Source organism: Balaenoptera physalus (genome assembly GCF_965194825.1).
Source record: "Balaenoptera physalus genome assembly, chromosome: 2".
Classification (NCBI taxonomy): Eukaryota; Metazoa; Chordata; class Mammalia; order Artiodactyla; family Balaenopteridae; genus Balaenoptera; species Balaenoptera physalus.
This window is the reverse complement of record NC_138883.1, coordinates 34,625,711-34,686,658: the sequence shown is the minus strand read 5'-3', so window position 1 is coordinate 34,686,658 and position 60,948 is coordinate 34,625,711. Positions and strand designations below refer to the sequence as shown.

At 49.7% G+C, this 60,948-nt stretch overlaps 2 protein-coding genes and 1 long non-coding RNA gene across 5 annotated transcripts in view; 1 reads left to right on the top strand and 2 right to left on the bottom strand.

Moving 5' to 3' along the window:
* Positions 1-4,604: 4,604 nt before the first annotated feature.
* TMEM229B (transmembrane protein 229B) lies at positions 4,605-17,565 on the bottom strand. The gene is made up of 2 exons (XM_082451941.1): positions 17,487-17,565; positions 4,605-6,705 (listed from the first exon to the last, which is right to left on the bottom strand). Exon 2 carries the CDS (start codon positions 6,681-6,683, stop codon positions 6,180-6,182), a length of 504 nt encoding a protein of 167 aa, XP_082308067.1. The 5' UTR covers positions 6,684-6,705; positions 17,487-17,565; the 3' UTR covers positions 4,605-6,179.
* Positions 17,566-49,530: 31,965 nt separating this feature from the next.
* The window catches only part of LOC309655965, a 17,928-nt gene continuing 6,510 nt past the window's right edge, over positions 49,531-60,948 (bottom strand). Inside the window, exons 1-3 of one of the 2 annotated variants that reach the window (XR_014261083.1) lie at positions 59,851-60,948; positions 54,459-54,675; positions 49,531-52,956 (exon numbers count right to left, since the gene is read on the bottom strand). The exon at positions 59,851-60,948 is cut by the window's right edge and continues 6,510 nt beyond it. This is a non-coding gene — a long non-coding RNA (uncharacterized lncRNA). Of the gene's footprint in view, positions 54,676-59,850 lie in introns of both variants that reach the window. The other variant, XR_014261082.1, reaches the window with a different exon arrangement.
* PLEKHH1 (pleckstrin homology, MyTH4 and FERM domain containing H1) overlaps positions 54,670-60,948 on the top strand; it is a 55,786-nt gene continuing 49,507 nt past the window's right edge. For both annotated transcript variants that reach the window (XM_082451563.1, XM_082451564.1), the window contains exon 1: positions 54,670-59,706. The gene's annotated coding sequence lies outside the window, so the exon portion shown is untranslated. The remainder of the gene's footprint in view (positions 59,707-60,948) is intronic.

The following is a 60,948-nucleotide window of genomic DNA, read 5'->3' as shown; positions in this document are numbered from 1 at the left end:
ATAGGATGCAGGGCTTCAGAAGAAATCTCCCTCCTTAACACCTGAGTGGCTCCCCAAAAGAGACAGCCATCCTGGATTATCTAGATGGGCCCTAAATCCACTGATAAATGTCCTTAGAAGAGGCAAAAGAGGAGAAGACACAGACAGAAGGGGAAGAGGCCATGTGACCATCGAGGCAAAAACTGGAGTGATACCACCACAAGCCTAGGAAGCCAAGACATGCCAACAGCCACCAGAAGCTGGAAGAAGTGAAGAATGATTGTCCCCTAGAACCGCCAGAAGAAAGCCCTGCTGACACCTTGATTTCAGACTTATGACTTCCAGCACTGTGAGAGAATAAATTTCTGTTGTCTTAAACCAGCTAGCTTGTGGTAATTTGTTACAGCAGCCATAGGAAACTAATACATCCCCATGCTGTAACTAGGAAGATTCAGCCTCAGGACGCTTCACCATCAGTGGACCCTTATGAACCAGAACACTTCCTTTCTGTTTAGAAGGTGTGACTGTAACAGAGGCAAGAAGCCAGGCTAGACTATCAGTGGATCCTTCTTCTTTGTACCACTTGGCATTGAAAGGACACCTTTGCCCATACCTAGAAAGCATATCACCAGAATGAAGCATTGGACAAATCAATGGAGCTGGGTCTTTGGCCAAGGTCCAAAGACTCTGAGAGTGAAGCCAGAACGCTGGCAGAGCTCTGTGGGGACAAATGGTTTGGGAAGAGCGGGGAGGGCGGTGAGTTGTTCTACGGTGGTGGGCACAGATATGGCAGGGATGATTGTTGTTCAAACAGGATTCCTAACTCCAGTTTCCCAAAGGGGACTGTGGTGCTCTGGAACATTCAGCTTGGCTTTTAGGGTGGGCTTACTAGGGCTGACATACTGTGAGACTTCATTCACCAAGAGTTCCTTAAAGCACCCACTGTATGCTGGCTTTGTTCTGCACTCTACCCATCTAGGTATCTCCCAGAGCACAGTCAATGTCTACATTTCCGGACAGTGAGAAGCCAGCCCACCCCTGAAAGCGTCAGTACTTGACCTTCAGGTTTGCACTATGTGTCTCTTCCCCGGGGAAGCCTATAGGTAGGAAGCCTACCTATCCCTGTAGATGAGTCAGGTTCCTCTGTTAGACTGAGGCTTCTCTTTTGGAGGCCTGATCAACATTGTACTGTACTGAGATAACTATCTTGATGAAAGAACTTTCCACGCCTTTCCCCTGACTAGCTGTGAGCAACCCAGTAACTAGCCTGGTCCCCGGCTCCTGTAGGTTCCAATAAGTAGCTGAAGAACCTACCAGATCAATTCTCAGGCCCATCTGAGTTTTCAAAAGGAGAACGATTTCACCTGGTAGTTTCAAACCCTCTGGGAGCACCGACAGCTAGGGGCCCAGGCTTAATCTCAAGAGAAGGAAATAGGATCAAAGGCGAAAGGCCCGGGGAATAAATAAAGCTGCATGTGGGAGGTAGAGAAGATGTCAACTCCAAACCCAGGGTTGCCAGAGGCCAAAATTTCACAACCCTCCCTCCGTGAGGAGGGATCCTTGTGCCAATTGGTTTGTCTTGGCCAAGATGGCATCCCATACTTCCTTTTCTATAACCCCGTCTCTCCCCCCAAAAACCTCCCCCTCCTGAACATGAATTTCGCCTTGTGAATAGCATTCGGAGGGACTGGACTCTAACAACGTCTGGAGTCTCATCAAAGTACAAAAGGGCACCTGACTCATCACAAGTTCTCCCCGAAGGGTCTTCCGCTTACGTTGAAACAAAAGAGGGACGTGGTAAATCAGGACTGTCGACTGGTTGCCACCAGACCTCCTCTGTAAAACAGGGAAATAACGGTGCTCACCTCAGATGGGAGAAAATTTGAGAATGAGGGCGAGCCTCAGGGCAGTGCCTGGCTGCAGTCGCAGGAATAGCAGCGGCACGAACCACAGTTGTTCTTCTAACCTGTGCGATGAGGAGTCAGAAGGTCTCCTTGAATTGGGTGAGGGTGGGGCAGAGGAGGTGAGGAAGGAATGTATCAAGAAAGAAAGGTACCCATTGAGTAGAGTACGGAAGGAGCTGGCCACTGAAGAAGGGACTCAAGTCCCCTCGGCCTCCTTGCTCTGGGTCCTACCTCTTGCCTCTTCTCTGAAGCTCCATCAGGTAGACCCTGTTCCATTATGCTTGCCTCTTTCTTTTTATAAACACCTGCTCTAATGGACTAGCCTTATAGATTTGTTTATACTAACATGTAAATGACTGTTGGGGCTTTGCTCATTTGGGAAGGGCTTTCAGTTGAAATGAACACCATCGAGTGAGTAGGGGTGGCAGAGGGCCTTCTCAATGATTCAGAAAGCACAATGCCTATTCCATCCAGAAAACCAGCAGGTATTCTATAGTCTGGCTATGCCAGGTGGGGCAGGCCATTTTGGTTTGGTTAAACTGGCTGAGCAAATTCTGAACCCTCCATCCTCTTCCTGGAAGAAGGAAAGTAGGCAGGACCATGGTGGGGGGAGAGGAGGACAAAGGATGTTAGACAGAGCAGAGGTACACAGAGCAGGAAGGGATGACTCCCTCCAAATGTGCTTTTCGGGGAAAGCAGCACTGCCAGGGGGAGAGCAGAACTCTCTGCTTCTAAAAAGCATGACTTTCAAGGTAATGGGAAGTAAGGGGTTCTAGCCTTCCAGCTCTTTGGGGTACCCTCAGACTCCTTCCATGGGCCCTCCCACCCCATGAGATATTGCAGGTCATGGCTGGCATTTTCAAGAGAAGCCCATCTCATGGGCAGATGCAGTAACCTATAGTCAACCTGGATACTGCCTGGGCCTCCCCAACTGCCCTGCAGCCTGGTCCCAAAGTCAGGACTAGACCAGATTATGATGGGGAGTCGGGTGGAGAATTCAGGTTACCAGAGATGGTCAGCACAGAGATCGTGGAAAGGACTGGTGGAGAATGCCACCTGCCCTCCCCACAGCATGGCCCCATCTAGCATGCTTCAGGACAGTGTGATGTCAGAGTGTGAAGGGCCTGGCCTCCAGCAGCTCCTAGGGAAGGGGCTCCAAAACAGAAGAAACAGAGATGGGTCAGAGCCAGTCCTGGAACACAAACACCAGTATATTTTGTGTGCATGAATGTGAAAAGAAAGAGACAAAGAGACCAATGGAGACAGAGCAGGCAATGGGTGCACAAACCAGTCATGTATCCTTCTGAAGAGCTGCCATAGCTGGGAGACAGTCCCATCTGCCTCAGAGGCCCTTTTGTAGAGCAGGGACCTGTAGCTCCTCCAGGCCTGGGGTGGCCTCAGAGTAGAAGGTGCTTTCCCTGCCTTAGCCGTAAGTCCTCCAGGCCTGAGCCTCCCATTTTTCTGCCTCCCCTGTGGTGATGTCTGCATAGCCCAGAGCTCTATAAATACAGGTTCTCCTAACTGACCCACTCAGTGGCTGCCTCCCCAGGAGACCCATGCAGAAAGCGAGGGACCAGGACAAAAGGACTTCATGGGCACTCCCTAGGTATTATTGCTGTGAATAAGCATAGGCCATTGTGACTCACTGGCATCGGAGGGGACACAGCACAAGGGACAGGATGCCTAGCAGATGTCAGAAGCGATTCAACCATGCAGGGCAGCACATGGCGATCTGTGACTCAGAGATGCTGCCATGTCCTGTGGAGAGAGGCCCAGGACACAAGAGGTTCATAAAAAGTGATCAGATTCTCTGCTTTGCAGGGCTGGGATTACTCCAAACTTTGAGTCCTTGGGCACTATGGGATTGGGGCCCTGAAGACACACAGATCCTGTGGTTAAGCTCCCGGTCATCACCTCCCTTTGCTAGGGGCTCTGTGCCCTACGAGGGAGAATAGGAGCCTCAGGGCACCTGGATGAAGCAGAAGCACAGTGCTCTGCACGTTGCCAGGCAGGCAGGTTTACTCGGGGACCTCTCGCACTTGGGAGTTTTTATAGGGCCCAGAGAGATAGTGCCAGGGAACAGACAGGGCAACCTCTGGAGCGGCCAGACCCAGCGGGCCACCCAAGGGCTTGCTCTGGCAGAGAATCATGCAGGCCTTGGGCTGGGAGACATCAACAAGCTGACCACCAGATTCTGTCGTGGAGGGGAGAGCAAAGGTGAGTAGTGTGGTTTAAGGGGCTTAGAGGGGTAGTGGGGTCCAGGAGACCGAGATAATGTGGATCAAGGGGAAAAGACCGAGGAAACAATTACTCAGACAGAACCGGGAACCAGACACTATTCTTCCTCTGGAATCCCCTCCACCTGTAGATGGAAAGCAATTGACCCCCACTGGAAGGCTGAACCCCTAGAAGCCCCAAAGCCCTGGAATTGGGGCCACAGTAAAATCAAAGGTAGGGTTAACCCCTGCAGAATGTAGGTCGTGCCTGGACTGCAGGAGCCTGCCCAGGACATAGAGGCTGGGGATCGCCTTCAAACTGTCCTGGACAGGGTCACTGCAGAACACAACCCTGCCACAGGCAGAGTCTCCCAGCCTTTCTCCCAATCCAGGACACCACCCCTGCCCACCCCCAGCATCCCCACCCTGGCCTGTGCCCTAGCTGGTGCTGTCTGCACAGTCTAGGTGGAGCAGTACAGCAAGAAGAGGAGATTCTCTCCACAGGTCGTATTATCACTTTTAATGTTCTATAAAAAGGGAAAGGCTAATTTCTACCTAAGAGTCATAGTGTGGTCAAGAAGAGACCATGTACCATGGGATAGGCTGCGTTCTGATGGACCCCTCCCCTCAGGGAGTGGGCAGAGCTGGAAGTGGGCTGGAGTTAGGATTTCACCTGTCTACTGCCAGCAATGGACCTGTCACTGAGGAAGGCGGGGCAACCAAGATGACAATGCCCATGAGCCCGGCAGGGTTAATACTGTTTAAGGAGCAAGCTCAGGGGGTCAGCTTTTCTGGGAGGGGTGAGGAGGGGGTAGCCCTGAGGAGGTTTTGCTGCAGGGCTGGGGCTATGGCAGAACCAGAACGGACCCATTCCCACTAAGGATGCTTCGAAGACCCTCCCAAAGCTGAAAGGCCCTCTTTTTCTCCCTCACTCAGTCTCCGTGACTCTCCAACACTGGATACCTGCTCCTCCACCTCCTAGAAAACTAGACTGCCCCGGCTGGTTTGAAAATAAACCAGTCAGGTACCTTTACTGCCCAACTTCCCCCCTTCACACTGATTTGTCTCTAGGTCCCCATTGTTGATCCATGGGGCCCAAGATGGCCTGACTGTGCGTTGGGGGTATCATTAGTTTTTAGCCACTGCAAGGAGGTGAGCACCAGGGGCATTGCCACAACCCCCCAGACCAGGGGGGGTGGGGAGGCATAAGGGGGGACTCCTCAGGAATCGGGCCATCGACAATAGTGGAGGGAAGGCTGCAAGAGGGTTGGAGGGGTCTGCTCAGGGTTCTATCTCTGGCAGCTGCTGTGTTGCCTAGGGAGTTGTGGGTGGGGCAGGTGGGGGGGTTACATGGATAAAGGGTCTGCTAGTGGTAAAGGCTTTGAAAATAAGAGAAAAGGGGGAAATGCCACCGAACACACAGGGATTGAAACCTCCAAAAGCCCAAGGTTGGTGGGAATCCAGCACCAGGGGGGGAACCCCCAAAGGCCAAGGGATCAGCGTGGGACCCTGGGGGAGGGGAGAGGAGCCAAGGGAAGGCCTCCCAGCCCTTGCAGACCAGCACTCCTGCCCAGCAGCCTCCTGGCTGCCCAGTCTCTTCTTAGGCTGCAGCTCAGCAGGCCCCTGGGGGAGGTATTGGTTGCAAGCAAGCACCTGAATATTGCCTAATGGAACCAGCCGAAGCCCAACTAAACCAGGTGAGAGGGAGGCAGGTGGCCGCTGCAGCAGCCCGAAGCCTCCTCAGGCTTTGCCTCCCACCTTCTGCTCCATTCTGTGTCCCTTAGCCAGGACAGGGCCTGCTGCTTCCAAAGTCACCCACGTAGTCCAGTCCCGGTGTAGCCACAGGCCTCCCGCCCCTGAGCTGGGCTGACATCCACGGACCTTATCCGAAGTGCCCCTGCTGCCTCCACACCCCGCCCCCAAGACCTGACCACGCCCCCAACGCCCGCCCACAGTGGGCGGGGCATGGGGCTCCGTGTGCCCTACGGGGCAGGGCTTGTGCTGCACAGAGGGGGCAACCCTGCCAGCTTGGTACCCTTGTCCACAGAATCCATGAGAGCCCCCCAGCCCCCCCCCCAGCTCAGTCAGTCTTGACGTGGCCGTTGGCCAGGGCCAGGGGGCCGCTGGGCTCCCCGGGCTCGGCGTTCTTGTCAAAGCGGAGGCGGAGGGTGTTGCGGATGATGAACTGCTCCATGATGAGGGCCCCGCAGAACCAGGGCACGGCGTACTCCAGGGTGATGAGGCCCATGAAGTCAAAGTCGAACTGGGAGTAGTCCCAGGGGCAGGCGTTGAACTGGCGCAGGATGAAGCCGGTGGTGAACTCCCACAGGTAGGTCCAGAGCGTGTAGATGAGGCAGCGCACCAGCAGCGGGCAGCGGCCGCGCAGGCGCAGGTACATGCGCTCCACGATGAGGATGGACGTGCCGTAGATGAAGAGCGCCCACACGCTCGTGACCCCCGGGAACTTCCAGTTAAAGTTCAGCACGAATTCCCAGGCCGCCGTGAACATCACCTCGCAGAAGTAGCCATGGATGGCGTACAGGTACCAGCGGGACAGCGCCGTCAGGGGCTCGGCGGAAGCCATGGCGCTGACTCGGGGGTGCTGGCTGTTAGGGACGCAAAGGAGACACAAGTGAGGGAGGAGGGGAGGGGGCAGGGCCACAGACTTGCCCGCCCCAAGTCTCTGGAGTGACCAGGCTGGAGGGGATTTCAAACCTGCCTCTACCTTTCTCTTTAGTTACTCATCATACTCCTAACCCTATTCCATGTTCATTACTTTATTTCATATTCCTTACCTGAGCCAGGTAGGCATGAGAAATAAAAGGAAGAAAACAAACAGCCCCACTGGCTTCCTCTGAGAAATGCTACTCAAGTGCTACTTGGAGAGAGGTGTCTACTACACTCCCTATAATAACTTCTTAGGATGATTGGTAGTCAGTGGAAGAGTTGGCTGTCCTGGCCCACCAGTCACCCCCATTTCCAGGCTACTTGCTAATTTTTCACTAGGCCCGTCTACTGGGGTCCCCATCTCTTCCCCCACTTCTTCTCAAACTCAAGTGAGTTCCACATCACTCATACTTCTGAGCTCTTTCTAAGCAGCCCGTCACATGTGTCTTTTATGTGTGTGTATGTGAACATATACATAAAAGTTACCATTTTAACTGTTTTAAAGTATACGCTGAAGTGATATTAAGTACATTCTCATTGTTGTGCATCCATCATCACCATCCATCTCCAAAATGTTTTCATCATGCCAAACTGAAACTCTGAACTCATTAAACACTATCTCCCCATCCCCTCTCCAGCCTGTGGCAACCACTATTCTACTTTGTCTCTATGAATCTGACAACTCTAGGTATCTCATTTAAGTGGAGTCATGCAGTATTTGTCCTGTTGTGACTGGCTTATGTCACTGAGCCTAACGTCTTCATGGTTCATCCATGTTGTAGCATGTGTCAGAATTTTCTTCCCTTTTTAAGGCTAAATAATATTCTATTGTGATCTACCTAGATATATTTTCTCAGTTCATCCATTAATGGGTGTTTCCACCTTTTGGCTATTGTAAATAATGCTGCTCTGAACATGGGTGTACAAATACCTGTTCGAGTGTCTGCTTTCAGTTCTTTTGGGTATTTACCCAGAAGTGGAATTGCTGGATCATACGGTAATTCTGCTTTTATTTTCTGAGGAGTGGCTTTGCTGTTTTCTACAGCAGCTATACCATATTACATTTGCACCAGCAATGCACAAGGGTTCCAATTTCTCCATATCCTTGCCAGCACTTATTTTCTGGTTTCGTGATGATGGCCATTCTAATGGGTGTGAAGTGGTTGCTTATTGTGGTCGCATTTGTTTTTAACTGCTCCATTAAGTGGGGTTTTGGTGTTGAGTTTCGATATTGAGAGGATACCAGTGGGCTGACAGAGGAGAGAGTCCTCCCCTTTACTTCTCATTCCCTTCCGATCCTCTCTTTTAAACCCCACTGGCGTTCAAGGCCCCATCATGCTTCTCCGGGCCCTCCACCAGCGACTGTGTGGACCACTCATTTGACCCTTTACTCAATGCCACCCCTAGTTACCATCCAGCCAGCCTGTGTACTCCTTGATGGCAGCAACTCTCTCCCGGTCCTCTGTTCTGCGGCCTTGGTACAGTCCTCCCCTGAGCAGGCGTTCTCTAAATGACACGTCATTTATGTGGAGGGTGGAGTGGGAGAGTTCAGGGTTATACCAAGAACGGGCAGGCAGAGCAGGAGAACATGAACCCCAGCTCTGCCAGCTGCCAGTGGACTCCAGGCTGACACCTCTGGCAGTCCTCTCTCCGAGGTGGTAGAAGGGACAGAGGTTAACAAGATGACATTTGCAGTCTGCCCACCTGTCTGGGAATCCCAGCCTTACGTTTCAGGTAAAGCAGACCTAGTCACAATAATGCCTACCCATGCACATTGCCTGGTGGTCTTCCAATCACTTTCATTCACATTTTGTCATTGGTTCTTACTAAATTAAGACTCGTGTGAAGGGCAGGTAGTTTGACTTCCATTTTTTAAGAGAGGTAGTTGAAGCTCAGAGAGAAGTCATTTGCCCCATATCCCAGGGCCACTGAATGGAAGAGGTGAGACTAGAATCAGTATCTTTTGATTTCGACTTCAAAACTCATCATACTTTAGCCATCTCCTAGACATGCGTGCCTAATGTCACTCCCCTGCTCAAAAACATTCAATGGTTCCCCATTTTCTAATGAAACGCTGCAGTGTCCTTGGCCTGCCATTCAAGACTCTCCCTGATCTCACTCCAATCTACTTTTTCAGCCTAATTCTCACAGTCCAGCTCTCCGCGTCTTACCACCATCCCATCTATTGTGTTTTATGTGCCTTTCTCCTCTTGCCTCCACAAGTACAAACCCAGCTTACAGGTTACCTTCAGAACAAAATCTTTTTCATCCTCCCAACCACAAATCCTTTCTTCCTCCCCTGAACAGCCACAGCATGTACTCTGTCTCTCTTTGGTACAGATGATTTTGTTTCACTATGTTGATAACTTTCAGTCCCCAGCCAAACAGCTTTCCTGTGTTCTACACCTATTTACCCCACTCCTTCCCGAACACCTCCACCTAAGTGCCGCATAGGCACCTCATATTCCTTTCCTAAATCAAACTCATTATCTTCCCCCCCAATATCTCCTATGACCCCCATCTTTTTTTTTCTTTTTTTTTTGGAAATTAGAACACTCTGTGCAACGTTTTGGTCCACTCTTAGCTTCTTTTTTCTTTTTAAATTATGCAGTTAAAGGAGCAGCCAGCACACAACAGAGCGCGTGGGAGGACCGGCCGGTGACAGGAGCCCAGGCCTCTGGCCTCAGGCTCGAGCTGCCCTCGCTGCTCCGGCCACGGCACCGAACTGCAGCCCCTCAGGGCCCGGGAGGGGGAAGGGGGAAGGCGGTTCCAGCCCCAGCAGCTTTCCCGTCCCTACTGGTGCCCGACTGTCAGCGCGTCTTGTCCCACACCTGTGGCCGGGAGGGGGCCGCTTGTCCTCTGTCCAGCAGAAGGGCTGGTCACCTTCCCTTGCTGCGAGGCGAGTACGGAGGGCCTCCCGCTGGAGGTGCCGCCTCAGGCCAGGTCACCCAGGTCCACCTCAGGGATCGTATGACCCCCATCTTGATTAATGGTACCGCCATGCACCCAGTTAGCAGAGAAAGGTCATTCCTGCTTCCTCTGCCACTTCTCCCCTTTAACCTGAACTCCCTGAAAGTAAGGACTTTGATTCAGCACTGCATCCCCAGGTGCCTAGAATAGTGCCTCGCACACAGTAAGCATTCAGTTCAAGAGTGAAGACGTTTTTGGGACTTCCCTGGTGGTCCAGTGGTTGAGTCAGTCTTGCTGTGCAGGGGACGCTGGTTCGATCCCTGGTCGGGCAACTAAGCCCACACATGCAACGAAGAGCCCGTGCACCACAACGCAAGATGCCGCGAGTGTCACAACTAAGACCCGACGCAGCCAATAAATAAATATTGTTTTAAAAAAGAATGAAGACATTTCTGTCACTCAGCAATTGCTACATAACAAATCATCCCCAAACTCAATGGCTTAAATAAACTCTCATTTATTATTACAACTCACGTGCCTGTGGGTTGGCAGATCTTGGCTGGCCTCAGTCACAAGGCTGTGAGTCATCTGGGGGCTCTGTCCTATGCTTGGCTGGGATGGCTCTGCTCCACTTGCCTCTTGTCCTTCTTCTGGGCCTAGTGGACTAGCCCTGGCAAGGTCTTCTCATGGCAAGGGCGGAGGCCCAAGAGCGAACAACCCAACTGCACTGGTGCTCTTCAATACTGGTTAAGTTGTTAAGTCACACCCACTAACATCTTGTTGGCCCAAGCAAGTCACATGGCAAAGCCACCAAGTCAGCCATTAACTCCTATCCTTTCTACCTCTTAAACATCTTTGAAATCCACCTCCTCCTTGTCATTCCTCTTTCTCATTCCTGCTCGAGTTCAAGCCCCATCATCTCTCACCTGGATGACTCCAATGGTCTCTTACTTAGCCAGTCTCCCAGCCTTGCCTTGCTCCTTTCAATTTACTCATCACTACTGTGAAAGAGTGTATAGAAACAGCAGCCTTTCTAAAATGCACATCCAATGTTTCTCCCCACTTAAAGCCCATTGGTGGATCTTTAACATCTACAGAGTAAGGCTCAACACCTAGGCATGACTGGCAAAGCCCATCGTGATCCACTTCTGCTTCGGAGCCTGTCCTCCAGATCTCTCCATTGCTGTTTTTGCTACTTGGGGTGCCCTTCCCCCACCCATGGCCTGCGAGGCCATAATCCTCCTTCAAGATCCAGCTCCTCTTCTGTGAAGACTTTCCTGAACACCTGCAACTCTGGAGCTGTCCACTGCCCTGTCCACCTCTGCACCCCATTCACTTCTGTGATAACAGTTAGCATTTGGCTTTGCCATGATTCCTCTGGAGGCCAGCACTGGTAGCCACCTGATGAATGTTTAATACAACATTAAGAGAAAAATGCAGGATTCAAAGTGGAATGCTGAGTATGATTCTGATTTTGCAAAGGCATACATACATGTAAATATCAAAAAAAAAATTTAGCCACAATCGTCTCCAGATGGTGACATCATAAGTGATTTTTATTTCCATCTTTATACTTTTCTGTAGACTCTAAAATTTTTTTCTAACTAGTATGTATAACTTTTATAAAAATAATGGTATCTCAAAAACATTTGTTTTTGTTTGTTTGTTTGTTTTATTTTCTTTTTTTGGCCACACAGCACATGGGATCTTAGTTCCCCGACCAGGGATCGAACCCACACCCCCTGCAGTGGAAGCGCGGGGTCTCAACCACTGGACCGCCAGGGAAGTCCCTTAAAGCTATTTGTTGAATGACTATATATTACTCATCTTAGCGCCTCGTATATAGAAGATGCTCAGTAAATTTGCCAGACAAATGAACTTAAGGAAACCTGAAATTGTGTAAAATTAACGCCCATTCTTCCCTCCTGAGCCATGCCCGACAACAAACCATGACTCACAGGTGTGAATGGTGTGTAGGGTTAAGTGCAAAGGCTCCAGATCCTAACTGCCTGGGTTTGTGCTGTGGACGATAATACCCCCCACCTGTGGGATCTAGGGCACATTACCTGACCTCTCTGTCTCAGTTTCCTTATAAGTAAAGTGAGAATAAGAAGAGAAACTACCTCTGAGGGTTAACAGTGAGGATGAATGAGCTAAGAGATAGCCACTACTAGGGATACAGCAAATGCTCAAAAAAGGACGGCTTTCATTTCTGGCACGGAGCCAGGATTCCTGGTCGGCTTCTCCCTCCCACCTGTGGCAGGGTCTTTCTGCCCCTCTCCTCACTAGCAGCCGGGCAGCCTTCTGTGCCAAGCAAGTCAGGTCTTCACCTCCACTCAGAGCACTAACCCGGCAGCCAAGCTACCCATGAAAACAGTAATCACACATACAGCCCATGGAACCAAAACCCAGCTGAGGAGAATCGACATGAGCGTCCAGCTCCCGTGTGGCTGAGGAGGTTTGGTGAAAGGGGAGGGATCTCAGCACCAGCCCTGTGAGGGCCTGGCTTTAAGAGAAGTGTGAGTGAAAGGGCCAGCATTCCTGGCACAGTTTCTCAAGCTCTCGTTTTATCCTGAACTCCCAACAGGTTGCTAAGCTCTGCCCAGAACAGAGCTTGGGCTCCAGGGAAACTCACAGAGGAGCGAGGAGGGGTCCGCAGTCCGAGGTGGGTGGACAGTGGTGGCCTGGAGACCCCTCTGCCTCCTGCCCGACTCAGGGTCCTCTGAACGCAGGTCTGTCCACCTGACAGGCACTCGTAGCCCTGGCCCCTCTGTCCCCCAGGATCCGGAGAAGGGACTTCTTCAGACGTGCTCTTCAGCAGCCTCATGTAACTGGTGGAGTCATCACTCTGGTCAGTCCCCTTCTTGATGCTGTTTTTAAGACCCTACTCTCCTTGCCTCTTGGTCTGATCTTTTGGGGAGGCCAAGAATGGTTTCCCAGTCGGTTACAGATCAGAGGCTCCAGCCACGCCCACCCCCCCAGAGCAGGTGACTTGGAAGAGTTGGACACCCAAACCCTATGGAACAGAAGCAAGATTAAAGCAGTAGCTGTCAGAGGGAGAGAGGGCAAGCTGCCGAACAGAAGAGAGGATGTGGGGAGAGAGAACAGGGCGAGCCTGAGGCCTGGATTCTGTTTTTAGAATCTCTGTGCCTGGAAGAACACAGGTAGGTGGAGGGGAAGCATACCTAGGCGAGGTCAGGTGGTGTCTGAGGAGACCTGGACTGGTCCACGGAAGATGAATGGGGTAGAGCTGGCGGGGGCCAGGAGGCCGGGGTGAGGACAGGGACGGGGATATGAGGCAGTGTCGTCAGGTGGGATGGCAGCTCACGCTGTGATGGGACAGATGCTAAAATTAAAGGCAGGCATTGGCCTGGGTGGATTTTCAGAACTCCATTCCCCAAACCCACTTCTAATAGTCACAGGAGCTGTGCCTGAACTTTGAGCTAGGACAGGCTCCCCTCCCTCTGCTGGGCCCAACAGCCCCCATCCCTGCCTGGCCTCCCCCAACCTGAGCCCTTTGCCCCAGACCCTTCCAGTACCTCCTTGTTCAGCCCTGGGATCAGAGCCCCGGGTATACCTGCATCAAGAGGAAGCAGCAGTTCACGGGATGTTGCTTCTTTCTCCTGGTGACAGGCATAACCATCCTGAGGACCGTGACACAAAGATGGGACAGCCCAGGAAGGAAAACTCAGGGTGGAGTAGAGAGGAGAGCGTGGGCAAGACTGAAAGCAGAGAAAAGAATTTGCAGAGCAGTGGATGGTTTCACAAGCGGGATTTTAGGGAACAACACTCAAGTACAAGAGCCCTCATTTGTGATGAAAGAGCCAGGCACACGGAGTTCCAGCAAAGGGCCAGAGCCCAAGGAGAGTCATCAGGACAGGGCACTGCCTCTGCAAGGAGACAGGTGGGGGAGGGGGGAGGGCTGGCTTTCAGAGCGCTGCTCCCTAGGAGTATCTCACCTGCTGCTCTTGGAACCTGCTGAGCTATTCCTTAGGGTGAGCAGTTGAGAGGAGCGAAGAGAATGCCATAAAAGTCCAAGACAGGCTGGAGGCAAAACCAGATGGGACGATTGTTCTTGGTTTTGCCAAAAACCCCCATCTTGTAGCATCTTAACTTCCTGGAACAACACGACAACTCTGGGAATTTTTGTCCAGAGGAGCATCTTGCTAGAAAATCAGGATTCCCCTTCCATGCAGACAGGCTGGGCAAGCCTTCCTCTTTCACCTCATTTACTTCCCAAATTTCACTCCCCATCCCCAGGCAACAAAACCATTACAGTTAATTAATACCACTGCTCTGGAGAGATGCACAGGCCTTCCGGGGGTCTCTGAGGACAAGGCATTGGGGGCACAGCTTGAGCAACCCTGAGTGCAGTCACCTGGTGGGGTAGTGGAATTAATGAGGGGTGGGTGGTCGCTCTTCCCTCTGGGTGCCATCTGCAAGTTCTGAAACAGTCCTGAGCTTCCCCTGTGGTCATCAGGTTGAGGAGGAGGAAAACATGGGCTTGCTTCCGGGCCAGAAGGGAAGCAAGTGGGGGAAGATACCCGTGGTCACTGGCTTGCCCAAATGCCATAGAGTTCCACCCTCTCTTGCTGTGGGCGCCCCCCCGCCCCAGGAAAGCTCCCTGGGATGGTCCTCCTGCCATTTCCCAAGTCACAGTAATAATCAGGCACTCTTCTCAGCACTTTCCATGTATTAACTCAGATAATCTTCAAGCCCATTTCACAGATGGGGAATTTGAGGCAGAGAAAGGCTAGAAAATTAGCCTAAGTTCTTACAGCTCCACAAGGCAGAACTGGGATTCAAACCCAGCTCCAGAGCCTTCACTCGCAGTCAGCACATTGCACTGTTCTTGAGCCTGACTACAGGCTCCTTTGAGGGCACTACCGTTTTCTGAGTTTCTGCTTGTGGAAGGCTGAGACGGTATATGGAGAGACAACAGGAAGCAAGAAGGATGTGAGCTTCTCGGTAGATCATCAATGAAGCCCAGAACTGGTGTCAGAGCTCCTGAAGGCTCTCAGTCTATTCTGAGAGGCCAAGTTCTGTTCTGAAGCCACGTTCTGGCAGCGTCCACACGAAGGTCCTCCACGGTCACGGCTGACCCTCACAGAACCATGGCAGCAGCCACCCCTTTGGACCTTAAGGCACGTGCCATTCAAAGACCTCTCACCAGGACACACATTACCCAGAGCCTCCCCGACTGCCAGCCTGCCCCAATGCTGCCGGGAATCTCAGATGCCCCAGCCCTGCCACGGAAACGCCAGCCAAGAGCAGTGGCCAGCGTGCAGGCTGCCCAGAGAAGCCCTGTGCCTACAGCAGCAACAGCAGCCAGAGCATCAGAAGCAACCGATCCGTGCAGGGCAGCAGGCCGGGGAGGATTTCAGACGGCCTCAGATGCTGAGCAAATCCCAGCTGGCAGGTGCAGTGGGGGCAAGTGGGCTTGGGGAACGGAGTCAGCCTGGCACAGAGGCTTACCAGGGCTCAGGCAGCAAAGGGCAGCCTGCGGGCGGGGACTGCAGGCTGGGGTTCCTGTGCGTTGCCTGCAGGGCCCTTCCCAGACTTTACACGGCTGCCTCTCTGTTGTCATTGAGATCTCAGCTCAACCATCACCCCTCAGAGGAACCTCTGGTCCAAAATAGCCTCCCCGTCACTCACATCATCCCCTTTTAGTCATAGCACTTTCACTTTCTGATATTTTGCTACTTGTTCATTGTCTGTCTCCCCCAATCGGAGTGAAAGTTCCACAAGGGCAGGGCTCTGCCTTGTTCACTGCTGGGTAACTAGTGCCTCGAACAGTGCCTGGCAGTAAGACCCACTGATACCTGTGAACGAATGGATTGATGAATGAATGAATGGGCCCAAACAGTCACAGGCCCTTAAACGCTGATGAGAGCAGGTATAAAGAACTAAAGAGCTCAGCCTTTCTCTTCTCCTCTTTCTTGGGAAATATAGCCTTTAAAATTTTTTTATATCTAGCATTTTAAAATGTCTTTCTTTTTCCTGATTACAAAAATGACATTTGCTCACAGTTGAAATTTAAACACTGCAGAAAGGAATGACATAGAAAGCAAAAGTCCCCCATCATCCCACATCTTAGAGAAAATCACTTTTAATGGTATGTTGTGTACTCATTGAGATTTAATTTAGTTTTAAAAGAAACAAATCCATGCATCATAGAAAGAAAAGGCATTCATAATTCCAGCAAACTAGCAGCCATTATCTTTTCCCCTTTGCGATCTTTTCTCATGTGTTTATTTTACAAGTTACCATAATGTACTTATCCTGTAACCTCCCACTTTCACTCATTACATCATAATCATTTTTCCAAGTTGTCACATTTCCTATGTTCTGCTTATTATAATGGCTGTGTAATATTCCAACAAGTGGAAATCTATAATTTACTTAACCTAGCTGTTCAACAAAGGGAGAACAACTGTTTCCCATTTCTACTCTGACAATGACACCACAAGAACATCTTTTATGCCTGTAACAAGAGAATTCAGCCCTTTTCTTTGCTGGAACTATTTCCTAATGAAAGATTTCTTAATGAACAATTCTACAAGTGGTATCACTGAACAAAAGGGTACAACTGTTTTAAGGCTGATGATGTAGGTTGTTCTGGGGAATTCTATGTAATGCGGGGAATAGGTCTCCGTCTGAGTCTCCGCGTTCCCACAGTGGCCTCCACGACCATCTCTCCACCCCCCCACCCCACTCCCACAGTCCAGGCTCTCTCACACCACCCCGGCTATAAATCAACTCGGTAACACACTTCCTGAAAGACCCTCCAATCACAAACTGATTTTGCAAGCCTCGGTTGACTGAAAAATAGATTCTAGCCTTGAGTTTTAAACTCTCAACTAGAAGTGGAGTCAAGATCTATCTAAAGCTGAGAAATACCCGGTTACCCTTTCCCTCTCTGCAAACTCCTACATAGAAGCTAAGGGCTCTGGGCTCCCATGGACCAGTCCAACAGCTCCTAAAACTTGTCCAGTCAAGAGTGCAAACCCACCAGCGCTCCCTGCCCTGGTTTCCGGGGGAGCTGTCTGCCTGCTGGCCCCCGGTCCCACAGTGGGACTGTCTGCCCTCTTCAGACAGAACAGCCTTTAGGCCGGACAGCCTCTGGGGCTTGGGAGAGCAGCCAACTGTCATTTTTTAAAGCATCATGAAGGAAAAGCCAGAGGCCGAGGCTGGAAAGAAAGGCTATGTGTGGACAGGTGAGACTCCCCAGCCAGGGGGCCCCTCGCCCTACATGCCGCTCCTCTGGACTGAGGAGGAGATATGGCTGAAACATGGCAGAGGCAGCAGAGAACTTGCTCCTCTTGACCCCCTGGTGGCCATGTTTCTGGCAGCTAAGGCACCACAAAGCCTTCACCATCCAGTGCCCTGGATGCTCTACCCAAGGCCACACAAACCACTCATGGCTTCTGGGCAGAGTCTGGAACCCTAGGTGAGATCCAGTTCCCACTGCACAGAGGTAAAGCCCAGGGCCCAAAGCACCCATGAGCATACAGATAAAGGGAAGTGGGGAAGATGCCATCTAAGTGCTGGGTGTCTCACATCACTCATGTCAGCCCATCTGGGTCTGACCCAGTTCTTAGAGGCCATGTGGCCATACGATGGCTCTAGCACGTGACATGGCCTGAAACTGCTGGAAAACCCCCTCCCATTCCAGGACCATAGCCCTGTGACAGGCCCTTGGACCGGAAGCAGGCTCAGAACTGGAACCTTCAGACCTGCGCCCAGGAACCTTCAGACCTGCTGAGGCAGGAAGGGCCAGTGATCCCCTGGGAGCCAGTAACATACTCACCTATCACACCCTTGAGTGCGCGGCTCCGAACAGACATCAGGAACACTGTCCAGGAGCGTCCCGGGTTAACCTTTGTCCCGCTGCCTGGCTGGGCCTCGGTGCCATTCTCAACAGTGTGGGCACGCATCAGCCCCAGGGCTCAGCTGATCCTCGGCTAGTGGATGGATGGCTTCCATTTGTCCCTGGAATTAAAGAGGAGGAGTTCATTAGCTTCAACTGCCCCCAGCTCCGAGCCACCAGGCCAGCCAGAGAGGCAGCCTCAAGGCAAACACCGCAACTCTGGGCTCCAGGCTCAGCCCCAGGCACGCATCACACCCAGGCCATGGGGCCTCTCCTGGGGCCTGCCACCTCCTCTCTGCCCTCCTGCTTGCCCAGGTCTGGTTAATCCGGAGATGAGAGCCCGGAATGGATCCCAGGCAGTTCACATGGGGGCGAGGGCTCGGTGCTTCTTGTGCCATGAGTGAATGTGTGCACACTTGTGAATCTGAGCAGGGATATAATTTTAGAATCCAGCTCCATTCTCAATTTAGCTTCAAATTACACTCTCACCTTCACCCTGTAGTGGGTACATCTGTTCTCAAGGGCAGTCAAGAATCTCACGGAAGACAGACGATGTAGAGCATTTGTTTTAGCATTTGGGGAGCCAAGCACAACTACACCTGCAAAAACAAGCACGCCAACAAAACGTGTGCTAAAACCCTCTACCCGCAATCCCACTACCCTCATATTTGTTTCATTTTATTATTTTATTATTATTGTCGAGACCCTTCCTATTAACATCGGTAACCGACTACAAGCTGATATAAAGCTGACTTTATAATGCCCCTTGCCACATACATATTTTTAATAGAGCCCTAAGACTTGACCATCTGATAGAGACTTCGATATTTTTTTGCTTTAATATGAAGGTGCTGAAGCTTCCCTGAAAATCCCTTGGATAAACTGTACCTTCTGCACGAGCCCAGGGACAGAGATCAGATCCAGCCCAGCCCTACAGAGGGAAGGACGGCTGCTCAGAAGCTGAGCACAGTGTGTGACGGGGGTGGGAATTGCCCCCGTCGCCCAGTGGATGGCCAAGCAGGGTGGACCACGGAGGCACCACCTGTGCTGATGGCCACCCTCCTCCCTCCTCCAACCCCCCAGGCTCTCTGAGCAGGGGTGACTCGGGCCTTTGCTCCCGAAGGTGACAACTTTCGAGGCAGCAGGGGAGCCAAGAGAAGTGAAAGCGCAGGGGTTGGGGACCTGAAATTCACTGTGTGCACATGTGCTTGCAGGCAGGGAGGGCATGCACCCCTGGGTCTCTCCCCTGGGCCTCTGCGCTGAGAGAAGTGAAGGACAGAGGGGGTGAAGTGCTGCGGGCCGCTGTGCTCTCCTGGCCTCTGTCCCTCCCCAGCTCCTCCACAAACAGGAGCCCCCAACCCTGCCCCACCTGCCCACCCCCCTCCCTTCTCCCAGCCTGCCGGGCCGTGATCACCCTGGAACACACCTATCAGGGGCATGTCCAGCGCGCCCTCCACCCCCAGCACCACTATGACCCTGTGCCTGGGGAGTTTGATCCCCCCCACGGGCACTTCCCCTTCTCTGGGCCCTAAGCAGGCCGCATTAACAGTACTAGTCAAAACCAAACAGAAACCAAAGCCCACATCCTGGCAGCACAGCCTGCTGGTCGCCACAGTTAGCCCTGGGGGCCCGAGGCTGGTTAGGGTGCTGCGCTGGCAGATGAAGCGCGGCAGTCAGAACAGGCTCCCTCCCGGGGCCAGCCTCATGCTGGACACCTCCTGCTTCCTGGTCTGCAGGCTCTTCCCCCAGGGAGCTGGGCGGGGTGGGGGTGGGGGTGCTGGACAAGGAGGTGATGGGGTCCCACCTCTGCCTCCAAGTGCACAAGCTGTCCCCAGACCTCTCTGACACCCTCTGGCCCCTTAGACCGGGTCCCAGCGTGTAGAGGGCATGAGGCTCCCTAGAGGACAGCATGACCTGAACCAGAAGTTTTTGGAGTAGAGGAATGTGTGAAGAGCCCTTATACAACTAACATGTGGTAGTACTTGTACTTTTTCAAGTATATCATCTCTCGTAATTCTCCCCAGACTCCTGCAGGGAAGGCAGGAATTATCCTACCTCCCCATCCCCATCCTGTCCCCAGCCCTGCTGCATTTTAAAGATGAAAACACTGAGTCTCAGGATATTAAGAGATTAGGCTAAATCCATACATTTGTTTCAAACCCTGGTCCTCGGGCTCCAGAGTCACCCCTCTTGCCATATAGCATACCTTCAAACTGCTTTCCATCCCAATCTCATTCTCAAGGCACACATCTGCATGCACTCATCCTTCATTCAGTGTAATCTACTTAGTCCATCCTGTAAGCAGCTTATTTGTAAACGTACAGCCAAATCTGTCCATCCAGCTTCTCCTTCAACATGTCCCGATGCCCCAGAAGCTTGAAGGAGCAGAGACCACCGTGCAATTTCAAGCCCTCTCTAACTGCCCTCCTCTGCAGCCCACCATACCCACTCCTCCTTTGAGACCCTGCCCCCTCTTCATTCCTTTGTGATGCCATGCTCCCACAGCCCCCCAGTTATTCCATCACTGATGTTCCCACAGGACTTTGAACAGCCTCCTATTGAAACATACTGCCCCATCTTAAAATGATTACGTGTCTGTTTCCCCCTCCACATGATGAATTCCTTGAGACCATGAAACTTCTGTAGGATAGAGGGACAAGCAAGGTAGAGAAGGATCCAACTAAATTACTGGGTGATTGCAACATCCAGTGTTATTAACCAAACATAATGATGTCTGGTGTTCTTCTCTAATTTTTAGGCCACCATCATGGAAGGCTTCTCTCCCACAAAGCACCATAAACGTTGGTTTACAACGGGCAGGGCTGTCTCTGCAGACCAGGGAAGAAAGGAGGGTGCTTGCTATCCTTTCTCCCACCTCCAAGAGCCATCACCCAGGCTGAGAGGTGAGGATAGATGGGGTGAGTGCCTTGGGTCTGGACAGTACAGAAGACATGTCACATGAGGAGGGATGGGGCAGGAACAGAGCGTCCTAGGCATCCCGGGAGACACCGCAGGCTTTCACATGGGCAAGGAGCCAAGCTCAGGTTCAGGTCAGAGAATAACAGTGCCTATTCTGTTATTTCTACAATGTGCTGGCACTCTCAAAAGAAGCAACCAGTTTTCATATATGTAGGATTCATTTCCCAAAGAGGTTTAACCAGCAGCTGCTGGCAGGAAATTCCCTCTGCATCATTCTCTCTCCTCCCCTATAACTATTTAAGGTAAGCTGGGCTTGCAGGATTGAATCTCTGCTTCTCTGACCGGAACCTCAAAATCAAATCTACCCCCATCCACCACCCTTCTCTATGGGCTGGAACCTAAGAGTGAAGCCAGGAAGTGGCAGGCAAACACTATCCCTTTTTCTCTCCTATTCTCCTCTTCCCAAAATCACCCCACCCAGGTGCCCATAAAGTAAAGAGAAGATGCCCCAGAGACCCATTGGGGAGCCCTCTGGTTTTTCAAATCCTCCCCAGTTCTTCCCTTTTGACCCAGAACAACTGCTTTTACTTGTCCTGTAGTAAGACCAGCCCTGAACACAAGTGGATTGGCAACTTCCCAAACCAAGGAGTGACCATGCTCAGCTACAAATGCAATTGGAATGCCAAAGCCCCCCAGGGGAAAGGCTGTGTCTGGTCAGCTCCCCATTGGGAGCAAGGAGACCCAGGCCCTGGGGCCTGGCTGGCATGGGGAAGAAAGGGTGTAGATAGGGGATGGACCCCCCACCTCCACTTGACCATGTCCTTGCATTCCATGCCGCTCACTCTGGGCTTGGAATCTGGGTTACCCTGCCTGCTGGACATCTCACCACCCCGTCTTCTGTCTCACCTGCAGCCTACCCTGTCCCGACAACCTCCTCTTCTTCCTTCCTCCTCCCCATCCAGCCCACTCTACCTGACACACCCCTCCCAATGTCCCCCCTGGAACCAACCCTGACCACCCATCCCCTGCACCTTAGAGGGTGGTCTCTGGCCCTGTGCTCCTTTCCTTTCCCTCCCATCCCACCCCCTGGCACTGGGTAGCTGCTGCTCACTGCCTGAAAGGCTGGACAGCTGCTGGGCTCTCTAATTAGCTGCCTGGCCGCCGTCCCAGAGCAAGGCATGTGTTACTGTAAAGAGCTGCCTCACCTCCCCTTCATCAATAATCCCCTATGCAGATCGCATCAGGCGGCAGCTGAGGGGCCCTGGAATCCTCATCACGTGAGACCAGCAAGGCTCCTTCTGTCAGCTGGACAGGAACAGGCGGTGGACTCACAGCCTCACTCACAAAGTGACCAGGAATTTATGTGTCTGGTTTCTCCCTGTGACTGCCCACATCCTTCGGATGTCCCACAGGTGAATCCACCGCACCATGCCTTTGGAGCAATGGGGACCCTGCCCCTTCGTTTCTTCCCCGGTGGAGGCAGAAAGAAGCCCAGTTGGTCTTTCAGAGGACAAATCTGGAGCATCTCAACAGCACGACTCCCAATGCCCTACTTTTCACAGCTTGCTACAGCCAAGCCACCCCCAGAGATTTCTAAACAGCCAGGGGACCTGGTCCCAGAAGTCCTGTGGAGGCTGCTTTGTTTATACGAGGTGTTGTATTCCAGCAAATGTTGACTGAGTACCTGCTGAAGGCCAGGCACTGTACCCCATGTGAACAAGACAAGCTTCCTGCCCCCTTGGTGCTCACAGTTCTGTGGGGAGACAGACAATAAGTAAGCCAGCCAGCACGTAATGTCTGGTATCAGGCCACGAAGGAGGGCAAAGGCCTGGTAGGGGAGAGAAAGAAACTAGATGCTGGAGAGCGAGTCTTAAACTTCTCTAAGGATCTAGCATCAGGGCATAGATCAGAAAGACACAAAGAAGCTTTGCAAAGAGCTTTGGGAAAAGCATTCCAGGCAGGGGGAACAGTAAGTGAAACAAGCTAAACAAGTTTGAGAAATAGGCAGGCCAGAGAAGCTAAAGTTTGTGGAATTAGGGGTCAGACATTCCCTGCCCCTTATCGCAAGAGTCATCGGGTGATCCCTACGGGGCCAACTAGGTCAGGGCAAAGTGCCCAACTGCCAAATAAATGTAGCCAGTCAACTGAAGACTCTTCTTGCAGACAGGGGCTGGAAACTGTGAATTCCTCATCAGCTGTTGCTTGGCAATTTTATTAACAAATGAAGGGAAGGTGAAATCCTTTGACTCATGGGCTGGAATTTCCATCTGTTTCTGATCAAAAGAATTTAAGTAACTTTACCAGGTCCTCTCTAGCCTGGGTGTTTCACCTTAACAAGAAGGTGAATATTCCTTTTTACTCCAAGTAGTTTGTTGGATTTTCTGTCACTTACAATCAAGAAAATTCTAACTAGCACAGGTGATTTTTCCTCATCTGGAACACACCTAGCTGGCACGAGGGTCACGTATCTGAGCACCACCTACCCATCTCTGCTGCTGTGAAAACCAGTGGCTCTGCCCTTTGCAGACAGTAAGGGGCAGAATCTCAAATAAGAAAGTCGGATGCCTGGCATGGTGGGTGAATCTCAGCAGGATGGCTATAGCTCTGGGGGCTCCAAATCACCCTTCCGGTCACTGATTTTGTCAGTTCCCCTTGACTTACCTGGTCCTTGCCAGCAACTAGCACACCTTGACTTCTGCAAACAGGACATGTGAAAACTAGTAGCCTAGAGATGAGGCCCAAGCCAAGATCAAGAAATGCACAAAGAGATATTTTTCTGAAAACTGCAGAACTGCACTACCCAGTTTGATAGCCACTAGCTACATGTGACTCTTTAAAATTTAACTTTAAAAATGAATAAAATTTAAAAAGTCAGTTCCTTAGTCTCACTAGCCACATTTAAAGTGCTCAATAGCTACACGTGGCAAGTGTCTACCATACTGGACAGTGCAGATGTAGAACATTTCCATCATCACAGAAAGTTCCACTGGACATTGCTCTAGAACTTACCAAGGGTGACGAGAAGGCTGCCAAACACGCAGACCTAAAGCTGAGCTGAGCTTCCTTGCTCTTGGAAATCCTCTTTTGTTTCTGAACAGACACCACGGCCCTCATTCTCTCCCTCAAGCCTAGTTAACCAAGGCTGCCATTGTGAGATGGGGGAGGATGAACCCTTGTTCCAAGAAAGTCACTGTCTACTGTCTGAAGAGTGACTTTTATCCAAGAGGCCAGGAGAGGGCTCTGGCCATTGGTAAAATGAGGCCAGCCCCTGAGTCTCTGGCTATAACTCAGTGTAGGGGGTGCTGCTTGGAGTATTTTAAAAACTCCAAACCATTCATTGAGTACCCTCTATGTGCCAGGCAGGTGTCACACAGATCATCTCATGAGTCCCCTCCATGAGCCCATGAAGCAGGCATTAACTCCGATTGACAGGAGGCAAGGGAAGCTCAGAGGTTAAATGACAGCTAGAAAATGGGGGGGGGCCAAGGGTTTCATCAGCACTTTCCCGCTGCTACACCATTCATGGGAGGTGCAGATATGCAGACAGGAATTAGGGGACTTAATTTACCTATGGCAATGGGCCACCTAGAGCTTCCCTTTGTTCTCATGGCAGACAATCTCATGTTAAGCTGCCCCTTCCAGCCTACTCAAGCCCACCCAGGGGCTTGGGAGAGCTGTCTTCCAAGGGTCTGCCCATGAAGGCCCGGTTATTGAAAGATACCACATCAGAACAAAAGGAAGGCCACCAAAGGAAGTACAGAAGATAAACCCTGGAAGGGGGTAGGGGTCAGACATGTTGCATTTCTCCTGGCCAAAGAGGAGAAGGGCATGATCAAATTTTTTGTTTTAGAAAGCCATCTGGACCATGAGTTCCTTACCTTTGCATCCTCATGTCCTGGATAAAACTTGACATACAGTAGGGACTCAAAATCCAAGTGTTGAATGGAGAGAAAGGCACGGGGGCAGGTCCTCCAAGAGCGAGGGGCCTGGCCAAGAGGAGCTCGAAGGGCAGGTGGGCTGGGGGGAAGACCGAGAAATGAGTTGTTCTGGGGGAGCCGTGATGGGTGCTGTTTGCTCCATACATGACCCAATCTGACTGTCCCTTTCCTTTAAGTAATGGCCCAGAGGAAAGGCCAGCATACACCGGGCTGGGCACTGACTACAGCAGGCCCTTCCACCGTGGGCCTTAAGCCCAGCAACCCTGGCCCCTCACTCAGCCTCTCGCCAGACAGCTCCATCTACTGTGAAAGTACCGAGCCTTGCAACACTCTCAAATATGGCTCCAAACAGCACTTAGGCAAGAGTAATTAAAGGGAATGTTATCTCAGTCAGGCTCTCATTAGGCACGTAATTAGACTGCTGAAAATAATTAACATTCCTTTTGACAAAGGAAGCAGAGGACCCATTACATTCATTAGGGCGCCTCAAACCAGCCTGAGGAAGGCGGAGAAGAGAACTCATCACCTCCCAGGCCTGCACAGGACAGAGTCAGCATCCGGGAACCTAGACCAGGTGGCGAGTCCTGCCCTGGGCCAGGCTCCTGGGTGAGCGGACACAGATGGCAACGGATGCCTTCACGTATGTATTACAGATAACAATAATACACTCATACAGGCTCGCAGAAAAAGAACTTGAAGGAAATGTATGACTACATCAAGATGGCAGGCCAGGGGCAAATGCCTAAATCCCCCAAGTCCCTAGAAAATGACAGAAAAGACATTTTCTAAGAAGAATAAATCCATTACAGCACCAGACAACGAGGGAATTATATGGGCTCCCTGAAGATGGAAGCAACTGAGAATAAACAGATACAGAAACCACAACCCCCCAAAATAAAACCATGGAATAATAATAATAATGACACTCATACAGCACATATATGTGCCAGACACTGTTCTAAGCACATATTATCTCATTTAACCTTCACAAAAATCCTTTGAAATACAGACTATTATTTTCCCTGCTTTACAAATAAGACCCAGAGTTACACAGCTTTCCCAAGGTCATAGTGCTAGTAAGTGCCAGGGCTAGGATTTGAACCCCAGCAGCGTGGCTGAGGATTCTACACTCAGTCAGAGGAGTGGCTCTGCAGGGTCCAAGTTTGGAGAGATTAGGGGCCCAGGAGAGGCCCTGAGTGGTTGGTCATAGGATTTGGAGGAGCCAGGCAAGTGGGCTCCTGCCCCACCTCTCCACCCAGGCTTGTGCCGGGACATTAGGGTAGGGAGGCAAGGGGACACGTAGACGGCTCCTGCATCCCCAGCAGGCACATCCCACCCTCCTGTCCACAACCAGGGGCAGCTGGCTCTAGAGCACGGAATCAGGGTTCACACAGAGGTGACTGAAAAACCTCAAACTACAAAGGGAGAAACACGACCAAGACTTACCAAACATTTGACAAAAACCAAAACCACCAAAGAAGCACCAAATTAGAGAGCAGAAGTTCTAGCTGGAAAACAAAATTAATAAAGTCACCAGAATGAAATGTTTTTCAAAGTATGATTAATATCCTCTGAGGGATAAGAGGGGCTTCTGAATCTATGAACCCAAACAAAACTGTTGCCAGAAGAATGTTAAAGATCTCAGAAATGAAGGAAATACACCATGGTTAACCACTTATCTCTGGATGAAAGAATAGAATGACTTTATTAAAATTTTTCTTTATATAGAAAAACTATTTTTCTAAACTTCCTATATCAAACATGTGTTACTTTCAGAATCAGGAAAGTTATTTTTTAAAATGCCTGGCACGAGGTAGGTGCTCAGTAAGGGGGTAGATTCTGCCCCCTACACCAACCCTTGGCCCCATCCAGACTGGTACATAACTTGCTGTCCCCCAATTTCTCCATCCATGCTCCTGTCTCCGGGTCTCTGTGCACACTGTTCCCCTCCTGGAATGCCCTTATCTATCACTGTTTACCCAGATTTGCCTGTCCTTTAAGGCCCACTCAAAGGTTACCCTTGTTAATGAAATGTCCCTGCATCGTACCTAACCCACTCTGATCCCTCCTCCCCCAAACTCCTAAGGGCACTTAATTCTCCAGGGTCATAGGACAGCTCTCACTGAGCTGTCCTGTGGGGTCACAGTACTGACAACTTACATGTCCTTTACCTTTCAATGACCAAGTCTTGTCTCCCCAACTCAATGGTAGGCTTCTTAAAGACAGCGAGAGGGAACTAGCTTTCGTTCCATACCCCACTGTGCCCAAATAAAGCTGAGAAGCTTTCACAAGAACATTCTTATGTGTCAGTTGAGTGAATGACGAATTAGCTTCTGTTCCTGGTGGGAGTAGGAAGAGGAAAACTATTGTGGAAATGCGGTTTCTCAACAGGGCTGGGCACAGCACAGCAAGGTCCTCCCACGTGGGCGATGCCCTCGAAAATGGGTCACCTGGTCCCAGATAGCTTGACCTCCCATGCCTTGCCTGGGATCCAGAAATACCTGCAAACCCAGGGTGGATGATTGGTAAATCTTGGGGCAAAATGTGGATAAGGAGTAAGACATTTATATGGTCTTAGGTTGTCTCCCCACAGATTGCTTATTAGTAGCGAGGAAAAATCAGTAAATGCTCAGTGAAGAAATCGGACACCTTGACGAAGTGATCCAACTTAACATCACACATGAGGGGTGAATGGACATCCGGTGCCTCTGGATGTAATACAATGAAAAAGATACAACATCACTCATGTGTATGCTAGCCAGGAGGGTATAACTCAGTCTAAATGTGAGGCAACAGCAGAGAAATCCAAAAGGAAGAACATTCTATTTTTTTTAAAGGGGGAGGAGGAGGAGGCTATATTCTTAAAAATGTCAATGTCATGAAAGACAAAGAAAGGTTGAGGAGCTGTTCTGGATGAAAAGACTAAAGAGACATAACAACTAAATACAGTGCTGGATCCTGGACTGGAGAGGAAATAAATGCTGTAAAGGACGTTATTAAGTCAATCAACAAAACTGTAAGACAACCAGCAGATTAGGTAAAAGTATCATATCAAAGTTCAATTTACTGAAGGTTCTGTAAAACAGTATCCTTATTCTTAGGAATCCACACTGAAATATCCAGAGAGAAAGGGCCATGATGTAGGCAACTTACTCTAAAAAGGTTCAGGAAAGGACCTCCCTTGTGGCGCAGTGGTTGAGAATCCGCCAATGCAGGGGACATGGGTTTGAGCCCTGGTCTGGGAAGATCCCACATGCCATGGAGCAGCTAAGCCCGTGCGCCACAACTACTGAGCCTGCGCTCTAGAGCCCGAGAGCTACAACTACTGAGCCTGAGAGCCACAACTACTGAGCCCGCACACCTAGAGCTGGTGCTCCACAACAAGAGAAGCCACCACAATGAGAAGCCTGCGCACCGCAACGAAGAGTAGCCCCCGCGTGCTGCAACTAGAGAAAGCCCATGCGCAGCAATGAGGACCCAACGCAATCAAAAATAAATAAATTTTAAAAAAAAAAAAGGTTCAGGAAAAAGGGAGAAAGAGGGAGAGAGAGAGAGAACATAAATGATAAAGCAAATGAGGCAAAATGTTAAAAAATACTGAATCTGGATAAAGAGTATATGCGTGTTCTGTACTATTCTGGCAACTTTTCTGTAAGTTTGAAGTTACTTCCAAATAAAAAGTTTGGAGAGGGACTTCCCTGGCGGTCCAGTGGTTGGGACTTTGTCTTCCAATGCAGTGGGTGTGGTTTAATCCCTGGTCGGGGAGCTAAGATCTCAGATGCCTCCTGGCCAAAAAAACAAAACATAAAACAGAAGCAATATTGTAACAAATTCAATAAGGACTTAAAACAAAAAGTTTGGAGAAAAAAAAACAACAAAGGGGTCCCTTCCATTAGACGGGGTGGGGTGGGGTGGGGTGGGGTGGAGCAGATGTGGAGGGTGAATCCAGGGAGGACCTTTGTCATCACATGTCTACACTGGCCCCCAAATTCCAGCCCTGTCAAAATGTCCCTCATAGACACATTTCCTCTCCAATGTGGCCCTCCCCTTTTCTTACTTCTCCACCGACTTAATCCTTCCTCTACCCAAGATCAGCAATCTTCCAGGAGGCCGCCCTATCAGTACCACAGGACAGAATTGGTTAACCTTTTGGATCTATTCTTATATGTAGTTAATATTTTCTGGAGATGTTCTGACACCTGTTTTGTCCACAAGCCCATACTAACGAGTCAGGTTATATTTGTTAAGCCACAGCCTTCTAGGTGTTTCATGGTATTTCATTTCCACCCCCCAAATTTGTGGTTAGTCCTATTCATTCTGCCTGACTTTAGGCCTTTAGACCACGTTCATCCCTTCTGAGATCTCATGCAGGCTTTCTAGGGTACATGCTGTTTCCCACACCCCACCACCATCACCACCACCTAACTCCGAAGTAAACCCCCCTCCCCTCCCCTCCCCACACACAAGCACAGCCTCCCTCCCCAGGTACTATGAGGAGGTGTAGCCACTTTAAATAATGCACCTCTTTAAATAAGAGGCAGCTGATGGAGTCTCTTTGCGCAGCCTCACTGCAGGAAAGGGAATCGAGCAAGCCATCTCATTGTACAACTTCATTTATTAATTCAGAAATCCTTATATGCATCTTTTATGTACAGACTACTCAACGCTAAGTGGGTTGGAGTATGAAAGCTGAAGCACATCAGTGGAAATTCTACTGTAGCGTCAAATACCAGAAGCCTAAAAATAATAATAACCTCCATTCTGACAGTGCCTTTTACTTAAATGAACTTACTTCAAGTTTATCTCATTATTCATGCATTCCTTCACACGTTCCTTAAACAATTACTCAGTATCTATGTCATGCCACCAGGTACACGCAAAGACCCAAGAGGCAAAGAGCCAAGCTCGGGCCACAGGTGGCTGACATTCTAAGTGATCCTGGATTGCCCAGCGAGCCCACTAGACACACACTGAGGGCACCAGCCACGATGGGACACCAGAGGAAATTATTCTAAAGAAGAGAAAATGAGTGAGAATCAGAAAGAAGCTACTGTGGCTTCAGCGCACAAATAAATTTTGTTGTTTCTAAGTACATGATTTTATATTATAATTTAGAATTATATTAATTTATTTTTAATTACCTTGGGGACCTTAAGCCTGTCAGCGCTGAGAGCCTCTAAAGATCTTAATCCAGCCAAACAGTAAGTAGAGGTCGCAATCCTAAATGCCAACAAGGGTCAAGCAGCCAACTCAAATTAGCGAAGACTCCAGAGTTATTAAGAAAGCAGGACTGACAGGAGAGATTTATTGTGGGGGGGGGGAGGGAGAGAGGTGGGGGGAGAGAGAGGGTGAGAGACAGACAGAGAGCCAGAGAGAGAATGGCATCCATACTTCTGACTTGGGCAATAGCGGGGTCATTCCCTGAGAGAAGAGGATGCCGGCAAAGATGTGCATCGGGGGTGACCCACAATGAACTGCATTTCAGACGCTCTAAGTGTGAGATGCCCACAGGACTCTAGGCTGGAGGCAGGTCTGGGACCCCCGCTGGTTGGAGCAGCAGAGAGGAGGACCTTCTGGGGAGAAGATGCAAGGGGTGACATCCGGGGCTGGCGGAGGAGGAGGTACTGTGAAGGGGCCTGTGGAAAGGCCAGGGAGGGAGAAGGACATCAGGAAGGGGCCCCGCCAGGAAAGTGGAGGCAGGAGAGTGTCAGGGGTCACAGTCAATGGCAGAGGCAAGCCAGACAGGGACCGAGGAGATTTAGCAGAAAGAGGTTCCTGGGCACCATTTAAGAAGGAGGTGTGACTGCAGAGGGAGGTGACTGAGACAGGGTGGACAGATGACTCTTTTGAGAAATTTGCTTGTGAAGGAAAGGAGAGAGAAAAGCTGCTGGAGATGTAGAGATGGGGGCAGGGGGAGGCATCCCTTCTCCCTTTCTCCTTCCTTCTTTTCCAGATAAGAGAGACCTAAGGGTGTTTAAAGGCCAAGAAAAAAAAAACACAGCGAGGGAGAGCTTGTGGCTGGGACATACATTGTGGGGCACATATGGATGCCCTGGGCTGTCCTGAGGTCACGGGGAGAGCACAGCAAGCCACAATCCCAAAGGCCAAGGACACGTATGTCATTATAATCCCTTTACAGAGAGGAGACCCAGGTAGCCAGAGTTAAGGTCATATATGTACTAAGGTGCTGTGGCCCAGACCCAGAACACAGATCTCCCAGTTCCTGGTCCTGGTCCTTCTTCCAGACCAGTAGTTCTCAATGGGGCCACCCCCGGGATGGCGGGGATAGGGGCCTTCTGTCAGCACCATGGTGGGTGGGGAGTGCCACAGGTACTTATTAGTGGGGACCTGGAATGCCAGACGCCCTGCAGTTCCCCCAACAACCCACAAAAGAACCCCCCCCAACATAACTTTAGAACATTCCACTGGGCATTCGCGGAGGTGAAAAGCCCATTTATAATTATCGGCATCTAGAACCAAACTCCCTTTCTGAAATAAACACAGAGGATTTTTGCGTGGTTTTAACATATACTGAATTGTCCAGGAATGCCACCGGAGTGCAAGTCGAGGGGATACTGTGCTTTATGTTCGGAACTTTACCAAGAGTGGTCCACCAGCTGGGAAAACCACGTCAGCCTCAGCGTCACCTCTCCTGGTATTCGAGTCACCCACACAACACACCTGTATCTTGTGGGTATTTGTAGCTGTTACATTCTCAGTGATTCTATGTACAGGTTCAAGCATCTGACTCTTTCCTTCTGTTTTCTGTGTCGTCGTGCCCAAACAATTACATACTGGAATATGTGATACTGTATTATAATTAACTTTTCCTTTATTTCTCTTTCACAATACAGTTTAGGCATATTGATTTTTTTTAAATTTACATATACAGGTATGTCATATTATCTATGAATTTTATTCGGGGTAATTAGGAGGCATTACAAATAATTGTTCTAATAAAAAGGGGCACCATCCCAGATTGTGGGATGCAAGGGAAACTGCAGTGCTGAGGGAAATGGAGGGGTGAGTAGAATCAGGGTGGCTTCACATGATCAATCCCACAGAGTAAATTCAATGGTCTTTTACAGATATTGACATGAAGTTCCTGAATGATGGGTACACGACGTGGTCAACCCATGGGGCTTAAGACAACTATTCAATTGGGGACCTTTGGGAAATTTCATCTCCACGATTAATTTAAATTACACTATACCTCAGCATTTTCCAGCATGTAATGACAATAGGTAGAAGACCACACATCATCTGCAGGGCCCAGGGAAATGACAAATGGCTGAATGTCTGGAGGCAGTGATGTGTTTAGAAGAAGTCAAAGAACTAGGTGCCAGGCTTGGTCTGGGGAATATCTTCTTAATGCATGAGAAGATGAGTAAAACAGTATGTAATAGGTTAAAAAGGCAGGCCAGAAATACTTAGGGCTCTGAATCCGAGAGGGGCTGGTTATTTAATGGGAGGGGAAAGGTGGCCTAAATTCCCATAGGCATGCCCGTCACTGCCAAATAGGGATGAAGGGTTAAAAAAAAAAGTGTCCTTCAATCAAGAAGGGATAGCTAACTGATTCATGTGTCCTCCCCATCTGAGGACACCTGGGGACTGGGAAAAAAGGAACGGCACAGCCTACTGGCTTGGGAGGCCTGGAAATGGGAGGCCTGGAAACAGGGCTTTCTGAGCCTGGCTCTTCCACTAACCCTCACAACTCTATTACCTCTCCTCTTGGTTTCCTCATCAAAAAAAAAATGAAGAAAACAAAATAGAACACTTTAGATTCCACCACTGTACATTCTTCTGTTGTTTTCATGTTCTTCCAGGAACATTTGTATGTGTGTGTGTGTGTGTGTGTGTGTGTGTGTGTGTATTTTTTTTTTTTTCTGTTTTTAATTTTAAAATGTCAGGTCGAAGCAGCTGTAGGGATTAACAAGCAGATTGACTCTCAAATGAGTTACTGCATCCCTTCCCAGAAGGAAGTAGAGGAACCTGGCTCACTTGGGCTCTGAAGAAACATCCAGATGTAGGACGTGCATCTAGGAACGAGTTTACAAGTCTCTCTGCAGAGCTGACTCAGCCAAGGGGCCAACAGGGCCCTTCCCACCACCCCCAATCCCAGGATTAAAGTGAAGTACATGCACCCAGCAGTCATTCCCACCCTGAGGACACACCAGTTCATCCCTGAGATGCCACAGCAGCAACAGGGAAGCCTTCTTGGTTTAGGAGTCAAGCAGGGATGGGACTAGGGTGAGAGAAGAGTGACACTTGCCTCGGCACAAAACTTAAGGAGATGCCAAGAAAGACTTACTCATCAAGATAAATTATATCATAATGCAATATTTTAAAAAAAAAAAAAATTGGAAATCCAAGGCGTGGGCTATCATACTGGAACCAGGGCCAAGATTAGGGCAAGGCCAAGGAGGCGAGGTCATGTGAGGCTCTGTGATGTTAGCACAGTCCCGCATCCCAAGGACCTATCCACCCCTTACTGCCAATAGCATCTCTGAAGAAATATCGCACAGAACCACAATCTCTGGTCCCAAACCCTTGGCATTCAGAATTGTTTAGATTTTTTTTAAAAGGTAATGTAGAGCACATCCAGTAGATTACATAATCCCCACAGCAGAGTCTGGGGGCAGCACCCCCAAACACATTAACATTTCTGCAGCCAGATCTATGAATATTCACACTCTGCCGAGTAAAGAGACCGCCAGTGGCCTCACGTTCGTCCAGGTCAGGCTTTGCCATCACACGAGTTAAAGAAAAGCCTTTTGGTTTCAGAATGTTTTGAATTTTGAAACTGCAGATAAAAGAGCGTGGGCCTGAATAGCATTACATTACGTCTCTTAAAGGAAAAAGGCGGCAGATTGGACCCAAAACTTTTGTTATAAACTTGTACAGAAAAGAGAACTGCAATGGTCCTCAGCAGTGATCATCCAGAGGAAGGCAATTTCTAAAAGTCAGTCAAGCCCAGAGCAGACTTAAAGCACTTCCCACCAGCCAACCAACCAACTGACACTGTTAAATACTGTCTGTGTGTAAAAGCCTGTACAGAGTCCTGGGCTGTACTGAAACATACTAGACACGGGTCCAGCCCTCAAGAGCTGAAAAGTTAGAGGAGACTGGAAGGTGACCATAAATCATTGACTATTGGAAACTGAAAGGAGCTAATCCACACCCACACTTTAAAAATGATGAAACCGAAGTTCAGAGAGGGTGAAGGCCTTGCACAAGTTAGAAACAGGAAGTGAGTGGCACAGAGAGATCAGACTCAGGTGTGCTAACTGCTCTTCACCGCTCTCTGCATAAAAGCACATAATAATTGCCAATTTAGTGAGGAAATGAAAAGAGTTGTAAAAGATCCCAGCTGAAGCGGTTTTGGTCAAACACACCTTCGCAGCAAAGATGGGTTCCGACTTCTACAAGGACTGTAATTTGGGGAGGCAGCAAAGCAGGGGAGGGACCTCCTGGCAGGGAAATAATGAGGTATGGGGCGGGGCGGGCGGGTGCATGGCAGGTGAGCTGGGCATGTGGATTAGGCTCTGGTGAAGGGCACAGAACGAGCTGTTAGAAAAGCAGGTAAAGGCAATGCATAGAGAGCTTAAATGCCAGAGTGAAGAACTTACAATTATGTCCTAAGGCCGCGTGTCCCAATCATCTGAGCTCTGCCTTCAGGACTTATGGCCGCCCGCTACCCTCGTAGGAAGAGGCAGAGTATGGCTCTTTAAATGAGCCCACTCTGGGGTCAGATTCTTTCCATCTGAATCCGGGCTCTGATGCCAACTGTGTGACCTTGGACAAGCTGCTTAACCTCTCTTTGCCTCAGTTTACTCATTTGTAAAACAGAAATAATACAAGTACCTCCCTTGTAAGAGTTACACGAAAGAGTGTTTACTGTCCTGAAAACAGTACCTGGCAATCATTATAAGTATTCAATAAATGTTAGTTGTTGTTAACCTTTTAAGTTAAATTTGTAGTTATATATGTACTGTAGCCTTATCCTAAGCTATAATATCCAAGAAATCCTGGGCTTCTTGTGACAGCTATGGTTTTGATGATGCATAACAAGAGGTTCCATCAAAAGTCTTAACTAAGGCACTGAATACAACAGGTAGAACGCTCCCAAGCTGGTAAGAGGGCCTCCAGAAGAACCACGCAGGAAATCTGATATCTGACCTTGCAACTGAGAAGACAGGGTGGACCGGCATCTGACTGTACCTGAGACACACAAGGTGTGAGACACAAGCTGGCCATCTGCTGTGGGCGGAGCCAAGGGAGCCGGCTGAGCTGGGGGATGGGCCTGCATTCCCAGGTTCACTGTGCCAGAGGATGTGTGATTGTCTCCTTGGGCTAAAGTGAGCCACATGCAGGTGAGGGCTGGCAAGAGATCAGAGCAGGTCTTGTCCAAGAGGGCCACTCGGACAGACAGAAGGACCTTAGCCGGAAGAGGCTGGAGGTGAATCGCGGATTTTAGGGGCCGAGGAGAGAACAGTGATCTAGAATAGAGGATAATTTGCTCTTTTCAAGACAACCAGAAGTAAATGGTCCCAGCAAATGTGGGGGAAGAGTCTCTGAGAAACCCATGAACGTGGCCACAAGAAGAGACTCAGCCTTAAGTACCTGCCAAGCCCAGGAAGCTGGGAGCTGGCAGACAACAGTGCTGGCCAAGCAAGCCCTTTCCTGTCCCTCTCAGCCCAGTGACAAAGGACTGGATGTATTAAGTACTGAATTGAGACCGTTTGTGACTTAAAGTGACCACAGGACCTTCTACCGCCTAAGAATGACCCGGAAAGTTATGGGGCCTGATTGAGTTTTCCTCCCAGGGCAGGGAAACAACTGATCCCACTGAATCAACATAAAGGTCCAGCAGGAGACAAAATTAAGTCACGTTAATGAGTTAAGTCATCCCAATGAGTCATGTTTCTTTACACTCATTAGAAACATAGCTATTAAAATGAAATGTTTGTCCCTTTACCAACTAAAATCATCTCTCAATATTCCCAGTGGTATGGTAACCACCATTAGAAATCACTGCTATAGGGCAATAAGGAACTCAGGAAAAAAGCAAGGCAGGTAGGGACAGAAAAGATTGGTTTGGTGGGTTCAATGGGAACTCATTTGCTCCCCAACCTTGAATATGATGAAATTAAAACAGAAGACATACCAATGGAGAACAGAATCCTTGGACAAATGGCTTGTGCAAAGGGAAATCGAGGCGGCCCAGTTTCACGAACAGAAAAGCTGTGACTCCCTGAGTTCCTAGGCTGAGCTCATAGTATGATCTTGCTCTTTTAAGTGGAGCTAGGGCAGCAGAGGGAGATACGTTCTCATTGACTCTGAGTCATTCGGAAAGCATCAGCCAAAGTCCTCCGGTCCTGGAGCCCTGGAGGATCGTGGACTGAACCAGGCCCTGGCGTCTGCCAAATGTATGTGCAGACTGTAAGACATACACCAATGCACGACTTCCCTGCTGCCTTCACTTGGGGAAAGCAGAAGGACGGGGGGGTGAAGTTTAAGTTTTAAGACAAGATGCAAGGGGTGCACCTCATCATTTAGGAGATGGCGTGTGTAAGGGTGAACAGACGCCACCTCTCGGCTGCCCCATTTAAACGAACGAGGAACGATCCAACCTAGTCCCCCTTCCCAAGAAGGGACTTGCTCCAACTGTGACTTAGTCCCCTAACTTCCAATTTGGCTTCTTTCTCCTTCAACCCCACCTCTGCTCTCCCAGCTGTGACTTCCTACAACTCCAGACCAGCTGAGTTATCGTTTGAGAAAAAACCAAATTATCCAGATTCTACTAGATGACCCAAGCATGATTGCTGGAGGAGGTGTTAGAGAATATCTCTTCCAACGTTCTCATTTTACAGACAAGGAAACGAACTCATGTCACATGAGCTGAGACAAGAACCAAACAAAGTCCCCTGGCCCCAGCACGACGCTCCATTATACACCGTCATGATAACTCTCAAAGGAGGTCAGCTCCCCTCCCGCAGGCCACCACCTCAATCTTCATTCCTCTTCCACAAACACCTCAAAGTGGTAGGAAAGCCCCAGAGTTAACTTGCCTGGAACAAACAAGGATAAAAGAGATGAGGACCATCCCGATGAACTAGCCGGTCACCTTTGAATGGAGTAATCAGCGGCCACAAGTACTTTCTCAGAAGAACAGGATGGTCCAATGCTTACTGTACTTTGCAGAGTATACCTGGGACCCAGAGTCATAATCAGGGTCTCCACAGCTGGACCATAATGAAGGGCAGGGGAAGGCCCAGAAACTAGGTTGGAGGATGAGGCCTGGAGTCAAGAATCTGCTAAGACAAACTACTATGACTAGTGGAAGGAGGGTGACGGAAGGCAAAATGCTGCCCAGACAGCCTATCAAGCAAGAGAAAAATTTGGCATCCAAATGAAATGGGGTTTATGATACATCCCTATGCCAAGCAGAAGTCTGGTCCTCTTATAGTAAATCCCAGGCCATCTGGTCTGCTTCCCCAGTGCAGGGTACCGACCCCTCTCTTCCCAAACATTCGTCAGGATATTGTTTTTCAGAGGAGGATCTCAATTTTCATCTCCTTTTAACTAGCTGTGTTTAATCCACACCAGCTCTCCTTCCTCTACTTTAACTAACACCACCTCCACTTTACTTCCTCCCCAGCATTTGTTCCACCATGCAATCCAAGGCTATTGAACACGGTAGCATCAGACAGATCTCAGTTTAAATCCCAATTTGGACTCTTGCTAGCTGTGTAACATGGGCAGTGACTTTATCCTTTATCAAGTGCTTAGCCCAATGCCTGGCATATAGTAAGTATTCAATAAACAGTGGCTGTCGTCGTTATTATTGCTATGTTCACTGAAGCCAGCTGAAGCTCCCTGTGTGGAATTAAATCCCAGAGGGCTGAAATGGGCTGTCCAAGGTCACATAAGTGAGTCAGGGAGGGATCCCAGATTTCCTAATTCCGGAAGCCTTCGCCAACCATCAGCTCCTGCACAAACAACATCATTGCCCAACAACCTAGAAATCTGGGTATCTGATCATATCCAAGTACCACAGCTGATGATTTAATAGGTACTCGCCATGTGCTGGAAACTGGGCAGGCTATATGAAAGCTTTAAGGCATCTACAGATCAGCATAGGAAGGTCATCTCCTTGTTTGTGGCAGGCAAGAACACAATTACAAAACAAAAGTCTGGAGCCGCGGCTTATGTTGCCCACTGGTGACAATATTTCTCGTCCATATTTGTTTTCCGAAAGTAGATGAAAGTAAGACCGCTGCCCTGGCTGCCTTATTCCTGGCTTTAGAAAGGCTTTTTCGATCGGGAATGAAGTGGGGGTGGGAGTCCTAGGGACTGAAGACTAAATGGGGTCTGGCCAAGGACAGCTATGAAAAAGAAGATGGGGGCTGGCAGTGGTCCCCACCGTTGCTCCAAAGAACTCCAGAACTCCAGAAAAGAATCCTCTCTTTGTGGCCCTTCAGTCTCCTTCTTGGCTGGCATCCCTAGCTCGGGGCTGGTGTCAAGGCCTTAGGAAAACTCAGGGTAAGTGACCTTTCTGATGAAAACGGACCATTCCAGAAACTCACGTGACAGGAGTGCCTCTTAAAAACTGAAAGGAAACAACAAATGAATGAACCAGCTAGAAGGCCTTCGTCATTCAAGTCCAATTACAAAAGCAGTCAGAAATGGCTAACCCAGTGTGTCCTGAATGCAGGGCTTCTGACGTGGAAAGGAATGGCAGAAAGAGCCCTCTCCAATTACGCCCCCGATTTATTAGATCTCCCTATGGTAAGTTAGGATTTGACAATGCAAGTCTTACTTTGTTTTAACTGCCATGCTTCCAGAGGGAGCAGCAAAAAGGAGCAATCTGAGGACCCAAGTCCTGCCCATGTAGACTGTCTGCCCTAATTCCAAGGATGCTGTCCCTTCTATAATACGAGCCACACTGAGAGCCAAGAGCCCTGAAAGGATATCAAACTCCCTGTTGGGGAGCAAGCAGAATAAAGAACAATGGGAAGCTGGATGTGCAGAAACAGGAATTGGCAATGACTTTGGTTACTCCTCAAGTTGCCAGACTTGATGGTGACCGACCCCAAAGGCAGAAGCACCAACATCCCGGGAGGGTAGAAAGTTACCTTTCAGAACCATCCTCTAAGGGACCAGGGGGCCAATATCACTCACTCTGTGACCTCGACCCCACCAAATCTATACATAAAGGAACTGATGTAAGAATGAACATTGAGGACAGCCTTAGGGCGAAGGAGAGTGGGAGTTCACACCTGCAGGATGGATGTGAGCAAAGGGAAGGGAGCAGATTCTCTTTTTCATCTGGGAATGGGATAGAGAATGGGATAGATTCCTTATTCAGCCTCAGTTCTATCTATGGCTGTGAGTTGCAGCGGTGAAAACCCCTTCCTTTTCCTTGAATCACAGCAGCATGGCACATCCCACAGCTCAAAGTCTGAGGCAAATGTATATTTGAAATCAAACACATATAGGTACCTAAATTCTATCAGTGCATCTTTATCTCATGACGAGAAAGTGTAACCAGTGGATCTCCTCCGGTACTTAACGGTAAACATTCTTAAATCCCAGGAAAGGAAAACTTCCCCAACACAGACATTCACACACACCACAGCCAGTGTGCTAACTCTTAGTGTGACTCAGTTTCCCTCCATGGAAGCCATAGTCAAAAGTACCACCTCCCAGCCCTTCCTCAGAAATCAGCTTAGACTTTACTTTTCAAATACAAAGCCTCTGACTGCTGAGAGGTGGTGGTGGAGGAAGCAGAGGACCTGGTCAGTAAGGCTGAGTTTCTTCTTGCTCAGAGTATCAGCACCCCTTCCGACATTCCCTCCTTAGCCAGGTGTTGCCACAAAGGGAGCTGAGAGTTTGACAAGTCAGAAATTATCCACACCTTAAAAGGAATGTTCCTGGAACAAAAAATAAAAATAAAAAAATAACCCAAACCACCTTGTCTGTAAATTGGGGGTGGGGGAGGAGTGCGGAGGAAAGTAAAGAGATACAAATTTGAAAACAGTCAGGCTGTGCCAGGGTTAGATTTCCCTTCCCTCAAGGACAGCCAGATCTGATACGGCTGCTGATAAGGCCAAGCGGCTTCACTTTACTGCCCTTACCCCGGTCTCAATTTATAACATCAGCGTCCCCAACATCATCAGAGACCCTTCTGAGAGCTTGGAGGGTGACTGTCACTGACATCCAGGCTGGACACAATCTATCAGAAAAAAACCCTACTAGGAAGTAACTTGAAGGTATCCGGAGAGCAGAGGCAGACAGAAAAGCACTTGCTGCCCGCAAGTGCCTTTCTGATTAAAAACTACACTTTTAAAACCAACACTGAGCCTTCCCTATCACAAATGCTGTAATGTAGCCCTTTCCTGCAAAATGACACCTTTCCCTTTAGAAACAGTATGTGAATCTGATACAAGTGAAATTAAACACAGTATAAGGCTCCCTAACTCATTTAACATCTTTCATTCAAGAATCCAAGGCACTTAAGTCACTTTATAAATGTAAAAATTCATGCCTCATCACTTTAAAAGGGGGAGTCGGAGGGAGTATCATTTTCCCATCTATGGTCAGTACATTTGAGTAACAGTCCATGGAAAAGCCCCTCTCTCACCACTGGAGGTGGGGAGGTCAGCCCTCTATATCATTATCCTCAGCTCGGAATAGCTTGGGGATTAACCCAAAGGAGAACTGAGCCATAATCAACCCTGCCCATTTAGAGGGGAAAGGGCTCTAGAAGCGGGGCTGGTGGTGCCCTCCGGTCTAGCACCTGCATCTGACTTCAGCCACAAGGTCCAGGGTCATATAGAGCTATAGCTCAGGGGACTTCATTTTTTCCTGCTATCCTTTACTGCTCCCTCCCTCCTGTACCTTTAAGTGACCAAAGTCAACACTAAATCAGCTTGTAATTTCCCTCCAAGGATGAGATAAATAAGTTGGCCCACTCTCTACTGTCTCCCCAGTTACTCAACTCTGTCCCCAAATATAAAGCCTAGGGGAGAAAGGCCAAGCCTCATCTCAGCCCACCCCTCCATGCCTCCAGGGTGTCCTGGGAGGCCCACCCCTGGCCCAACCACTCACAGCATTAGTTCAGTCACAGGAGCAGACAGGAGAGTCACCCAGCAGTCCAGCCCCCCTCTTGCTCCCCACCCCCCCCTCCACCAATCCAGTGCCTTCTGTCTCCACAGGCAAGCAGATGTAGCACTGCCTTGCATCCAGGGGGAAAACCCGACTCTCAAAGGGCTGTCTTTTCTAAGAGGAAGAAAGGCAATGGGCAGTCCTGCCACAGGATGGGAGCCGGTGGTCACATGCAAGCCAGATCAGAGCTGGAGGCACCTTGTTCCTGGAGACACAAGGTCGGGGACTGGGGACCTGGAAACTGGCCCATTTGTTTTCTAGAGAGAAAGACACTGTATCCCCCATCCCTGCCCCGGGAAGGCCATTCAGCCCTCCCCTTGACCCCCCTTCCTGGTTACAGCAAAGAGAAAAATCCCCTGATGACCCAAGTCTGAAGGCCAGAATAACAGCTCCTTTGCTACTGGGTGCTGAGAACGCAGGAGAATCGGTAAGCTGAGCCCCCAAGGTTATGCTGGCACAGCTCCCCAGGGGCCTGCTCTTGTCCTCCTGGGAGGGCTCGAAGTGGCATCAGAACAACCTGCCACCCTAAGCTCTGTACCTGAGGCAACCAAACAAACATACCCCCCAAGAAAGCTGTGGAGAAAGAGGGAGACACAGTCCAGGGAAGGAAGGGAAGGGGATCAGTTTCTGACTGGGCATAGAAAGAGGGAAAGGAAGACACCTGGGAAAGAGGCCAATATCGCCTTCCCAGCCCCGCATCTCCCACAGAGGACCGGCGATCACGGTGGGCAGATGGAGAGCTGGCAGCCAGGGGGCTGGGAAGGGGAGGACGCCTAGGTGTGCAGTCCACCATCACCTAGTTTTTCTATGCACCCTGGAGAGAGGGTTCATCTTGGCACGGTTCCCTCCCCTTCAGAAAAGTCCTCAGCCTCAAACTCAGGAGGGTCCGTGATTCCCACTCCCAAGCCTCTCTAGCTTCCACCCAGCCTGACGCCCCCTCCGCTCCCCCGAGGCGGCCTCGGGGATGCTCTCCCCCCGGAGGAAGAGGGGATGTCAACCTTCCGCTGCCGGAGATCCCCGGCTGACCCTTTCCCCTCGCATCTCCCCATGCCCCCTTTGTTTCAGGCGGTGAAAGTTGCCAGCGTGCACCCCTTCCCCAACACGCCCCCCTGTGCGCCCATCCCCCTCAGGGAATCCAAGCCCGGGCGCACCATCTAATTTGCGGCTCGCTTTCGAGCCGGGGCACCGCTTCGAAACCGAAAGCAAAGAGGAAGCGGGATCCGGCAGCGCCCCCAGCCCGGTCGCCCGGTCGCCGGGTCTTCCCCATCACCGCACCATCGCCCGCGCCCTCCCGCACTCGGCGCTGCCCGCCCCGCGCGGCCACCTCTCCCGGCGGCGGAAAGGCCTCTCTGCGGGCATCGGGGGCACCTACCGGTGCGGGGCCGGGGCCGGGGCCGCGAGCAGGGGCAGGGCAGGGCCGGCCGCCTGCCGGGAGCAGGTGCGGCCGGGAGCGCTGTCTCCCCTGCTCGCTCCCGCTCCTCCTCCCGCGCCGGTGCTCGGGGCGCTCTCCTGCGCCGCCTGCTCCCCGCCCCCAAGCCCGGCGCTCGGGCTCCCCCCGCGCCGAGTTGCCGGCCCTGCCTCCCCCACGCGGCTAGTCCTCCCGCGCCGCGCCTAGTCCCGCATTGTGTGTCGGCGGCCGCCGCGGCGGTGCGGGGATCGGGGGGCTGCGGCCGCCGCTGCCCGGGCGGAACGGAGCCCCCGGCGGCGGCGGCGGCGGCGGCGGCGGCGGCGGCGGCGGCGGCACTCACCCATAGTACGGATGCGGTGCAAACTGCACATGCTCGCGTCTGACAAGCGCTCTGCCTCCGGCCCCGCTTAACTCCTTGCTCGCCCGCTCCCCGGCTCCCGCGCCGGGTCCGCTGCCCGGCCGACCTCACCGCCTCGCGCCGCCGTGAGTCGGCCGCGCCCCGGGCGCCTGGAAGCGCGCCCTCGGTCCGGGCCGCGGCGCAGGTGGCTGCAGTGCAGAGCTCCTCGGCCCTCCCAGCGCCTGCCACCGCGCCTGCGTTTGAGGTGTCTGCAGGAGCCCCGAGGAGAGGACCAACCGGGACCTCTCAGCTCCCAGCTTGTAGGAGTTGTGTGGACTGCGTGTACAACGTCCACTGTGGATATGCTGTAGGTCCCAGCGACCTGAGGGCCACGGTCAACATGGTACTGCAGACCCACTATATGCCAGCATAATGCTCCGTGCCGTCCATTCATTGAAACGGGCCTGCAAGATGGGTTTTTTTATCCCCATTTTCAAGATGGAAAACCTGAGCCCTGTGGAAGTTAAGGTATCTACCTAAGGCAGAGCCTGAACGTCCAAGGCCCACAGTTTGGTTTATACCACAAAGATTAAACATAAGATGTTCTTTCTGAAGTCAATCTCGATTCTTCTGTTGGAAGGTGGAAAATAATGGATGTCATCTAGAAAGCCTGGAGATTTTGGTATGTGGAACTGTGGGAAATCAGTGATAGAGGACCCTGCCTTGAGACAGGCCCCTCAGGCGGGTCCTGGTTCCTGCAGAAAGGCTGCGCAGGGAGTAGGAAGGCAAGGCAACCCCAATCCCTACGCCAAGCCTGGGTTTGGCACTGGGCTCTGCAGCCAAGAGGGAAGGACATTTTTACAATTTCTAATGCCCCCTGAAGGTATCTTTTTGTAAATAATCCGTCCAAGGGGGTGCTCTTTTCTAATTCTCCCACAGACCCTATGTGTGCCAAGGCCTGCTCTGTGAGGTCTGATGGCTGCTTCCCTCCCAGCCCTCACCCCCTTTTTGTCACATGCCACAGTGACAAAGAGCTCTCAGAGGTCCAAGGCAGCACAGAGTCTTCTAAGAAAAGGAACCTGAGGTCCATCCAGCTGGCCTTGCCCCACTCTGGATGAGAAGCCGAGATGCTGTCCTCCAGTCCGAACCTAATCTGATCCTAAGCCTTGGGTTTCTCAAACCCGCAGGGGAAGTGCACAGCCATGTGGTGCCAGTGGCAAGAGCTCTTGGCTTCTCTGAGTTAGTTTCCTCCTCTAAGACGGAGATAATATCGCCTATTTCGTAAGTCTATTGTGATGACCCAATAACAATGCATGTAGAGTCCTCAGTACGGTAGACCTTCAATAACAGGAAAGTGTTTTCTGCTGGGGGTAAAGCAGGGATGGGGAGAAGGGATCAGAGCTACAGTGAAGCATGTGGGCTGTCCTAGAACACTGTCAGAGAGGCAGGAGACAGCCCCCTCCCAGAAACACCTTGGCAAGAAGAGGCTTCAGTAAGTCTGGCAGCAAAGCCCACCTGCTGAAGAGGGACCTCCCTGGCGCCCCCTTGCCTCGGAGGACCAGTTCTGCTCTGGTTCTCAATCTGTGGCTGGCAGCTGATCCTGCTCCCTTCTGGCTCGGGGAGGCAGCATTGCTCAGAGGAAAGCACAGCGGGCTGTTAAGGCAGAAGATCTGAATTTGGGATGACTTATCCATTAGGTACTTTGCAGTGCCTAGCACCCACAGTATTTTGGGGGCCAACAAAAATGTTTGAATTTCTTTTAAAATCAGAGGCAAAAAAATAAACTTTGAGGTCAAAGAAAATGTTTTCCTATATAATTTTAGTATAGAAGCCATCGTATATAGAAGCCAAGGTGCCAGTTACAGAATCTGAAGAAGGAAGAGTTGGGAACTAAGGCACAAGACTTGGCATCAGTCACTCTCTCCTGTATCCAGCTCTCCTATGGACTTAACTCCATCATCTGGGTCTTCCTCATTCCCAAATTAGGAATCATTTCTTCCTAATAAAAATTTATGTAATGCCTTACAGTGGACATATCTTCTCTCTTTGGGTAAGGCAGCTATTTTTAATCCCCATTCTATAAACGAGGAAATCAAGGCTCAGAGAGATTATATGGTTTGGTCAAGGTTATACTGCTAGTAAAGGCAGAATGCAGTTCCAACTTAGGTCTTCTGGCACCCCATCCAAGGTCCTTTCCATCTGCACCTAGAAGATTTCAAATAAGATCAGGTGTGTACAGGACAGAGCTGTCTGTTGCAGAAGCAGACCTAAAAATAGCTTCTGTAGCAGCGAGTGAGTGCCCTGGCTTTTCACCCAAAGAATGCTGAGACGAGCATGCGGTGTTCTGGGAATGGGTTGGGGCGGGGTAGCCCTGGGTGAAGGTAGGCACCATGATAGTGGTTCCGGTGATTCAAGTATAGATTCAAGGTGGAGGGCCATGGGGCAAACCAAGCCCCACTGCACTAACACACGCCAAAGGATGCCAGCCCTTTGACTTCTTGTCTTATCAGAGCAACTTGGATCTGAGTTCAGACTGCACATCTTAGCCCGATGTCTTAAGGCAGTTTATTTAAGCTTTCTGAGCCTATTTCCTCATCTGCAAAATGGAAATGGCAATAAAACTAAACCCCATGGCTGTTGCAAGCATAAATGAGATGATACATGTTAGGACCATAGCATAGTGCCAGGAACACATACGTAGTTTGAATTCCCTGCCACCACAGGCAATTAATGGTCTTTCTCTTCACATTTCTCTTCTACCACTAGGCAGGGAAAAAGACAGTCTTTCAAGTGTCTTTGTGTTTCTAAAGTGCCTTGAATATGTTAGGTTCTTAACCATATTTTCTGAAAGACAAGAACTTTTCTGCCTTTCTACAAAGCAAACCATCCGTAAAGCGGTAGCTCTTGTCCACCATAAGTAGTTTTCTCAATGACTTTCAAGGGGAACCAGAAAAACACTTCTGTATGCTCATTAGAGAGGACTGGTTCTTTGGGGGTTGCCCTCTGACACAAGTCAGGAGAGATGTTGCTCCAGAGGGTGATTTCAGTGGAGGGACGGGGCCAGCAGCCAGAGCAGGAAGGACCTGGGAGGGAGCTGGAGCATGGAAGTTGGAGGCCAAGAGAGAACTATGTATAGTCTGTCCCAGATGCTGTGATAAGAAAGAGAGGAGTGAGGTAGGGGCCGAGGAAGCATTGAAGTCAAAGGCAATCTTGAGCTTGGAATTATTTGGACCAGCTTAACAGGAAAATAAGTTGGGTGAGAAAGAACTGGGGGAACCCCCAGGGAACCAGTCCTCCATAACAGGCATACAGAAATCTTTCTGTTCCCTTTGAAACAGAAGGGAAAGAAACTTTCCCATGAAAGTCATCATGAAAATTACGGTAGACAAGAGCTTCTGCTTTATAGATGGTGTGCTTAGTGGAAGGGCAGAAAAGTTCTTGTCTTCCAGAAGATATGGGCGTGGTCTTGGCAGTAAGAGAGGAGGTCAAGGTAATCTGCTTGAGTTTGAAAATGGGGGTGGGGGGCAGGAGGAATCTCTCTGTAAAAGCCTTTTCTTGAAATAGGAAGGAAAGAGGCATAGAGAGGCTAAGGAGTATGAACCTGCACCATTTAGGATTCTTTGGTTGCAAGCAACAGAAACTGACTTTAGCTATCTTAAGTCTAAAAGGAATTTATTTGCAGGCTATGATCAGGTGGCTCACAGATTTGGAGGGAATGCGGGCAGAACAGACTTGAAAAGGCTAGGACCAGGACAGCTTTGGGAGTCCAGGGAATGGGAAGTAACTGAGAGTCTCCTCAGGGCTTTGCTGCTGGAACAAAGGGGCTTCAATCTTTTTATCACTTCTGCTCAAGTGTAAGAATCAAATTTGCCTAAGTTCAGTCATGCATCCACCTCTTGGCCAGGGAAGGGCCAGCAGGATACCCGGATGTAAGCTCTATCAGCACCCCACATCACAACTGAGAGGTAAGACAGAGAAATCAAAGTGCTGTTACCCAAAGGAAAGGAGAGGTTGCTAGGCATCCCCGGAAAAGGGAATGTCCATGGTATGGGGGAAGCAAGTAGCACAGGAAATGTACACCTGACTCGGGGCCCCGTAAAGTTCTCAGCTATGAGAAAAGGTGAAGGGGGAAGCACAGAAGCCTTCAGAAAGTAGCAGGAAGCTCTGAAAAGTACTGGGACAGGAAGGCCTAGACTGCTGATGAAAATCACTGCTCGTGCTGGGGTGGGTATAGAGCTAGAGACAGGCCAACGTTTTAGGGACTTTGCACAGCTGTGAGCTGTGCTCAGGAATGGATGAACAGTGATAGGGAAGCAGGTGCAATAGGTTATTAAGGATGTCCTTGAATGTTTATTAAATGCCTCTGAGGGGTGGAAAGTGGTACCAGTGGAGGGGGAAGAGGCATCAGGCCCCAGGGAAATGGTCAAGTTGACTGCAGGTTTATCAGAAGGTTTGCTACCCACATGTCCATGTGGGAAAGGGGTGTGTACTTTCACAGAGCTCTCAAAATAATGTATGTTCCTACTCTAGGGATATTTAAAAGTCATGTCCTCTCTCTTTTTTTCAGTCATCAAAAAGAAAACGCAGTGGATAAGAACTATGCAGTATTCATGAACACCTCGAGCCTGAAAATGAGGAACTCACCATTCTGTGATAATATGAATTCATCCATAAAGCATTACGACTTTAATGTGTGTGCAGTAAGGTAGCCTGGAAAATGAGTGCAGGTTCATGAGACTAGCAGTAAATTAAGGGGGAGGGGGAGGCCCATGCTAAAAGAAATCAAAGTGAAAATATGAACGTACATTGGAACTACACTACTTCACAGTTGTAAGTGTGAGTTTAACTGTGAAGGTTGTAAATTTGGGGAGGGCTAGAGTTGATTATGAAACTTGGGAATCATGGGGAGAGCCATCCCCATCCCCAGCTGCTCTCATTTCCGACTCAGCAGTCAGCCCAGGTGCTGGGCAAATTTGAAAGAATTTCTGCCCTGGAGATTAGAAACCAAACTCCAAGCTAGTCACCTCCCCTCCGTGCCTCCCTTTGCCAGGATACAAGGAGATTAGTCGTCTGAAGGGGGACAAAGGAGTATTGTTAAGGCGAGCCTGGTTATGAGAAGGCTTTGCAACTGAAAGCTTTTATGCTGCTATCTAAGTCCTTGTGCCTGGGGGACACTGTGTGCCTGTCCCAACTTCACTATATCAGTTCAAAGAGAAATTTCAGCCTGATGCAGTGATTGCAGAAGGATATCTTAGGACTCAGCAACATTAATAGTTTAAGAAATTCTATCACAGCATCTCATCCAAGACCCAATTCCTGGCCCCACTAGGTCCTGAGATGGATTAGAGTGGGAGAATCTTGCTTTTTGTAGATTTGAGTCAAAAGAGTTGTCCCATAGGAGCTGGCTGAGAAGCAGCCCAGCTTGGGAGGGGGGAATGGGGGTAGGTGGGGCGGTGGTATTGGGATTGTATCACCGAGGGTAGGATAAAATCTGTTTCAATTCTTTTTACCCCCTTTGTCCTAGCCCTTCTAGGAGAACTCTGCCACCTTCAGGAAAGGTTGTGTAAGCCTGAGGGGTTGATGATCTCAGGGACTCCATCTTGCCTGGGGAATTAGTTCAGGTGAGGTGTCCTATTAGTCTTAGATGCTAACTGATTAAGAAGTTATATATTTAATGTCTTCTCTTCTCTAGTACTGTGCTGTTGTGAGGACTGGAATCCTGACTTCAAGGAAATTGTTATTCAATTTAACAACCTTAATGTACCATGCACTGTGCTAAGGATTAGGGTCATAGTGGTGAAAGGATTGAGACCTAAGCATATGGATATGGGAACAATACACAACAGTCTCTAACTCAGTATTACCCGATGCTCCTAGTGACTTAAGTTTTGTACCTCCCGTGGAAGGGCATGTGATTATTTGTGTTCTCAGATGGAGCTGTTTCCATGCCAAGCTTTATCTCTACCACACTTGATTTGTAAAGTAAACTCTCAGGCACTGGCTCAAAATTGACTAGTATTTACAAATTTATACACTTCTTTCTGTCAAGAGACTCTTTACCCTTCTTTCTTGTCCACGGCTTAGGTCAAGGGTTTGCTTTCTCTTGTGCCCTTCAGCAAGTACAGACTTGGGAAGGGGTAGTGCCATCTTTAGTGGATTTTTCCATATCTGTGAGCAGTAATGTCAGGTATAGAGCTGTGATCTCCCCGGGGAATACAGCAGAGGGGTACAGGGACAGAGAAGGAACAATAGTGGGGTTCCCGATGGAAAAAGGAAGACCACAGAGGGGATAAGTGCTTTGTTCTGGACCTGCATGTCTGTTCAGAGTGCACAGGCTAAGAAGGGAACTGGTTGCTCGAGGCCTCATCTTGACCTGGTAAGTGCGCTTGTGGGCAGTTGTATGATGGGAGATTAACACTACACCATATCCTGGAGCTTTTACTATTTAAGTCCAAATTCATGTTGTAGGAAGACATTGGGCCCGGTGGCTCCCACCCCCGTCCTAACTGAATGGAGCTGGATGATGGCCCGAAACTCTAAGAATGTCAAAGGAAGGTTCATGAGGGTCTCTGGTGCTGCAGTCCAGGAGTATGGATAAACGTGGGTGAGTGCGGAGGAGTGAGAAGGGGTAGAAGGAAGGAACAGGGGCTCCAGACTTTCTCCCTGAAATCATCCACCATGCTGCTCCCGCCCAGAACCTCACAAAGTCAAGCCTCTGGACTACACCCAACTAGCTTCACATTCCTTCTTTCCTCAAGTGGAGACCACGGCTGAATATGACATTTCCCTTGCAAGATGTAAAATGGGCTTGGATTAGAACTAGGCCTAACTTAACTCTGTCCCCAGACTTGTGTCTGTTCCTTCAAGACCTGGACAACTTCCAGACCACAAGAACATAGTGTATAATAGGAATCCAGTAATGCTGTCGTGGTCATAGCTTAATTGCTCTGAAGAGGTAACAGGATCCAGGCAATATCAAAAGCATGTGAGTCCCCTCTGATCTCAGCATTGGTCCTCAGCTCGCCCCCTTGCCAAATCCCTGCCCAGGATCTTCACCAGTTGGAGACAGTGAGTTGGCATTAAACTTGAAAGATGGGAAGTTATGAGGGCAAATTCTGGTTCTCTGACTGGCAGATTGTGGCTTTATTGAGTTAGTTGTCAACTTCTCTGAATCTCAGTTTTCTACTTTACTGATGAGATCAATATTTTAAAAACACTTTAATAGCTTTATTAGAAAAATGATTCATACTCCTTATAAAACATTCACATAATATAAAAAGAACAAAGCAAAAACTAAAAACATTACACCAAATTTCTACACCCAAAGATAATCATTGTTACTATTTGGCGGAAAAAGTCTTCTACCAATATTTACATACATATAGTTTTATACATATAGTTTTACATAAAGTCAATTATATTATACATACTTTTCTAGAAATTGTTTCACTTGACATTAAGTAATGAATATTTTTCCATGTCAATAAAAGTAATTCTTCAACGTAAATTTTAATGGCTGCATAGTATTTTATTTTCTAGATGAATTTTAATAACTTATTTACTAGGTTCCAACTGATGGACATTTTGATTATATCTTTTTTTTTCTTTACTTTGTTATTATTGCTGCCATAAATATTTGGGGCAACACGGTCTTTTCAAGCATCCTTCTCCTAACAAGAAAAATATTGAATGATGTAGCTCAAGGAAGGACACAAGAATCATAAAACTCTGTCAGTGAGAACAGGAATTTGGAGTGGAGGAAAAGGTCCTAGAGAATTTTTAGTGACCTTTACCTCCATAAATGGTTTCCAATCTTATGTACATTACTATTCCACTGGCTTGAATGGCAAGTATATTTAGGGAAATTTCTCATTCTGAATATTCCAATGGATTTATTTCTTTTTCTAAAATTTAATTAATTAATTTGGTTGCACTGGGTCTTAGTTGCGGCAGACAGGCTCCTTAGTTGGGACATGCGAACTCTTAGTTGTGGCATGCACGTGGGATCTATTTCCCTGACCAGGGATCGAACCCGGGCCCCCTGCATTGGGAGCGCAGAGTCTCTACAACTGCACCACCAGGGAAGTTCCCACCAATGAATTTATTTCAACACTAAGATTTTGCTTCCCAAAAGGATCATGTTCTTCCCAAGAGTGTCTTTGTTCCAGAGATCCTGGGTCCACTAGGCACAACCCCCTGTGCCCTGCAGGGAAATTCCTGCTTGCAGGTTCAGGCAATTCCAGATGCCATCTGAATGTTTATCCAGTGGCCAATGGGACAATGCATAGTGTTTGGAAGGAGCAGCAGTCACGTATCACTCCCAGAGCAATGCCTGTTGGTTTCCCATCCTAGGAATCGGTGTGTTCTGCTCCATCGCTTACCTCCCTTCTTATGTACAAGACCTGTCTGTAGGCTCTACATGATTCCTTTGGGTGGACCCAACTCTGTAAGAAGAAAAGGACTAGTGTTCCCTCTTCTGGACCTGAACCAGGAAATTGAGAACCTAGAAATGTGGATATTCCTTTTTGGAAAGGTGCACTGTCCATAGGACCTCTCTGAAAACTCCAAAGCTCACTTTTACATGAGGAAAGCTCCCAATAGGTGGATTCCCTCAGTGCTCTGAGTCGAGCAGTCTGGTTCCACCTCCGTGTCCCATCACTTTATCTGTGGCGGAGTAAAGATGATTCTCAACGCTCAGCTTGGACTTTGTGCAGAAGAGACTCTTCCTGTGCCCTCCTCTTATGGCACAGTTGGGTGAGAGAGACCTGGAAAAAGTGCCAAGCTGATGGTCTGTGCATGCTGGAGCCAGGTAGCTGGGAAAAAGGAGAATGTTCTTTCCATCTATCCCTACTTCACCTTAGTCTTTTAATACCACTAAATTCTCCTATCCCCTTCCCTGAAACTATGTAAAATTGAACAAGGACAAAGGATACAGAGTTTAAAGTCTCCACTTTAGGCAGAGCTTAAAGCTTCGTCAATCACCACTTTTCAAAGTGACCAAAGCCTGCAGCGGTCCGAGGAGAAGGGAGCAGATCTAGCCCTAGGTGTGGCTGGGAGCAAGAATGCAGGGGCTCAGGGTCCTTTAGGAAAATAAGCCATGCCGACCACTAGATGGCGCTGAGCAATAGCCTCCGACGTCCTGGCGGGTCCCGGGTCACACCCAGGACTCTGAGACGGCAGACAGGTTTGTCATCTGGACTAAACCCCCTTCACAAAAAGGCGTTGGCAACAAGAGCTTCCAGTAGGATATGAGCCCTGACGCTTCTGGTAAAAACCCCGAGCCTGAGCACAACGATCAGAAGCACAAGGAAGCAAAGGTCTGATTGATCAAAGGAGACCTACTGGTTTCATCCTAAACCACCCAGGTGTGGGGCAAGGGCTGCAGCGGCTATGCCTTCTCATTCATTCAGGTATTTCACGTCTTCCCTTCTCTGTGAATGCTGGGGTGCTTGCTGGCCCAGTATTACAGCCACCCTGGAAGGCGCCCTGCAGGGAAGCGCGGTATCCCTGAAGCAGAGGGAACTCCAAGCCCTGCCCCACCCCGATTCATAGGCCTCTTCCAGTCAGGAGAAGCAGCTGCTTAGAGAGGAAGCCAAGGGGCTCCCCAGGCTGCTATAGCACCTGCCACCTACTTGGAGCTGGTCTCTGCCCAGCCCGTCCTGCCCCCCGATGTGAGCTGCCATTGTTTTCATCTGTGATGAAAGCTAATGGAGAAACAGGACAGCTGGTTTCAAACCATGATGTTGCAAGTTCTAAAATGATCTAGAATCCCAGTTAGATGACTGGATTTACCAGGTTCTCATTCCCTGAGCTCCATCAGCTCCCAACTCAGCTTCCCTTTCTCCCTCCCTGACATCTCCTTTCCCCCCTCTCCGCCCCTGTCCTACCCAGCCCCCGTCCGCCTGGCTCTCTCTTGCTTGGGGAGCCCACAGCTGCACTGGACAGATCATTTTGCATTGATATCTGTTGTCATTACATCAGCTCTACCCTGTGTTCCCCTCTGGGGCTGTTGCTGCTCTCTGAGAAGATCACTGGAGTGTTGGAATATGATGTATGACAAACCAGTCAATACCAGGCACCCTACGGGTCCTAAGGAGCAGGGAAATACAGAGCCCTGAGCCTGAATGCATGTTTTTAATAAGTGTCCCCGGGATTTCGTGATGGGGAATCACTGCCTACCTTCTCACTGGAATCCTTCTCCTTCAGGCCCTCCTTCCACCTAATCCTCTTAGTAGTTTGTTTCCAGGTCCCTAGTCTTTGCACATCTTCCTAGTCCTTTACCCCTTTATACCTTCATGTTCCCTCCTCATTTAACAACACTTACTAGGTGCCTGTCATACGCCATGCACAGGGGCAGACCTTTATCTCCACCCCTCAGGGCAGATAAGAATCCTGCTCCCTGTTTTCCAAATGCAGAACCCCTCCACTCCCCATCCTCCGCCTGGCTCTCTTTGGCTCCAGAGCCCACAGCGGCACTGGACTGATCATGTGTGGGGATACAGGTGGTAACTGCATCGGTTCTTCCCTGTGTTCCCCACTGGGAAGAGCCTGGATTCAATGGCAGGTATGTCTGCTTCTGAAGCCTGTGCCCTGCGTTCATCCGTCACACTTGCCACAGACTGTTTCCTCGTGCAGTGCCTGGAAAATAGGAAGTGCTCCATAAATACTTGTTAGTGAGTAGCTGAATGAATAAATGAAAGAAGGATCCACACTCAACGTTAGGATACACCCACCCAATAGACACACACACACACACACAGAATTCTGCCTCTGGGCCTTCTCGTTTCCTTCCTACCCTGCACCTCTCTGCAAGTCCCATCACTGCCCTCCCAGCCCCACTTGGATGATGACTGAGCCTCTGTGACCCAGCCCATGGTTGCTCTGGCTGCTCCCAGAGATTCAGCAGTAGAAATAGCCTCCCGAAAGCTACCAAGCTCTGCCCCTGCTCCTGAGGCAGAAGGCTGGACCAGGACTGGCCCTAGGGCTCCTGAGAATCTGAGGCCCCTCCCCCCTCTCCTCTTTGCTTTCCTTCTTCCCCTTTGCTCTCCTTCCAACAGCAACTGAGAACCAGGCCCTGAAGGCAGAAGAAGGGTTGCTTTGATTTGGGAGGGCTTCCATGAGGCAGGATGGATCTCTGGAGCCCAGAGCCCTGCTCAGAGAAAACAAGTGGGGTTAGGAAGTGAGGTCTCTAGAAGGCCCAGGACATGGGGAGGATGAACCGACAAACATTTCACCAGCTCTCCTAGAGTTATTGCTGCTTCTCAAGCTATCTTGCTTAACTATTGCAATCCTGCAACAAAGAGTATTCTCTGGGAGCAGATACCACCTCTGGACCTAGTAGAGGAGATACCGAGAGAGGGACGTAGGAGAGTATCTGGTAAACATTAGACCTCCAGCAAATATCTCTTCAAAGAATGCATAACAAAAGCTACCATTTATACAGCACTTGCTAAGTGTCAGACACGTACTATCTCATTGAACCCTCTCAACAAGCCTAAGATGCGAGTATTATTATCACCATTTCACAAACGAAAAATTAACTCAGAAAGCTTAAGCAACCATCCCAAGGTTACATCAGCACATATGTGGGAAAGCTGGGACTTGAACTGCAGCCTGGCCGGTTCCAGGGTCCCCATTCCTTCCCACAGTGCTGTCCGGGGAACCAGGCACAGACTAGGAGGCTGTTATATTGACTCTGGAGGAATTTCTTTTTTAACTATTTCACTCTAAACGGTATGGTGTATGGATATAAATGGACTCTCCTCTCACTCCTAGAGTGGTTAGTTAGCACCTGAAGTGCTCTAATCAGGAATCTGCACTCTAGAGGGTGGTTACATAAACACTTCAAACGCCATCAAAATGTACACTAGCGGGCTGGACGTGCTTGAAGGATGCTAGAAATAGTCTTTCACTGGTGAAATGAGTGGCTTTCAAAATATGGAAGTAGCCAGAAAGATGATGATGAATGATGCGTGAGAACCAGACCAGGCCAACCCCCCAACTCCCTGGAAGCAGGTTGTGGGACTTTTGGTGCCTGCTTGCTGATAAATGTTTGTATATTTGGCAGACTTTGGCCTTGGCCATGTTTAATGCCCCACCTGTAGGAGGTAATGGAAAGGGGACAAGAGGCCTCCACTCACCTCTCATCTCCAGTGGCTGGAAATACAAGAACCGACAATTGCCAAAGGGCCAAATGAGTTCAGATCTGTTCACAACAGGTGCCTATCCAGGCCTGATGCTCTTCTCGGAAGAGTAAGAGGAGGCCCTCAGCTTCCGTGGCCCAACTGAGCCTTCGACTCCGGGCACATGATGACTTTCTCGCCTTCTCGGTGCTGTCAGGGCACTTGTAATAATAAGCTAACATCAAATAGAAACGAGCTTTAGGTGGGGTGGGTACCATCTCTCCATGAATCCTTAGAGGGGTCTGGAGGCTCAGAGCCTTTCTCTCAGCTCCCACCCAGCCCTGCCCGCTCCCCTCCCTCTCCCACTACAGCACCCATCCAACATGGCTTTTTTTTTCTTTACCTCAGTTTTGCAAAGTTCCCCCTCTGCTGTGGTGACTCCCTCATAATCCTGCCTTTTCCTCCAGCTCTCAGATATTGTGACCTGAAGGGTAGCTGTGCCGAGGAAATAATTTCCCCACTTTACAACAGGACAAACTGAGGCAGGAAGCAAGGAGATGGTTTATCCAAGCTTATAGTTGGGCAGCTAATAGAATCCCTAGAACAACTTGAAAGTCAGCTACCATGAATGAATGAATGAACGAATGAAATGGTGGGAGGAAGGGAAGGAGAGAGGGACATTGGCGTCAGCAGATACTATCATCTGATTCGGCAGCGGCCATGGTTTGACTCTGTCTCAGTCCATGGAGGGCTGCATAGAAAGTGCTTTAAGGACTTCCCTGGTGGCGCAGTGGTTAAGAATCTGCCTGCCAATGCAGGGGACACGGGTTCGAGCCCTGGTCCAGGAAGATCCCACATGCCGTGGAGTAACTAAGCCCGTGTGCCACAACTACTGAGCCTGCGCTCTAGAGCCCGTGAGCCACAACTACTGAAGCCCGTGTGCCACAACTACTGAAGCCCGTGTGCCTAGAGCCCGTGCTCTGCAACAAGAGAAGCACTGCAATGAGAAGCCCATGCACCGCAATGAAGAGTAGCCCCCGCTCGCCACAACTAGAGAAAGCCCGTGCACAGCAACGAAGACCCAGCGCAGCCAAAAATAAAAATAAATAAAATTTGAAAAAAAAAGAAAGAAAGTGCTTTAAGACAAAAAGATTGTGGGAAAAAGACAGTGTCTCAGACATTCCAACCTTTGATCCCAGAATTAAGTTAGGGGTAGGTCACCCTGAAGGTCCAAAAGAATTCATCCTTGGGGAGGCGTGGCATGGGAGCTGTCGTTGAGGGCACCGCTGGGGAGCCAGGCCTCACTGGAGCCTGAACAGCTGCCTCTGATGATTGGGGACCAATGAGAGGGCAGGTGGAGGAGACATCAGAAACCCAACCAGAGCTCGGGGGAGGCAGGCAGGACCTTTCTGGGCTGCTAGCATGGGGTGGCTGGGGTCAGGCAGAGGAGGCAACTGTAGCAAAGAAGACTGGTGGGACAATCCCTAGCATTAGATGGGAAACTGCTCTGCCTGTGTGCATCCTTGCCAGCCTGGTTATTGATTACCTGCAGCCCCCAAAGAATGCCAGGGTCTAGGGCTGTGGGAGTCACTTTCTCCCTGGAGTGGAGGAGGGGGCAGGCCCATCCTCCTCCAGGCATCCATTCTCCCTGGGGACTACTAGGTAGGGACTTATAATAGTAAATAGAAGAGCTATAAAACTGAGCTCTAAAGGACATTATTGGGACAACTGGGGAAATTTAACTATGGCCTGTACAGTCAGTGATAGTATTGTGTTGATGCTAAATTTTGTAAGTGTGATGATATTAGGAAAACATGCTTGTTCTTAGGAGGAACATGCTGAAGTATCCATGGGCAAAAGGTCATGATGTGTACAACTAAGTCGCAAATGGAAAAAAAAATATATATATATATATATATTCACACACACACACACACACACACACACACACACACACATATACATGGAGAGAAAAAAAGAGTCAGGGAGAGAAAGTAAATGTAGCAATGTGTTAACAATTGATAAATCTAGGTGAAGAGTATATGGGTGTTTAATGCACAGTTTTTTGCAACTTCTATAGGTTTGAAATTTTCAGAATAAAAAGTTGGGAGGAGATTTGAGGGAAGAAGAATAGCTATCACTTATTGAACAATGATCAGATCCCAATATTTACGTAACTCTATTATCTGACTTAATCCTCAAACCAGCTCCAGAGGGAGACATGGTGATTCTCACATTAAAGATATGGAAACCGAGTCCCAGAGATGCTAACGAACTCGCCAAAGTTTACAGAGCAGGGATTGCAACAGAGCCCAAAGCAAGGGGGAGGTCATGCAGAGGAGTGTCAGCTAACACTTTATTGAGCCTTTCTGTGTGCCGGCAGTGTTTTAAAATCGTCCGTGTGTTTAACTCGTTTCATCCTCCCTCTCTAAAAGCTTTGTGCTTTGTGATAAATCACTTCATCGTCGCCGCTGGGAGGGAACAAAGGGGCACTCAAACACACTGACAGAAGTGTAGGTTGGTGCAGTCTCCTTTGAGCGCAGTAGGGCAGCATCTATTGAAATTTAAAATTCACATTTTGTTTACACCCAACAATTCCACTTCTAAGTGTTAAACCATAAAGATAGTCATATATGTGGACCAAGAGGTATGTAAAGAGATACTCATTGCAGCAAGGTATACAATAGCCAAGGACTGGAAACATCCTAAATATCCATCATTAGGAATGCTAGGTAACCATTTTTAAAAGTAAGGCAAATGAACAAACATAACAAAGCAGAAACAGAGTTATAGGTACAGAGAACAAACAGGTGGTTGCCAGAGGGGAGGAGGGTCGGGGGAGGAAAGAAATAGGTGAGGGAGATTAAGAGGTACAAATTTCCAGTTGCAAAATAAATGACTCACGAGTATGAAATACACAGTGTGGGGAATATAGTCAATAACCATGTAATATCTTTTTATGGTGATTTATCATAACTAGACTTATTATAGTGATCATTTTGAAATATATAGAAATATCAAATCACTATGTTGTATAAGAGGAACTAACACAGTGTTGTAGGTCAATTATACCTCAAACACAAAGTAATTCACAAACTCTTAGAAAAAGAGGTCAGATTTGTGGTTATCAGAGGCAGGGTGGGGCGGCGGTGGGGGGGACTGGATGAAGGTGGTCAAAAGGTACAAACTCCCAGTTATAAGATAAGTAAGTACTAGGGGTGTAATGGACAACATGATAAATACAATGAACGCTGCTGTGTGTTATTCATGAAAGTTGTTAAGAGAGTAACCCCTAAGAGTTCTCATCACAAGAAAAAAAATTTTATTTCTATTTCTTTAATTTTGTATCTGTATGAGATGAGGGATGTTCACTAAACTTATTTCATCATGTACATAAGTCAAGTAATGCTGCACACCTTAAACTTATACAGTGCCATATATCAATTGTATCTCAATAAAACTGGGGGGAAAAAGTACGGCATCTCTAAGTGTGCTGACGTGTCACACTTAGTGTCCATGAATGGTAAAGACAAGAGAAAAAAGCCTTCCTCAGTGTTGAAAGGGATATATAAAAAAATATATATATATGAATACACATGCATTTATGAATACATGAATACTTACGTATGTTTTATATCTTGAAGGAATACACACAAAAATTTACAACAGTAGTTGCTTTGGAGGGGGAGTGATCTAGGGGACAAGAGACAGGGCAGGAGGAAGGCTTACTATTCATTGTTAGCCCTTCTGTATTATTTGAAATTTATACTATGTGCATGATTACCTGTTCAAAATGAGTGAGTGCATGCATGCATGCATGAATGAGTGAATGAATGAATGAACAAACGAGTCTCCCTTACAAACTCCACAGGACTTGCTTTTGGGCTTCCTTAGGCAACCACTTCCAGTGTTGAAGGGGACAGCAGAGGTCAGTGTCCCACAGTCTGGGGCTGTTCTATTCCAATCCTCAGGAGCTATGAATCCATTTGCAAGCTCAGCCCCTGAAGTCCCACTGACCTAGTTGAATTTTCACCCTTGGCCTCCTGAACTACTGGGGTCAGCTTTCCATAGAGTCTGGGCTCTCAAAATTGTGCATGAGAATTACCCGGAGAGTTTATTAGCTGGGCAAATTCCCAGCCTCACCTCCAGAGACTCAGATTCAAACCTGGGGTGCAGCCAGGGGCTCCTGTACCACTGCCAGGAGGGAGACTTCTAAAGCCCCTTTGGAGAAACGGACCCTGGTGACGTCTGCCCCTGTTCAGGCTTATAATGAGAGCCCGCAGGATTGGGGCAGAAAGCTCTGTTTTGAAACGCGGATTCTTCCCTGCAATATTCCCCATATTCATCTTCTTTACCCCATATCCACCTAACCAAAAATTGAGTGCTCCACTCTCCTCTGGGTGTAGGATTGTACTGGTGAGCTGAGGGACTGCAAGGGTGCACCGCGAGCTGCCCGCAGGCGGTGGCCTGTTGGCCTTTCTGGCTCCTAGGCCGGCTCCTTTAAAATAAATGAGTGCATGCATACATACAGTCGTACAGACGCAAGCAAATTACCCTTTAGCCTGTGGCGAGTTTTGTTTTGTTTCAAATTACAAATCAGAACTTTGGTCTGCCAGTGGGACAGACTTCTGCTCCAAATATCCGGGCGTGACGGTTCCTGCAAGTCGCCCGACAAATGCTGGAACCTCCTTTTGGGGGGAGGGTCTGGTCTAGTGCCGCGTCCCGCGAGGGTCCCAGTTTGGTTGGGAGCTGAGCAGATGCCGGGGCTCCCCGGCCGCCCCGGGCGGCAGCCGATTCGGCCTCCACAGAGAGCTCGGGGCCGCAGTCCGGGAGACACCCCCCTTCTCCCCGCGGCCCACGGGACCCCGCCGCCGTCCCCGCCGCCCCAGGGACGAGCCCAGCGGTGCGGAGAGGTGGGAGGCTGGAGCCTGCTGAGGTCATTTCCTGTGCCTCTCCGCGAGCCGCCCCGGGAGCCGAGCCCGGCGCTCTGCCTTTAAGGAGCGGGCGGGGAGCGGACGAGGCGGGGGCGCGGCGGAGCGTTGAATGGGGCGCTGCGAGGTCGGCTCGGCTTTGTGCGGCCAGCTGGCGGGCACCCCTCCCGGCCCAGCCCGGGCCGCCCCGCCCACCCCGACCCCTGCTGCCGGGGAGCGGAGACCCGGCGGCCGCTGCGGACTCGGACGAGATCGACGCAAGGTCAGCGGCGGACGCGCGCGGGGGAGGACCGGGTGCCCGGTGCGCCGCAGGGACGCCCGCGAGCGGGCTGGAGGTGAGCGGCCCCGCGGGCAGAGGTGGGGTTGGTGCGGGGGGTGGGGGGGAGGGTTGGTTCGCGGGCCCGGGAGGGTGTTTGGTTGGGCGGAGAGGATAGGCTCCCTCTGGCCGGAGGGCGATTCCGGAGCAGGTGCCTCCCTACCTGGAAACGAGCTCCCAGCAGCCAGGAGCGCTGGGAGCGGCGGGTCAGGCTCCGGGAACCCGCACCTCGAGGCGAGGAGTAGCCTTCCTGGAGAGGATCCGGAGTTTGGGACCGGCTCGATCCAGTTGCTCCGGGAAGGCCCCTCGGAGCGAACTTGCAGGCTTTCCACCGCGTTGCCTGAGCTCTCGCTCGCTCGCTCGCACTCCTCCCGCTTTCCTTAAAGTCTCATCTCGGGTTGTCTCTTCTGTGATTTTTGCGTGGTTCTCTTAGGGGTCCTAGGCTAGACTCCTAGAGGCAGGTCAGCCAAACAGAAAAGAAAACCAGTTGGGTGCCGAATGACACCAGGAGCTCTGCGTCCTAGGAGCCTTAGAGAGGAATCGACTACCGGGGCGCAGGGGGACCTCAGTCGAGGTGGCAGAGGTAATGAAGACCCTCTTCTGGGAGTAGATCCGCTCTCTGTTGGATCTGGCCCTGCCAGGGGACGTCTCCTCCATAAGCTTTTACTATGAATACACCTCATAAAACTCTTCCGGACAGAGCCTTAGTTCCAGCTAAAACTTCTGCTTGAAAGATCATTTTAATAGCAATTTCAATGGAGAAGTCATTCGTTCCTTCATTAAACTTTTTGGACTGTCTTCTGTGCCGCAGACACTGTGTGTATGGTAACATCACTTAACACTTTATAGAACATAACTTCTAGTCTTTCTGCTTGTTATCCCCATTTGATAAAGGAGGAAACTAGGACTCAGAAAAATTGTGATTTGCCCAAGGTCATATAGCAGAAAAGTGGAAGAGGCAAGACTCAAACGGACGCCTCCTAAAGTCCAAATGTGGGGTTTGCTTCACTGTCCAGCCCCCTCCCTCTCCCATAGGCCTCCGAGGGGGTCTGCCCAGAGCTGGGTTACGGTGGGGTACAGCCGGTGGTCCCAAACTCATTGAAACTAACAAGTGAGCTGAGAAAATGTGACTCCCCTCCACCAGCTGCAGGGAAGGGGGTATTGTTCTTCCCACTGTGCTCCTGGAGGAGTGCACTTTACTGTTCCCTCCTTCTCTCTGGTAGGCTGTGTAACTGTGGATCTCTGTGCTCCCTATGGGTTG

Bases quoted from the DNA above. Each gene is read 5' to 3' on its own strand.
- TMEM229B (XM_082451941.1), bottom strand. From the start codon at position 6,683: ATGGCTTCCGCCGAGCCCCTGACGGCGCTGTCCCGCTGGTACCTGTAC.